The sequence below is a fragment of the Heteronotia binoei genome, unplaced genomic scaffold, assembly GCF_032191835.1.
Source record: "Heteronotia binoei isolate CCM8104 ecotype False Entrance Well unplaced genomic scaffold, APGP_CSIRO_Hbin_v1 ptg001654l, whole genome shotgun sequence".
Classification (NCBI taxonomy): Eukaryota; Metazoa; Chordata; class Lepidosauria; order Squamata; family Gekkonidae; genus Heteronotia; species Heteronotia binoei.
The window spans coordinates 672-71570 of NW_026800346.1; the positions used below are offsets into that span (position 1 = coordinate 672).

Consider the following 70899-nt stretch of genomic DNA (forward strand, 5'->3'; position numbering starts at 1 on the left):
GGCAGGCTGAGTCAACCTTGAGCCGGCTACCTGAATCCAGCTTCCGCTGGAATCGAACTCAGGTCGTGAGCAGAGAGTGCAGACCGCAGTACAGCAGCTTTACCACTGAGCCGCGGGGTTGCTGCTTAACATAAGAGCCACATTGAATAAAAGTCAGATGTTCAAGCAAAGGAAGGAAGGAAAGAAAATAGATGGGAAGGAGGGAGAGGTGGAAAGAAAACAACTTTAAATGCATTCTCCAAGCCACCAGCTGACTTGGCTTGGAGAAGTGATTTAAAGAGATAAATGCGTTTTCGAAGCCGGCCAACGGGGCAGCGGGGGCTTCAAGAGCCACGCAAAATGTGTGAAAGAGCCACATGTGTCTTCCAGCCACAGTTTGGCCACCCCTGCCCTAAAATCTCCCTCCTTGGGGATTTTAAGAAATTGTGGAGGGGACTTGACTGGCTCCCAAGATTGGCGGAGTGTTTTTCTCTGGCTCGTGAGAAGCTGAATAGCTGTCTGTCGTCTCCCCCTCCTCCCTTTTAGTTTCCCTGGAGCTCTCTTCCAAGTTTTACTTTATGAGATAAGTTTCTCTTTTGGCTGCCTTTCCACTTTTAATAAACCGAGTTACATAAAGGGAGGTTCTTAAACCTCAGCTCAGCTACGGTTCCATCCAGTTCCTTTGACCTCCTTTTAATATAACACAGGGCGGGTTAGGTTAAGTGGCTATAAAAGACTGAGGCAGCTCTCTGAGTGTTAAAGATAATATCTGGGAAAATGAAGTGAACGGAGCCATTTGAGTCACTGAGATGACGATCCACCAGGGCCTGTTACTGCGCAAGCCCGAGGGGAAGGAAAGGCATTGTGCAAGAGCACAGAATGGTTTGTCTCCCAGCGAGGAATGAGAAGAAATGGGCACAGAATGTTTTGATGACAAGGATAGTTGCCATGAGCACTTCACTCCTTGGCAAGGCCAACTCCAGAGCAGTGATACAGACTCTGGCTTTCCTGAAGTGCCCTGAGGTCAGTCAAATGAGTCTCCAGCTTGCTTTCTTTCTTTCTTTCTTTCTTTCTTTCTTTCTTTCTTTCTTTCTTTCTTTCTTTCTTTCTTTCTTTCTTTCTTTCTTTCTTTCTTTCTTTCTTTCTTTCTTTCTTTCTTTCTTTCTTTCTTTCTTCCTTCCTTCCTTCCTTCCTTCCTTCCTTCCTTCCTTCCTTCCTTCCTTCCTTCCTTCCTTCCTTCCTTCCTTCCTTCCTTCCTTCCTTCCTTCCTTCCTTCCTTCCTTCCTTCCTTCCTTCCTTCCTTCCTCTGCCTCTCTGAACAGACTCATTTCCGAGGAGTTTTGATCTAAAAGACAGGCTTGTGCAAGTTGTGTCCCCCCCTTCCCTGTGTGCTTTGTTTGTTGGATCCTTGCTGAAGTGTGACCAATCTCACACTAGAGCTTCAATCCTGGTTTAGCCCTGTCCCCAAACCGACATTCTATGCTAGAACAAAGCAGGAGTCAAGTGGCACCTTTAAGACCAACCAAGTTTTATTTAGAGCGTAAGTATTATTCTACACTAGAATCATAGAATCAGAGAAACCAACTTTATGACTCTTATGATTCTATGATTTTAGTGTAGCAGCACTGAACTTCCATTGCCACATGGTCTCACTCACCCAGCATTAGACAGTGGTTACATATATGGTAGACGCATGCGGCATATCCTTAAGGTATTGTTTAAATGTGAGTACTTTTGGCAGCAATTTATATTCCATAACATAAAACAAGAGCGCTGTGGAACCTTAAAGTCTTTTTTTTTTAACCCAGTTACTGCAGCCTAAATTGTCGTGAACTTTCACGTCATTGGAACCGAAGTGTGTTCCTATAATGGCTTTGACAATAAATTATTAAAGAACTCAGTGTTTTCATTGTTAGAAGTTGTAACGATATCCAGATACGCGGATGAGACTGTATCAGTCCAATTAATACTTTCTGTTCTCCACTACAGAATTTGTTTTCTGAGTTGAACCGCGAAGTGTTTCTGACTGCAAGCAACCCGCTTTCTCCCATGGTTTCAACCAGGTCTTCCTTTTTGTGGCAGGAACTCCTTTGAATATAAGGCCACCCCCCCTGATGTAGCCAATCCTCCAAGAGCTTACAGGGCTCTTATTACAGGGCCTGCTGCAAGCTCTAGGAGGATTGGCTACATGAGGGGGTGTGGCCTAATATGCAAAAGAGTTCCTGCTACAAAGAAAAGCCCTGGTTTCAACAATTCCAGAGGTTGGACCTCACTCCCATTTCCCCTAAGTGTGCTGAATTCAGTCAGCTTCTCATCAGCACTAATGATGTGACCCCACAGCCCAAATCTGGCCATTTTCAAAGCAGCTTCTAGTTAAACCTCCTGAAATACATCTGTCTGTAGATATATTAAAGGAAAGCTATATATGCATGCACAGTCCCTAGGACTGGGGTCCAGAGTGGTCTTTATTACTATGTGAGGAAGTCCTGGCTGTGTCTCGGCACAAGAATGGGGCAGAAACAGAGAGACATTAAGCTGGAAGGTACCACCGAGGGTCATCTAGTCCAACCCCTTGCACAGTGCAGGGAACTCACAGCTACCTCCTCTCCCCCAGTGACTCCTTGCTGTATGCCCAGAGAGTGCTCTCTTTCCTGCCAGGGACTGCCCCTGAGAATCTGGTGGGGACATCGCCTTCCCTAGTCACCTACGCTTTCCTTCCAGCAAGCTGGAGACTCATTTGACTGACCTCAGAAGGATGGAAGGCTGAGTTGACCTTGATCCAGCTACCTGAACCCAGCTTCCGCTGGGATCGAGCTCAGGTCGGGAGCAGAGAGTTCAGACCACAGTACTGCAGCTTTACCACTCTGCGCCGCAGGGCAGATGTATACAGTTGTATACAGGGGAAGAATTGTAGCAGTAGCTGTTTTGCATATTAGGCCATACCTCCTGCTGTAGCCAATCCTCCAAGAGCTTACAAAAAAGAGCCTTGTAAGCTCTTGGAGGATTGGCTACATCAGGGGTGTGTGGCCTAATATGCAAAGGAGCTCCTGCTACAATTCCACCCCTGGTCGTATAAGGCCATCGTCCCCATCTCTTGGCCACTACGACTTTCTGAACTGTTTCCTCACAGTACAGTCCTATTTACCTGTGCAAAAAAGCACTCTTGAGCAATTCTGTTTCGCACAGTTTGCGGAAAGTCAGGAGAAAGCAGCAGTTGTGAGATACGTCTAGAGTTTATCACTGGCTGCTTTTAAAATCCCATCCCACCATATTGGGTTGAGAGCAGGCCCTTCAGCTGGCGTTAAAAGACAGGTATAGAGTTGCCAGCCTCCAGTTGGGGGCTGGTGATCTCCTGGAATTATGGATGACAGAGATCAGTTCCCGTACAGCAGGGGTGGCCAAATTGTGGCTCAGGAGCCACATGTGGCTCTTCCCTACATATTGTGTGGGCCCTTGAAGCCCCATCACCCTGTCGGCCAGCTTGGAGAAGGCATTTATCTCTAATCACATCTCCAAGCCAAGCCAGCTGGCAGCTTGGAGAATGCATTTAAGGTTAAAGTTGCTTTCTTCCGACCTCTCCCTCCCCCACCTTCTTCTCCCTCTCTCCCTCCCTTCTTTGCTTGCTTGCTTCCTTCCTATCCTCCTCCCTCCTTCCCTCACTTCCTTCCTATCCCCCTCCTTCCTTCCTTCCTTCCTAACTTCCTCCCTCCCTCCCTCCCTCCCCCCTCCCCCTTCCTTCCTTCCTTCCTTCCTTCCTTCCTTCCTTCCTTCCTTCCTTCCTTCCTTCCTTCCTTCCTTCCTTCCTTCCTTCCTTCCTTCCTTCCTCCCTCCCTCCCTCCCTCCCTCCCTCCCTTCCTTCCTATCCCCCCTTCCTCCCTCCTTTTTATCCCTCCCTCCCTTCCTTCTGACGTTGCTTCTAAGTGGCTCCTATGTTAAGCAGGTTTGGCCAGCCTGCCCTAGAGAGCGCGGCTGATTTGGAGAGTGGCCTCTCTCTGGGGGTCATGCCCTGCCGAGACCCCTCCCCTCTCCAGTTGCTTGGGGTGGGGGCCTGGTGCTCAGTGGAAGGGGTCATAGTGGGCTCTCCAGACACAGCCCATTTTCTTTTTCATCTCTCCCTTCGGCTTTACAGCAGCGGCATGCCCATTTCCGCAGGGGAAATGACTTGGAAGAGAAAGCAGACCATTGCTCAGAGGCATCTGGAGTCTTGTTATGGATTTTTTAATATTCCGTTATATGAATAAATAACGCTTTTGCCATCTGCAGAGCGCGCTGCATCCGACTGATACAGTCTCTTGCTTTGACTAAGACCCACGGCTCAGTCCCCTGCATTCAGCCACCAGCGCCCCGTCCAAACAGTCACGTCATTGAATGTTGAAAAGTCCCTGTGTGGCTCCAGCGGCTGTCTGTCCTCAAGCAGTTGCCCTTCCAGTGATGCAGAACAGTACCAGGCAGGGCTCCTCGCCCCTCTTCTTGTCTTATTTATCAACGTTTGGGGCCTGCAGGGATGAGGGATCACAATGAGGAGCCAGCGCCATGCTGGGAATTATTAGGAAGGGAATTGAAAACAAGCCAGCCAGTATCATCATCCCCCTGCATAAATCGATGGTGAGGTCTCATTTGGAATACTGTGTGCAGTTCTGGTCACCGCACCTCAAAAAGGATATCATAGCACTGGAAAAAGTGCAGAAGAGGGCAACTAGAATGATTAAAGGTTTGGAACACTTTCCCTATGAAGAAAGGTTAAAACGCTTGGGGCTCTTTAGCTTGGAGAAACGTCGACTGCGGGGTGACATGAGAGAGGTTTACAAGATGATGCATGGGATGGAGAAAGTAGAGAAAGAAGTACTTTTCTCCCTTTCTCACAATACAAGAACTCGTGGGCATTCAATAGAATTGCTGAACAGTCAGGTTAAAAGATGGAGCTTGAAATAAACATCACGCCATCACAAATACTAATAACTGAGATAACAGCGAGTAGAGATTATTTTAGACTGATTTTAGATTGTTTTAGATTATGTAAAAATTTAACAGTAAATTGTAATTTTATTGAATTGTGTAACTGTTTTATTGTTCAATGGCTTTGCCATACCTGTAAGCCGCCCTGAGCCTGCCTTGGCGGGGAGGACGGGGTATAAATAAAATTTTATTATTATTAATATTATTATTATTATTAAAACGGATAAAAGGAAGTCCTTCTTTACCCAAAGGGTGATTAACGTGTGGAATTCACTGCCACAGAAGGTGGTGGTGGCTACAAGCGTAGCCAGCTTCAAGAGGGGGTTAGATAAAAATATGGAGCAGAGGTCCATCAGTGGCTATTAGCCACAGTGTGAGTGTGTGTGTGTGTGCGTGTATGTGTGTGTGTGTGTGTGTGTGTATATGTATATGTATATGTGTGTATATATTTATATATAGCCACTGTGTGACACAAAGTGTTGGCCTGGAGGGGCCACTGGCCTGATCCAACAGGGCTTCTCTTATGTTCTGATGTGACACAGAGTGTTGGACTGGATGGGCCATTGGCCTGATCCAACAAGGCTTCTCTTATGTTCTTATGTGACACAGAGTGTTGGACTGGATGGGCCATTGGCCTGATCCAACATGGCTTTTATTATGTTCTTATGTGTTACTCTGTCTGTAGTACTGGAAGAGTGCAAGATTCCAGAAACAGCTTCAGGACTCACAAAATTTGTGGCAACTGAGGAGCTTTCGTGAGGTTCAACTCCTCTAATGTGAAAAGATGACACTGTGGTACTTCTGTGACAAGCCTATGTCAATCTGGTCTTGGTCTAGTTTTTAAGCACTCTGTATCATGGCTGCCCGTGGGGCAGAGTGGTAAAGCTGCAGTAGTGCAGTCCGAACTCTCTGCTCACGACCTGAGATCGATTCCTGGCAGAAGCTGGGTTCAGGTAGCCGGCTCAGGTTGACTCAGCCTTCCATCCTTCCGAGGTCGGTAAAATGAGTCCCCAGCTTGCTGAGGGGGGGAAGTGTGGGTGACTGGGGAAGGCAATGGCAAACCATCCTGTAAAAAGTCTGCTGAGAAAATGTCGTGATGCAAAATCACCGCAGAGACGGAAACGACTGGTGCTTGCACAGAGGGACTACATTTACATTTATCATGTCTGCCGATCCAGAAATGTCTTTGAGATTCCTGTCTGTCCGCAGAAGAGGCACTGCACAAGCTTCTCCCAGGGCAGGAAGAGGGGTGGGTTTTTTTCCCAAGTTGTTCTCTCTTCACCCCTTGCCAGAACTCTCAGCGGGTATCCTGTGTGTGGTCACAACTGCTGACCAGCGTGAAGCCAATCTGAGAATCTGTCAAAGTTATATGCACCAATCTGCCTTGTGCAGGAAATGCTCTCTACTGTAGTCGGTTTGAGCTGTTGGACTGCGACAATGCTTTGTATTCACTTCATGTTAAATGCTACTAAGGGACTAACTTCCTGGTTTCCACAGGTCCCTGTGATCCGACGCACATTGTAAATTTCATAGTGAGCACTTAATTCCTGGGTATATGGGCACCTGGTATGGATTTGGCCTGTGGTGCTGTGTGCAATTTGTGTTTGTGCCCAGTGCCATCAAGCTGCAGCCAATTTGTGGCAACGCCAGCAAGGGTCTTTCAAGGCAAGTGGTCTTTCCTTGGTGGTCTCCCTTCCAAGGCTTATGGTGACCCCAGCAAGGGGCTTTCAAGGCAAGTGAGAAGCAGAGATGGTTGGCTATGGCCTTCCTCTTCAGAGCCTTCCTTGGTGGTCTCCCTTCCAAGGCTTATGGTGACCCCAGCAAGGGGCTTTCAAGGCAAGTGAGAAGCAGAGATGGTTGGCTATGGCCTTCCTCTTCAGAGCCTTCCTTGGTGGTCTCCCTTCCAAGGCTTATGGTGACCCCAGCAAGGGGCTTTCAAGGCAAGTGAGAAGCAGAGATGGTTGGCTATGGCCTTCCTCTTCAGAGCCTTCCTTGGTGGTCTCCCTTCCAAGGCTTATGGTGACCCCAGCAAGAGTCTTCCAAGGCCAGTTAGAAGCAGAGGTGGTTAGCCACCATCTGCCTCTGTAGAGTCTTCCAAGCATCGACCCTGGTTAGCTTCCAAAATCTTACAAGGTTGGGCTACACCATGCTGCCTTCACTCTCTGGAACAATTTGCCCAACTTTAAACGCCCCAGGAGGCGCTTTATGCCCCTTTGGGAGCTCCATGTGCCTCATGGGGGCACACTTAGGTTTTTCCAGCGCCCCACAGGGCCATTCCAGATTGGGAAGGCAGCACAAAGGGGAGGGTTTGAGCCTCCTCTCTCTGGGTGCAGTGGCCCAATCTGAATGAGGCCTACGCATGCCTGGGAATTGTGCTCAGCATGTTCTAGTGTCAAGAAGACAGGTATGATCAAACTGACCTGGGAAGGGGCTGAGGAAAACCTGACACCTAGTTAGGCCATTCCTCGGTTTCCTTCAGCACAGGATACCTTCCTTCTTGCCAGTGTGAAAGAGAGGGGTTTTTGTCTTTTAATAGCTCCTTGAAGGGCTGTCCTATAGAGGATGGGGAGGAATTGTTTTCTGTGGCCCCGGAAGGTAGGACCAGAACCAATGGGTTGAAATTCAATCAAAAGCGTTTCCTGCTCAACATTAGGAAGAACTTCCTGACCGTTAGAGCGGTCCTCAGTGGAACAGGCTTCCTCCTTGGGCGGTGGTGGGCTCTCCTTCCTTGGAGGTTATTAAACAGAGGCTAGATGGCCATCTGACAGCAAATGATAATTCTGGGAAACGAGGGTGATCATGAGAAGGAGGGCAGGAAGGGTTGCACCAATGCCGATTTCCACTTTGGAGTCAGGCAGCAATTTTTCTCCAGCCTGGTGTAGCCAGGAATCCTGAAGAGGTTTGGGGTTTTTTGTGTGTGTGTGTGGGGTGGAGACATCTTTTGGACTTGGAGCAGGGGTCACTGGGTGTGTGTGTGTGTTCATGAATTTTCCTGCATTGTGCAGGGGGTTGGACTAGTTGCTCCTGGAGTTCCCTTCCGATTCAATGATTCTAGGACAAGGAGGAAGCGCACGTTGCGGAGAGAGCCTCTTTGCCCTTTTCTTGGCCCTCCAGAGGAACTAGCTGGCCCCTGTGTGAGACAGAAGGCTGGACTAGATAGAACCTCCCTGGTCTGATCCAGCAGGGCTCTCCTGCTGTTCTTCTCAAGGGAAGGCCTTGGCCTCTCTGCCCTGCTGTTGGCCCTCCAGAGGAGCTGGTTGGCCCCTGTGTGAGACAGGAGGCTGGACTAGATGGACCCTCTCTGGTCTGACCCAGCAGGGCTCTTCTGAGGTTCTTCTCAGGGGAAGGCCTCAGCCTCTCTGCCCTGTTGTGGGCTCTCCAGAGGAACTGGCTGGCCCCTGTGTGAGACAGGAGGCTGGACTAGATGGACCCTCATTGGTCTAATCCAGCAGGGCTCTTCTGATGTTCTTCTCAGGGGAAGGCCTCTCTGCCCTGTTGTGGGCTCTCCAGAGGAACGGGCTGGCCACTGTGTGAGACAGGAGGCTGGACTAGATGGACCCTCCTTGGTCTGATCCAGCAGAGCTCTTCTGATGTTCTTCTCGGTGGAAGGCCTCAGCCTCTCAGCCCTGTTGTTGACTCTCCAAAGGAACTGGTTGGCCACTGTGTGAGACAGGAGGCTGGACTAGATGGACCCTCCCTGGTCTGACCCAGCAGGGCTCTTCTGATGTTCTTCTCAGGGGAAGGCCTCAGCCTCCCTGTGTCAAGCATGCGGTTTCAATGACGAGTCAAGTTTGATACAAAACTACGTTTATTGATAGACTGATACTTTCAGTGTAACAGATTCTTGAGAGTGATGCTAAAGATATATTGATACAATACTTTTAAGGCATATTTTAAAAGGATTCCAAAAGGTGGGGGTGAGGGATATGCTCTCACACATAAACTATCATAAATTTCTACATTCTTATGGCGTTATCAGGACTCCGTTCTTGCTTTCCCCGGATGTGTCACACTCCCTAGCAGGAATGTATGGGAAGGTACTGATTACCCTTTCTCAAGTTAGTTTCGTTTCTCTCTACTTCTACTTTGCAAGCCATAAAGCAAGAAGGGGGAGGGGGAAAGAATAACAGAGTTAACAGACCTTGGTCCTCCATGATATTTCACAGGCCAGCTTTATGGGGGACCCTAAAACAATCAATTACCAATGGAATTCTACCATGCTTGACACTCTGCCCTGTTGCTGGCCCTCCAGAGGGACTGGTTGGCCACTGTGTGAGACAGGAGGCTGGACTAGATGGACCCTCCCTGGTGTGATCCAGCAGGGCTCTTCTGATGTTCTTCTCAGGGGAAGGCCTCAGCCTCTGCCTGTTGCTGGTCCTCCAGAGGAACTAGCTGGCCGCTGTGTGAGTCAGGAGGCTGGACTAGAGGGACCCTCACTGGTCTGATCCAGCAGGGCTATTCTGATGTTCTTCTCAGGGGAAGGCCTCAGCCTCTCTGTCCTGTTGATGGCCCTCCAGAAGAACTGGTTGGCCACTGGGTGAGACAGCAGCCTTGACTCAGGGGAGGAAGGGGCTGTGGCTCCATAGCCGCCCTGAGTCTGCTTTGGCGGGGAGGGTGGGATATAAATCCGAGAAGTAAATAAATAAATAAAATAAACCTTGTGCAACCTCCTCCTTCTCTTGCGCAGAGTTCTGCCGCATCGACGAGCCCATGTGCCACAACGAGGACGAGCAGCTCAGCTTCGAAGCCGTCCGCAGCATCCACAAGCAAATGGACGACGATGCCAATGGCAACGTGGACGTGGAGGAGAGCGACGAGGTGAGGGCACAGCAGCCGTGGCTCAGGGGAGGAAGGGGCTGTGGTTCCATGTCAGAACACCTGCTTGGTTTTGTAGAAGGTCCCAGGTTCAGTCCCAGGCATCTCCAGTTCAGAGGACCCTGGAGAGCTGCTGGCAGTCTGAGTAGACATTGCTGACCCTGATGGACCAAGGGTCTGACTCCCCATCCCTTCAGAGCCTTCTTAACCTTCTTAAAAGGGAGCTTCTGGAAAAATTTGGAAGCCCTTGCAGTAGATGTAGGAGCAACTTAATTGTGTCCAGTTTACCCCCAAAGGTTGAGCGCCTTCTGGCTTCTGGAGATGTGCAGAGTCAGAAACTAGGAGGTGCTACTTCTGGAAGAGATCAAGAAGTTGGATGTTGAACCTAAAGAGACATAACTAGGTGGCCTTATGTAAACCGTGACAAAGAGAGGCAGAGCCCTGAGTGGAAGGCATGATGACATTCTTCCGCCGATGGCCAAATCTGGCATCATGGTGAAGTGAATCCCAGGAGAAGGTCTCGGCCTCTCTGCCCTGTTGTTGGCCCTCCAGAGGAACTGGTTGGTCACTGGGTGAGACAGGAGGCTGGACTAGATGGACCCTCACTGGTCTGATCCAGCAGGGCTCTTCTGATGTTCTTCTCAGGAGAAGACCTTTGCCTCTCTGCCCTATTGTTGGCCCTGCAGCGAAACTGGTTAGCCACTGTGTGAGATGAGATGCTGCACTAGATGGACCCTCCCTGGTCTGATCCAGCAGGGCTCTTCCTAATGTTCTTCTCAGGGGAAGGCTTCAGCCTCTCTGCCCTGTTGCTGGCCCTCCAGAGGAACTGGTTGGCCTCCGTGTGAGACAGGAGGCTGGACTAGATGGACCCTCTCTGGTCTGACCCCGCAGGGCTCTTCTGATGTTCTTCTCAGGGGAAGGCCTCGGCCTCTCTGCCCTGTTGTTGGCCCTCCAGAGGAACTGGCTGGCCCCTGTGTGAGACAGGAGGCTGGACTAGATGGACCCTCCGTGGTCTGATCCAGCAGGGCTCTTCTGATGTTCTTCTCAGGAGAAGACCTTTGCCTCTCTGCCCTATTGTTGGCCCTGCAGAGAAACTGGTTAGCCACTGTGTGAGATGAGATGCTGCACTAGATGGACCCTCCCTGGTCTGATCCAGCAGGTCTCTTCCTAATGTTCTTCTCAGGGGAAGGCCTCAGCCTCTCTGCCCTGTTGCTGGCCCTCCAGAGGAACTGGTTGGCCTCCGTGTGAGACAGGAGGCTGGACTAGATGGACCCTCTCTGGTCTGACCCAGCAGGGCTCTTCTGATGTTCTTCTCAGGGGAAGGCCTTGGCCTCTCTGCCCTGTTGTTGGCGCTCCGGAGGAACTAGTTGGCCCCTGTGTGAGACAGGAGGCTCGACTAGATGAATCCTCATTGATCTGACCCAGAAAGGCTCTTTAGAGGTTCTTTTCAGGGGAAGGCCTCGGCCTCTCTGCCCTGTTGTTGGCCCTCCACAGGAACTGGCTGGCCCCTGTGTGAGACAGGAGGCTGGACTAGAGGGACCCTACCTGGTCTGATCCAGCAGGGCTCTTCTGAGGTTCTGATCAGGGGAAGGCTTCTGCCTCTGTGCCCTGTTCATTTTACCCTCCAGAGGAACTGGTGACAACTATGTGAGGCAGGATTCTGGACTAGATGGATCCTGGGTCTGATCATCTTATATTCTTAAAGTTGGTGTCTGTTTGTGAGGTGCCAGATGTCTTGTGGTTCATGGGTAAGAAAGCTGGAGGAAAGCATCTTTCTGCTTTTAGAAAGTGAGGCTAATTGTTTCCAGGAACAGACCGCAAATCTCCCTTTGAAGGAAAAATACTCTTTTCCATCAGCGCGTTGCCAAGATGTTCTTTAGTTTGTATGCATTACTTCATTTCTGCTTGAAATCAGATGCTCTTAATTCCAAATAATATGTTGAGCATCACAGCTCAGGTTCTTAACTTTCTTCATTGATTGTAAATACTCCTCAGATTTGCAAGCCTTAGGGTGGGCCAGTGGCAACCTCCCATCGCGTAGCCTTGTAATAGGGAGAGTTAACTTGTGGTCCATCCAGTCCAGCATCCTGTTTCACACAGTGAGCAGCTTGTTGTCCTGAAAGACCGTCAAGCAGGCCATGAAAGCTAAAGCCTGCCCCCGCACAGATATTCGGGAGCTTACTGCTTCTGAACATGGAGAACTGATGTAGTCAACGTGGCTGATACGAACATAAGAGAAGCTGTGTTGGATCAGGCCAGTGGCCCATTCAGTCCAACACTCTGTGTCACTCAGTTGCCAAAAAACCCAGGTGCCATCAGGAGGTCCATCAGGACAGTGTTCGCCCCCCCGCCCCTCCCAGCACCAAGAATACAGAGCATCACTGCCCTAGACAGAGAATTCCATCTATTTTATTGTTCAGTCGCACAGTTGAGTCCGACTCTTTGCGATCCCATGGACAAAGTCACAGCAGGCCCTCCTGTCTTTCACCATCCTCCAAAGTTTGCTCAAATTCATGTTTGTTACATCACTAACACTGTCCAGCCATCTCCTCTCTTGCTGTCCCCTTCTTTTGCCTTCTGTCTTTCCCAGCATCAGGGTCTTCTCCAGGGAGTGCTCCCTTCTCATTGGGTGGCCAAAGGATTGGAGCTTCAGCTTCAGCATCTGACCTTCCAGGGAACAGTCTGGGTTGATTTCCCTTAGGACTGATTGACTGGATCTTCTTGCAGTCCAAGGGACTCTCAAGAGTCTTCTCCAGGGAGTGCTCCCTTCTCATTGGGTGGCCAAAGGATTTGAGCTTCAGCTTCAGCATCTGACCTTCCAGGGAACAGTCTGGGCTGATTTCCCTTAGGACTGATTGATTTGATCTTCTTCCAGTCCAAGGCGCTCTCAAGAGTCTTCTCCAGGGAGGGCTCCCTTCTCATTTGGTGGCCAAAGTATATGAGCTTCAGTTTCAGCATCTGACTTTCCAGGGAACAGTCTGGGTTCATTTCCCTTAGGACTGACTGATTGGATCTTCTTGCAGTCCAAGGGACTCTCAAGAGTCTTCTCCAGCACCACAGCTCAAAAGCATCTATTCTTCTGCGTTCAGCCTTCCTTATGGTCCAGCTCTCACAGCCATACATTACTACTGGGAATACCATCGCTTTGACTATACGGACTTTTGTTGTCAGGGTGATGTCTCTACTTTTTATTATACTGCCCAGGTTCACCATAGCTCTCCTCCCAAGGAGCAAACGTCTTTTAAGTTTTGTCTATGTGCTGTGGCTAATAGCCACTGATGGACTCCTGCTCCAGATGTTGATCCAATCCCCTCTTCAAGCTGGCTATGCTTGCAGCCGCCGCCACCTCCTGTGGCAGTGAATTCCACGTGTCAATCACCCTTTGGGTGAAGAAGGACTTCATTTCATCCGTTCTAACCCAACTGCTCAGCAATTTCATTGAGTGCCCACGAGTTCTCATATTGTGAGAAAGGGAGAAAAGGACTTCTTTCTCTACCTTCTATAGCCTATCCTCTGGGAACATGTCTGATCCTCTGATAAAGCTGATTAAATGGTGACAATTTCTACATCCTATGGCAGTGAATCCTACAAGTCTTTTGAGTGAAGAAGTGTTTCCAGCTGTCTCCCCTGAATCTGTTGTGCATCAGTTTTAGTGAGCTGGAGAGCTGGACCCTGGAGAGCTGCTGCCAGTCTTAGTAGACAGTGCTGACCTGCAAGCTCTGAAGTTGTGGGAGAGGAAGAATGGTCTTTCTGTCCCCTTTATTTATTCATTAATAGCTTCCCTTTCTCACTGAGGCTCAGTGCAGATTACAGAAATTAAAAAACACAATCACACAGCACAAGGCATCCAGCGGACAGTGCAATTGGATTTGGATTACCGGAATTAGCAGGCAATGTAAACTACAACTGCTTAGGCAAGGTATAATGGAATGACAAATGTAGAAGGCAGTGCTGCCTAGATACCTAGAATACTCATTACAATGGCCCAAAATCCTGTTCCAGTATTAAGGCATCTGGAGAGGGACAGTGGCTTAGTGGCAGAGCATCTTCTTTGTAAGCAGAAGGTCCCAGATCCCCAGCATCTCCAACTAAAAAGGGTCCAGGCAAGTAGGCATGAAAAACCTCAGCTTGAGACCCTGAAGAGCCATGAATGGGGCTGTGGCTCAGTGGTAGAGCATCTGCTTTGGAAGCAGAAAGTCCCAGGCTCAATCCCCGGCATCTCCAGTTAAAAGGGTGAGGCAGTAGGTAATGGGAGAAACCTCTGCCTGAGACGCTGCAGAGCTGCTGCCAGTCTCAGTGGGCAATAGTGGCCTTGATGGACCAAGGGTCTGGTTCAGTATAAGGCAGCTTTCTGTATTGGGGAGGGACTCTGGGTCAGTGGTAGAATCATAGAATCCTAGAGTTGGAAGGGACCTCCACGGTCATCTAGTCCAACCCCCTGCACAATGCAGGAAGCGCACAAACCCCTCCCCCTACATTCACAGGATCTTCATCTGTGTCAGATGGCCATCTAGCCTCTGTTGAATAACCTCCAAGGAAGGAGAGCCCACCACCTCCCAAGGAAGCCTGTTCCACTGAGGAACTGCTCTATCAGAATCATAGAATCATAGAGCTGGAATGGACCTCCAGGGTCATCTACTCCAACCCCCAGCATAATGCAGGAAACTCACAAATACCTGCCCCTAAATTCACAGGATCTTCATCTGTGTCAGATGGCCATCTAGCCTCTGTTGAAAAACCTCCAAGGAAGGAGAGCCCACCACCTCCCGAGGAAGCCTGTTCCACTGCGGAACTGCTCTATCAGAATCAAAGAATCCTAGAGTTGGAAGGGACCTCCAGGGTCATCTAGTCAAACCCCGTGCACAATGCAGGAAACCCACAAACACCTCCCCCTAAATTCACAGGATCCTCATTGCTGTCAGATGGCCATCTAGCCTCTGTTGAAAAACCTCCAAGGAAGGAGAGCCCACCACCTCCCAAGGAGGAAGCCTGTTCCACTGAGGAACCGCTCTAACGGTCAGGAAGTTCTTCCTAATGTTGAGCCGGAAACTCTTTTGATTTAATTTCAACCCGTTGGTTCTGGTCCAACCTTCCCGGGCCACAGAAAACAATTCCACACCATAGGACAGCCCTTCAAGTCCTTGAAGATGGTAGAGCATCTGCTCTGCATGCAGAAGGTCCCAGATTCAGTCCCTGGCAGTGTCTCCAGGCAGGAGGTGATGCAGAAGGCCCCCACCTGAGACCCTGCAGATCTGCTGCCAGGCTGAGTAGACAGTACTGACCTTGATAGGCCAAATCTCTGATGCGCTATGAGGCAGCTTCATGTGTTCTTCTACACGTCTGGGAAGGGCTGTGGCTCAGCGGCAGAGCCTCTGTTTGGCTTGCAGAAGGTCCCAGGTTCACTCCCTGGGGTCTCCAGTTAAAAGGATCTGGCAGTAGGTGATGCGAGAGACCTAGATCAGCCTAGAGCAGGGTGGACCCCCATGCGGTCCGGGGGCCAAATCTGACCTCTGGAGGGCTCCTATCAGGCCCTTGAGCAACTGGCTGTCTTCTGCTTCCTTCTCTCTCTCTCTTGCTTCCTTCTGCATCACAGCTTGCTTTGCCAGGTTTGCTCAATCGCACAGAGCAAAGCTACAGAGCAAAGCCTCTGTTTTCTCCATTGGCTGATCCTCCTCCCTTGGGGAAGAAGGGGAGAGGCATAGTTTGCTTTGCCAAACTTGCTCAATCACACAGAAGCTACAGAGCAAAGCCTCTATTTTCCCCATTGGCTGAGGCTCCTCCCGTAGGGGGGAAGGGAGAGCTTGCTTTGCCAGGGTCTCTCAATCGCACAGCAGAGCTACTGAGCCAAGCCTTTCTTCCTTCTGTTGGCTGAGGCTCCTCTGCCTCCTGGTCCCCTGGGGAGGGAGGGAAGAAGCCAGATCTTCCTTTGTCCAGTTCCCTGGATCCCTTGGGAGAGATACAAAGAAAGAACCTTTAAGAGCAATGACTGCTAATGTTTTAAGCGTGTTTTATTTACGTTTTCGTTAAATCTTTAATTGTGTTTGTCTGTGTCCTTTATAAAGTCTATATCTCTTCTGCCTAATCTTAAATAGGTACACACATGGCCTGGCCCAGCCCAACAAAGTCTCATTTATGTCAGATCCGGCCCTCAAAGCAAATGAGTTTGACACTCCTGGTTTAGAGCATCCCTGACTCGTGTTTGTCCAGCTGCTGCTTCAAGGCCACCGAGAGTTGCCCATCCCCAGGTGGGGGCAGCCCCCCCCCCTTTGGAGGCCCTTCCTTTGTTTTCAGGGTCATCAGAAAGCGGAGTGGGGGGGGGAGGGAAATGTCTGCTGGACACGCCATTATTCCCTATGGAGACCCATTCCCATAGGGTATAACGGAGAATTGGTCCACAGGTATCTGCGGGGCCCCCTGTTTTTTGAGGTAGAGGCACCAAATATTCAGCATAGCATCTGATGGCTCTCCTCAAAATAACCCCCTAGTTTCAAAAAGATTGGACCCGGGGGTCCAGTTCTATGAGCCCCAAAAGAAGGTGCCTCTATCCTTCATTATTTCCAATGTGCGGTCCCTTTAAATGTGATGTCCAGAACTTCCTTTGGAATTCAATTATGCTTGTCACAACCTTGCTTCTGGCCCCACCCCCAGTGTCTCCTTGCTCCACCCCCAAAGTCCCCAAATCTTTCTTGAATGGGATTTGCCGACCCTATGCCCTCCTCTAAGTGACAGACTTTCAAATGCACAGGAGAGCCATCATGTTTCCCCCCATCCGCCTCCTCTTCTCCAGACTGAACCTTCCCAAGTCCCTCCACCTCTCCTCCTGGGGGTTCTTGGTCTCCAGGCAGGAGGTGATGGGAGAGATCTCCACCCGAGACCCTGGAGACCCGCTGCCAATCTGAGTATTATAGCACTGGAAATAAAAGGATATAATAGCATTGGAAAAAGTCCAGAAAAGGGCAACTAGAATGATTCAAGGGTTGGAACACTTCCCCTGTGAAGAAAGGTTAAAACGCTTGGGGCTCTTGAGCTTGGAGAAACGTCGACTGCGGGGTGACATGAGAGAGGTTTACAAGATAATGCATGGGATGGAGAAAGTAGAGAAAGAAGGACTTTTCTCCCTTTCTCACAATACAAGAACTCGTGGGCCTTCGATGAAATTGCTGAGCAGTCAGGTTAAAACGGATAAAAGGAAGTCCTTCTTCACCCAAAGGGTGATTAACACGTGGAATTCACTGCCACAGGAGGTGGCGGCGGCTACAAGCATAGCCAGCTTTAAAAGGGGATTCGATAAAAATATGGAGCAGAGGTCCATCAGTGGCTATTAGCCACAGTATATATATATATGTGTGTGTGTGTGTGTGTACACACACATATATTGGCCACTGTGTGACACATGATGATATTGGATTTATATCCCACCCTCCACTCCGAAGAGTCTCAGAGCGGCTCACAATCTCCTTTATCTCCCTCCCCCACAACAGACACCCTGTGAGGTGGGTGGGGATGAGAGGGCTCTCACAGCAGCTGCCCTTTCAAGGACAACCTCTGCCAGAGCTATGGCTGACCCAAGGCCATTCCAGCAGGTGCAAGTGGAGGAGTGAGGAATCAAACCCGGTTCCCCCAGATAAGAGTCCGCACACTTAATCACTTAACCAGAGTGTTGGAATGGATGGGCCGTTGGCCTGATCCAACATGACTTATCTTATGTTCTTATGTTTGGGGCAGTGATGCTCTGTATTCTTGGTGCTTGGGGTGGGCACAGCGGGAGGGCTTCTGGTGTCCTGGCCCCACTGGTGGATCTCCTGATGGCGCCTGGTTTTTTTGACCACTGTGTGACACAGAGTGTTGGACTGGAACAGCCATTGGCCTGATCCAGCATGGCTTCTCTTATGTTCTTATGTCTGGGGCAGTCATGCTGTGTCTTCTTGGTGCTTGGGGGGCACAGTGGGAGGGCTTCTGGAGTTCTGGCCCCACTGGTGGACCTCCTGATGGTGCCTGGTTTTTTTGGCCACTGTGTGGCACAGAGTGTTGGACTGGAACAGCCATTGGCCTGATCCAGCATGGCTTCTCTTATGTTCTTATGAGTAGACAAGACTGACCTTGATAGGCCAAAGGTCTGATTCAGCACAAGGCAGCTTCGTGTGTTCATCTACAGATCTTGGAGGGGCTGTGGCTCAGTGGCAAGGCCCTCTGTTTGGTATGCAGAAGGTCCCTGGTTCACTCCCTGGCGTCTCCAGTTAAAAGGATCTGGCAGTAGGTGATGCGAGAGACATAGATCAGCCTAGAGCATCCCCGGCTAGTGCTTGTCCAGCTGCCGCTTCAAGACAGCTGATGAGAGCCGCTGCCAGCCTGAGTCGACAAGACTGACCTGGGTGGGCCAGTGCAGAGAAAGGACTCCTCCTTTGCCTTCTCTTATTTCCTCTGAGCGCTTTCAGACTCAGGCAACACCTCCGGAGCTCAAATGAACAGCCCTCCCCCCCCCTGCCCCAGTATTTCCACAATCTGGATGGCTGCAAAGTCAGTTTTTACATAACCGCGTGCATTTATCAAAAACATGGGCTGCTAAGATAGAAGCGCAGGAAGTCTTTCTACCGCTTGGCAGAGCGAGGCTGCCGGTCTCTCGAGCGGTGGGAGGGAGGGAGGGCCGCTAGACTCAGCTGGGTCTTCACAGGCTGGAAACTTCCCGCCTCGAGAACCGGCATCCACGACAACCGGTCCTTCCTGTCAGGCAGTCTGGCCTGTTTGGGCCCATCACGTCCTCAAGCAAGATCTGCCTGTTGAGGCATTCCACCCCCCCCCCCTCCATACTTTTGGTACTTTCCCAACTCTGATGTGCACTGAGGATGTTTCCCATCTCCTCTCCAGTTGCCCAAAGGGCAGTTTCCCAAGAGAAGTTTCTGCAACTGCAGGCTTCAACATGTCAGCTGGCTGCCCTAAATCTCAGCTGAGGCTTCTGGGTGCAGCAGGAGAGTCCTCTGGGCTTCTCTTTCCATGCACAGGGTGATTTATAGACGCACAGAATCCTAGAATCATAGAGTCGGAAGGGACCTCCAGGGTCATCTAGTCCAACCCCCTGCACAATGCAGGAAACTCACAAACACCTCCCCCTAAATTCACAGGATCCTCATTGCTGTCAGATGGGCATCTGGCCTCTGTTGAAAAACCTCCAAAGAAGGAGAGCCCACCACCTCCTGAGGAGGAAGCCTGTTCCACTGAGGAACCGCTCTAACCGTCAGGACGTTCTTCCTAACGTTGAGCCGGAAACTCTTTGGATTTAATTTCAACACGTTGGTTCTGGTCCTACCTTCTGGGGCCACAGAAAACAGTTCTGCACCATTCTCTAGATGATAGCCCTTCCTCTCTCTGATCCTCCGCTCTTACCCAGGGTGACCCACACACACAGGGTTCCACAGCAAGTCCTCACTTGAGCAAATCATCAGTCAGTCGGTCCTGGAACATTTAGAAAGGATGGCTGTGATTACTAAGAGTTTCTCAAGAAACAAGTTCTGTCAGACTAACCTTACCTCTTTTTTTGAGAAAGTGACTACCTTGCTGGATCAGGGGAATGCTGTAGAGATCGTTTATCTTGATTTCAGTAAGGCTTCTGATAAGGTTCCATATACTATCCTTGTTGACAAGTTGGTAAAATGTGGTTTGGATCCTGTTACCGTTAGGTGGGTCTGTAACTGATTGACAGATCGCACCCAAAGAGCGCTTGTGAATGGTTCCTCATCCTCTTGGAGAGGAGTGACAAGTGGAGTGCCTCAAGGGACCTGTTTTGTTCAGCATCTTTGAACAAAAGGTTGACTCAGCCTTCCATCCTCCTGAGGTCGGTCAAATGAGTCCCCAGCTTGCTGGGGGGAAAGTGTAGATGACTGGGGAAGGCAATGGCAAACCACCCTGTAAAAAAGTCTGAGTTTGATCTCAGCAGAAGCTGGTTCAGGTAGCCGGCTCCAGGTTGACTCAGCCTTCCATCCTTCCGAGGTCGGTCAAATGAGTCCCCAGTTTGCTGGGAGGAAAGTGTAGAGGACTGGGGAAGGCTATGGCAAACCACCCCATAAAAAAGTCTGAGTTTGATCTCAGCAGAAGCTGGTTCAGGTAGCCGGCTCCAGGTTGACTCAGCCTTCCATCCTTCCGAGGTCGGTCAAATGAGTCCCCAGCTTGCTGGGGGGGAAAGTGTAGATGACTGGGGAAGGCAATGGCAAACCACCCTGTAAAAAAGTCTGAGTTTGATCTCAGCAGAAGCTGGTTCAGGTAGCCGGCTCCAGGTTGACTCAGCCTTCCATCCTTCCGAGGTCGGTCAAATGAGTCCCCAGCTTGCTGGGGGGAAAGTGTAGATGACTGGGGAAGGCAATGGCAAACCACCCCGTAAAAAAGTCTGAGTTTGATCTCAGCAGAAGCTGGTTCAGGTAGCCGGCTCCAGGTTGACTCAGCCTTCCATCCTTCCGAGGTCGGTCAAATGAGTCCCCAGCTTGCTGGGGGGAAAGTGTAGATGATTGGGGAAGGCAATGGCAAACCACCCCGTAAAAAAGTCTGAGTTTGATCTCAGCAGAAGCTGGTTCAGGTAGCCGGCTCCAGGTTGACTCAGCCTTCCATCCTTCCGAGGTCGGTCAAATGAGTCCCCAGCTTGCTGGGAGGAAAGTGTAGAGGACTGGGGACGGCGATGGCAAACCACCCCATTAAAAAATCTGCCATGAAAACGTCGTGATGCGACGTCACCCCATAGTCAAAAACGACTGGTGCTTGCACAGGGGTCTACCTTTATCTTTAGACCCGAGGAAGAGTATCTTCCCTGCCCCCCCCCCCTGCTCAAAAGGGCTTTCCTCCCCCAATAATCTCAGTGGAAAAAAATTGGAAAATTTGAGGAAGCGTTGAGAAAACCCCGTTAAATGTTTTCTTTCTTACTGTAAGTGAGTTGCAAGGTTTTTCACACTCAGAAGTGCAGAACATGAAAACGTCCTCTGCCTTTTTCAATTTTTGTGCTGGAAAAGTTGGGAAATCTGAAGAAGTGCATGAAAACCTTAAAAGGTCCGTATGAGTCAGGATGCGTCACTGGCGATCAAGTACCTTCGTGCTGCAGTATTCCCCGTTGCTACGCTTCGGTAGGAAAGTTGGACAGCGAAGAAAGCGGACAGGAAAAGAAGGAAGTGGATTCCTTTGAAATGTGGCGGTGGCGGAGGAGAGTTTCGTGGGTATCGTGGACTGCCCCAAAAGGCAAATCAGTGGGTTTGAGACCAAATCAGTCCTCAGCTCTCCCTAGAAACTCAAATGACTCACCTGAAGGCTACTGCGCTTCGGTCACATGATGAGAAGACAAGGCTCACTGGAAAAGACTGTGATGCTAGGAAAAGCTGACGGCGGCAGGGAAAGAGGAAGACCCAATGCGAGCTGGAGTGACGCCATCAAGGAAGCCACGGTGGCCCTCCGTTGGCAAGTCCTGAGCAAGGCTGTTAAAAATAGGACATTTTAGAGGGTATTAATTCGTAAGGTTGGCATAAATCAGAAGAGACTTGATGGCACTTGATATACCCACAGACTTATGACGACAACGATGATGATATTGGATTTATATCCCGCCCTCCACTCCGAATCTCAGAGGCTCAGAGTGGCTCACAATCTCCTTTATCTCCCTCCCTCCCTCATAGGAGGTGGGAGGGGCTGAGAGAGCTCTCCCAGAAGCTGCCTTTTCAAGGACAGAGTTGCAGAGCGGCCTACAATCTCTTTTATCTTCCTCCCCCACAACAGACACCATGTAAAGTGGGTGGGGCTGAGACGGCTCTCCCAGAAGCTGTCCTTTCAAGGACAGAGGCTCAGAGCAGCCTGCAATCTCCTTTCCCTTCCTCCCTCACAACAGACACCCTGTGAGGCGGGTGGGGCTGAGAGCTCTCCCAGAAGCTGCCCTTTCAAGGACAGAGTCTCAGAGTGGCCTACGATCTCCTTCACCTTCCTCCCCCACAACAGACACCCTGTGAGGCGGGTGGGGCTGAGAGAACTCTCCCAGAAGCTGCCCTTTCAAGGACAACTCCTGTTGGAGCTCTGGCTGACCCAAGGCCATCTCAGCAGGTGCAAGTGGAGGAGTGGGGAATCAAACCCCGTTCTCCCAGATAAGAGTCCACACACTTAACTACCACACCAAACTGGCACTCGGAAAAAGTTGGGAAATCTGATTATGGTGATGATTTCGGCTTATATCCTGTCCTCCCCGCCGATGCAGGCTCAAGGCAGCTCACATTCCACAAAAGACATATAAAAACCAGTATTGATATAAACCACAAATATAACCACAAATATAAATGGGGGGTGGTGGGGGGTGGGCTCCCTCTGGGAATCCTACCCCCCCAGGGAAAGTGCATGCGCAATACATAGCCTCTCCTCTCCCGGTGTAGTGAACGCCGTGTGGTCACTGTCTGGCTATGCCTGGCAGATGGTCACTGCAATGGCCTCTCCTGCATTACTGCATCCGTAGCAACACCTTCTCGCTGGTCCCCCCCGTTTTCACAGAGTTTGCTACGTCATGGTGCGACCGAATTGTCCGGCGGTATAACCGGATGGGCAGGCTGGGCCCACCAACTTCATCAGCCTAAGAGAAGGAAAACTCTAACATCAAACCCGGGCAGATAGAGCTCGTTAATGTAACACCTACCACCTGGAGGACTCACTGCCGGCGTCCCGGCTTACTGGGCCATGGCAGATGACCCCCAGGTGAAAGGGTGGAGCCAGTACCGCGCACACTGCGCTTCACCTAAAAAATTCCTCTGCGCAGGCCTGAAGGGCATATCCACACACACAACCCACAATGCATCAAGTCCTGCAGCGATAGGCAAGGGGCGAAACGGCAGGTGGAAGGTGCCACTGGAAGCCGCAGTCCCAATCCTGCATGTAGGCGGTTCAGGATATTGGTCGCCTGATGCTAACCCGGAGACGAAAGCATCTTTCGGCAGCACCCTGAACGACCAAGCAGCCTTATCTAGGGACAGCACTGCTTGCTCCACACGGAGAGGGGCTTAGAAAAGGTGGCCTAAACAAAGCTCGTCTCCCCCACCCCAGTTGGCTAGCCGCGGTCAACGGGCATCCTTACTTGCGGTCGAAAAATAACAACAAAGAAAAGGCATGCACCTGCCTCACAAAGTGTGCAAAGACTAAAGCTTGCGTGTTGGAACATCAGAACCATGCTTGACACAGTAGGCAGTGGTCGCCCTGAACTCCTTGAAGAAATCCCTTAGCACCTGTCACATCAACCATCACCAGTGGTCTGACCTAGCCTCAGATCGCAAAGCATGGAGGCACACCATCCACCAGGCTGTCTCTTCCTTTGAGAACACACGCATAGCTGGTCTTGAGGACAAAAGGAGATTGAGGAAGAATCGCACTGCTACAGGACCAACCCTAAATCAGACTTTTCCCTGCAGCCGCTGTGGCCGGACCTGCCTGTCCCACATTGGTCTTGTCAGCCACCAGCGAGCCTGCAGCAAACGTGGACTATTGCACCCTTCTTAAATCTTCGTTCGCGAAGCCAAGCCGAGAGAGATAACAATATATAAATACATAATAAATAAGAGCATGAAACAACATCAGGTGCTATTTTGATCTTAAAACAGAGTAATGGCGGATAACTGCCAATTCAACCTGTGTCAAATATAAGAGCCCTTCTGCGATTTTCTTTTCCTTTTGGAAGGAATGAAATGAAAGACAAAGGGTTTTTTAATATAATTTAAATTTTATTGAACCTTTTATAAACAATGCCAACTCAAACAAACAGGAAAAAATAAAAGAATACATAAGTAAATATGTATAAGGCGTTCGATACATCACAAAGCCACAAGGAAAATACTACAAAATGTTTCATTATACAGTTAATATATAATAATATGCGTGAATTTGGAAGGAATTTTACTAACGTAAGAGTCCTTGTTATTAACATACTCTAGAAAGACAAATCATCTTTCCATAAACCAATCAGTTTTTAGGATTATCTTGTAGTGCAATATAAGTCGCTAATTTATCATGAGTAAGAATATCCCAAACTTTATTAAACCAACACTTTGTAGGAACTTTAGATGTCTTCCATAGACTCAATGTGTAGTATGGTTTTTTTTGTTTATTTTCAATTTAAGACGATCTATTGTATTAGATAACAATACATTGTATATGTACTGTAGACGCATACAATATTTTCAGAATTTTTAAATGTCCATCATTATGGTAGCCATTAAGACGTCACAATATTTATACCAACACATTGTTGAAGTGTGTCTTTCTGACTTTCTTTGGCAGTAGAAAAGAGCAAGAGTCCGGTAGCATCTCTAAGAGTCACAAAATTTGTGGCGGGAGGAACTTCCGAGTAAATATTTATACGCTTCCCAAATTTGCCTAAATTTATGACACAGCTATGAGCTGATTTAGGGTCTCTTTTGGACGAATCAGAAGAGCAGCTTTGTGGAATAGTGTTTATAAATGTTATTGCCAGGGCTTTTTTTTGTAGCAGGAACTCCTTTGCATATTAGGCCACACACCCCTGATATAGCCAATCCTCGCAAGAGCTTACAGGGCTCTTCGTATAGGGCCTACTATAAGCTCTTGGAGGATTGGCTACATCGGGGGGGGGGGTGGCCTAATATGCAAAGGAGTTTCTACTACAAAAAAAGCCCTGGTTATAATAGTCCTAAATCAAAATGGGAAGCCGTCTTTTTGGTCTCTCTCAGGATACCTGTGGATCAATCAGTCTCTCGGTGACATTTTTCTTTTGATTAGTTTTGACTCGCTTTTTATGAAATTGTGGACAGTCCTTTTGCTCGCCTGTTGGAAAGAGGCCGGAAGGCTTGGAGATTATGTGGCTGCAGCTAAGCTTCTCAAGGTATTTTTGCCTTTTGAAAACTACAGGATGGGTTCCAAGCCTGGAAGGGATCATCAGCTGCTTCTCTCTGACCCAGTTTCTTTGGAGACACGATACGCCTCCCCCGCCTCACCACTTTGCCACAACTCTTTGTGGTTCACAGCCAGCAACCTGAAAGATGCCATCTGCGTAGCTGTACGAGTTTTCCTTTCTCACTCCCCTTCCAAAGTTGCTTCCAAAATGAGGAGAACCCCGCCCTTCTCTCTGAATCAGGGACTCAGAGCGGCTCACAATCTCCTCTGTCTTCTCCCCCCACAACAGGCACCCTGTGAGGTGGGTGGGGCTGAGAGGGCTCTCACAGCAGCTGCTCTTTCAAGGACAACCTCTGCCAGAGCTATGGCTGACCCAAGGCCATTCCAGCAGCTGCAAGTGGAGAAGAAAACCAAAGATTTATATCCCGCCCATCTGCATAGCTGTACGAGTTTTCCTTTCTCACTCCCCTTCCAAAGTTGCTTCCAAAATGAGAACCCCGCCCTTCTCTCTGAATCAGGGACTCAGAGCGACTCACAATCTCCTCTGTCTTCTCCCCCCACAACAGGCACCCTGTGAGGTGGGTGGGGCTGAGAGGGCTCTCACAGCAGCTGCCCTTTCAAGGACAACTCCTGCGAGAGCTATGGCTAACCCAAGACCATTCCAGCAGCTGCAAGTGGAAGAGTGGAGAATCAAACCCAGTTCTCCCAGATAAGAGAGCTGTGGCTGACCCAAGGCCATTCCAGCAGCTGCAAGTGGAGGAGTGGGGAATCAAACCTGGTTCTCCCAGATAAGAGAGCTATGGCTGACCCAAGGCCATTCCAGCAGCTACAAGCGGAGGAGTGAGGAATCAAACCCAGTTCTCCCAGATAAGAGTCTGTGCACTTAACCACTACACCAAACTGGAAGGAAGGAAGAAGAAGATACTGGATTTATATCCCGCCCTCCACTCTGAAGAGTCTCATAGCGGCTCACAATCTCCTTTACCTTCCTCCCCCATAACAGAAACACTGTGAGGTGGGTGGGGCTGAGAGGACTCTCACTGCAGCTTTCCTTTCAAGGACAACCTCTGCCAGAGCTATGGCTGACCCAAGGCCATGCTAGCAGGTGCAAGTGGAGGAGTGGGGAATCAAGCCCGGAAGGAAGGCAGGAAGGAAGGCCCACGAGTTCTTGTATTGTGAGAATGGGAGAAAATGACTTCTTTCTCTACCTTCTCCATCCCACGCATAATCTTGTAAACCTCCATCATGTCACCTCTCTGTCGACATTTCTCCAAGCTAAAGAGCCCCAAGCGTTTTAACCTTCCTTCATAGGGGAAGTGTTCCAACCCTAGTGGGCCTTGTCTTCACTTTTCCCTTTGCTTCCTGGAGAGGAGCTCTGATCCAATCCCGCACCGTGTGTCCTCTTCCGAGAGACCTTGGAAGTCTGTGTTTGTGGGGCTCTGTTGAAGGAGATCACTTTTCCTTCCTGAGCTAAATATACTGAGCAGCAGCTGTCTCTCTGGCCTTCCCGGAGGGGGAGGGGGGTGCACCTGCAGTTGCTATGAGCTTTTGTGCTTTTGGCTACTGTGTGCTGCTCCGTATGACTTTGCCTTCTTCTTGCCCTTGGAGGTCACAGGCTGAGCTGGCAGAGGTGGTGGCAGCAGTGGAGAGATAACAGCTATAAATCTTGACCACCACCACCCCCTTGGCGTCACCTGCTTCTCTGATCTTTGGTGATCTTGGAGCATCTCTTGAAGGTTCTTTTTTAGCCCGGCAGGTCAGGGGAAGGGTGACAAGGCTGCACAGATCTGAATTCCCTCTTCTGAACACTGCAACTTCAATGCTAAGCGGGGCAGGGGGGAGCTGTTTGCTAGTCAGTGGGAAGAAGGATCCATTCGGCAAGGGACAGTGGCTCAGTGGTAGAGCATCTGCTTGGGAAGCAGAAGGTCCCAGGTTCAATCCCCGGCATCTCAAACTAAAAAGGGTCCTGGCAAGTAGGCGTGGAAAACTTCATCTGGAGACCCTGGAGAACCAGGAATGGGGCTATGGCTCAGTGGTAGAGCATTTGCTTGGTAACCAGAAGGTCCCAGGTTCAATCCCCGGCATCTCCAACTGAAAAAGGTCCAGGCAAGTAAGCGTGGAAAACCTCAGCTGGAGACCCTGGAGAGCCACAGTGACTGAGTGGTTGAGCATCTGCTTGGGAAGCAGAAGGTCCCAGGTTCACTCACCAACATCTCCAACTAAAAAGGGTCCAGGCAAGTAGGCGTGAGAAACCTCAGCTGGAGACCCTGGAGAGCCATGAATGGGGCTGTGGCTCAGTGGTAGAGCATCTGCTTGGGAAGCAGAAGGTCCCAGGTTCAATCCCCAGCATCTCCAACTAAAAAGGATCCAGGCAAGTAGGTGTGAGAAACCTCAGCTGGAGATCCTGGAGAGCCATGAATGGGGCTGTGGCTCAGTGGTAGAGCATCTGCTTGGGAAGCAGAAGGTCCCAGGTTCAATCCCCAGCATCTCCAACTGAAAAAGGTCCAGGCAAGTAAGCATGGAAAACCTCAGCTGGAGACCCTGGAGAGCCACAGTGACTGAGTGGTTGAGCATCTGCTTGGGAAGCAGAAGGTCCCAGGTTCACTCACCGAGATCTCCAACTAAAAAGGGTCCAGGCAAATAGGCGTGAAGAACCTCAGCTTGAGACCTTGGAGAGCCATGAATGGGGCTGTGGCTCAGTGGTAGAGCATCTGCTTGGGAAGCAGAAGGTCCCAGGTTCAATCCCCGGCATCTCCAACAAAAAAGGGTCCAGGCAAGTAGGTGTGAGAAACCTCAGGTAGAGATCCTGGAGAGCCGCTGCCAGTCTGAGTAGACAAGACTGACTTGGATGGGCCGTGGGTTCAATTCAGTATAAGGCAACTTCATATGTTCATATGAAGCATTTTGGAGCAGACGCTTCCTTTTCTCCCCTTCCTTTGGCCGTTTGTTCTCCTTCTGTCTCCTGCCGGCATGTCGTTCTGTTTCGTGCTGCTTTCTGGCACTGTTCCTGTGCGTTGGTTTCGAATTCAAACCTGGGTTGATGCCAGTTGGGTGCTCCAGCTGCTGCACCAAACTGTCCCATGCCAATCACATTAAGGACGCCGTTGTGGTCCTGTGCTGACAGGGGCAGAGACAGCCTTGGCAGAATTGGTGACCTCTGAAATCTTCCAAAGTGATGGCTGCAGAAAGAACCTGAGGAAGCCAAAGTGGGTTTTATCAAAGATTTCAGGTTTTCACGGCTGGTAACATCATTCGGGTTTGTAGAATCTTTCGGGCTCAAGTGCCGTGTTCTACTGGAGAAAGTTTTCCTTCCAGACGTTTTGTTCTCAGCTGCGGAGAACATCCTCAGTGGCGTTGCAGCCGGAGCAGGCGCTCTGACCTTCTTGGCTGCTGTGCATTGAATGGGGCCAGGGCTGCTGGAGAGCTGCTATTTCTAGGCTGGAGGGGGTGTGATGAAAGGGCAAACCAGTTGCAGATTTATACCCCACCCTTCTCTCTGAATCAGAGAATCAGAGACAACCTCTGCCAGAGCTATGGCTGACCCAAGGCCATTCCAGCAGCTGCAAGTGGAGGAGTGGGGAATCAAACCCGGTTTTCCCAGATAAGAGAGCTCTGGCTGACCCAAGGCCATTCCAGCAGCTGCAAGTGGAGGAGTGGGGAATCAAACCCGGTTCTCCCAGATAAGAGAGCTCTGGCTGACCCAAGGCCATTCCAGCAGCTGCAAGTGGAGGAGTGGGGAATCAAACCCAGTTCTCACAGATAAGAGAGCTCTGGCTGACCCAAGGCCATCCCAGCAGGTGCAGGTGGAGGAGTGGGGAATCACACCTAGTTCTCCCAGATAAGAGTCCACACACTCAACCACTACACCAAACTGGCTCTCAAACTGAAGGGGGGTGGGGCGTCCAAGGAAAAAGGTTTTGGAGCATTCTTGGAATTGGGTATGATCTGATATTCCAAAATATTTCGTATGTGCAAATGTAAATGAGGAATCATGTTTAAGTGTATATATCATCGGTATCCAAGGGCTTTTCAACAACTTATTGTCACACACACACACACACACACACACACCCAAAACCAGATTACGTTGCGAGCTCTCTGCAGATAAATTAATTCCCGGGCTGAGGCCATCTAAGCCTTCCCTCCCTGCACTGTTTCCCCCACCTGAAATGGACTTTACCCCCACGGTGGGAGTTTGCGTCTCATCCGCCAATTCACCTGCATGATGCCAACGAGGAAAACAGCGGGTCTCTTGGTCGAGTAATTTTGGGGCAGGAAACAGCAGAGGGAGACAGCTTAAGCCCTCCCCACCCCACCCCCCGTTTGTACTGGAGTCCTGAACCAAAACCAGCATCTGCACACCCACATGTCTAGAAATTAAGTTTGAGGCACCAGGAAGAGAGGGGAATCTGTGAGTCATGGTGGATGCTTGGTGACTTAGAAGCAGTTTCTTGCATGCTTGGTGGAATTTCCCCTGAGCACAAATGTCTGAAAAATCCAGGAAGCCAAGAGTAGGACTGGCAAGGAGGAAATCTGATTAGCTCACTGGCTTTATAGGAGTGCCTGAATGGAAGAAGAAGAAGTTATTGGATTTGTATCTTGTCCTATACTCTGAATCTCAGAGACTCAGAGCAGTCACAGTCTCCTTTACTTCTCCCCCCCCCAAAAAAAAACAGATGCCTTGTGAGGTGGGTGGGGTTGAGAGAGCTCTGACAGAAGCTGCCCTTTCAAGGACAACTCCTGCAAGAGCTATGGCTAAAACAAGGCCATTCTAGAACCTGCAAGTGGAGGAGTGGGGAATCCAACCCAGTTCTCCCAGATAAGAGAGCTCTGGCTGACCCAAGGCCCTTCCAGCATGTGCAAGTGAAGGAGTGGAGAATCAAACCCGGTTCTCCCAGATAAGAAAGCTCTGGCTGACCCAAGGCCATTCCAGCAGGTGCAAGTGGAGGAGTGGGGAATCAAACCCGGTTCTCCCAGAGAAGAGAGCTCTGGCTGACCCAAGGCCATTCCAGCAGCTACAAGCAGAGGAGTGGGGAATCCAACCCGGTTTTCCCAGATAAGAGAGCCATGGCTGACCCAAGGCCATTCCAGCAGGTGCAAGTGGAGGAGTGGGGAATCAAACCCGGTTCTCCCAGAGAAGAGAGCTCTGGCTGACCCAAGGCCATTCCAGCAGCTACAAGCAGAGGAGTGGGGAATCCAACCCGGTTCTCCCAGATAAGAGAGCCATGGCTGACCCAAGGCCATTCCAGCAGCTGCAAGTGGAGGAGTGGGGAATCAAACCGGTTCTCCCAGATAAAAGAGCTCTGGCTGACCCAAGGCCCTTCCAGCATGTGCAAGTGGAGGAGTGGAGAATCAAACCCGGTTCTCCCAGAGAAGAGAGCTCTGGCTGACCCAAGGCCATTCCAGCAGCTGCAAGTGGAGGAGTGGGGAATCAAACCGGTTCTCCCAGATAAGAGAGCTCTGGCTGACCCAAGCAAGGCCATTCCAGCAGCTGCAAGTGGAGGAGTGGGGAATCAAACCGGTTCTCCCAGATAAAAGAGCTCTGGCTGACCCAAGGCCCTTCCAGCATGTGCAAGTGGAGGAGTGGAGAATCAAACCGGTTCTCCCAGATAAGAGAGCTCTGGCTGACCCAAGGCCCTTCCAGCATGTGCAAGTGGAGGAGTGGAGAATCAAACCCAGTTCTCCAAGATAAGAGAGCTCTGGCTGACCCAAGGCCATTCCAGCAGCTACAAGCGGAGGAGTGGGGAATCCAACCCAGTTCTCCCAGATAAGAGAGCTCTGGCTGACCCAAGGCCCTTCCAGCAGCTACAAGCAGAGGAGTGGGGAATCCAACCCGGTTCTCCCAGATAAGAGAGCTGTGGCTGACCCAAGGCCATTCCAGCATGTGCAAGTGGAGGAGTGGGGAATCAAACCCGGTTCTCCCAGAGAAGAGAGCTGTGGCTGACCCAAGGCCATTCCAGCAGTTGCAAGTGGAGGAGTGGGGAATCAAACCGGTTCTCCCAGATAAAAGAGCTCTGGCTGACCCAAGGCCCTTCCAGCATGTGCAAGTGGAGGAGTGGAGAATCAAACCGGTTCTCCCAGATAAGAGAGCTCTGGCTGACCCAAGGCCCTTCCAGCATGTGCAAGTGGAGGAGTGGAGAATCAAACCCAGTTCTCCCAGATAAGAGTCCGCGCACTTCACCACTACACCAAACCAATGTTCCCTCTAAGCTACAGAGTCTTGTGTTCTTTTGCATGTTTCTGGTTAGTCAGTTTTATTTTGTCATATATGAACAGATGGACACAGGAGGCTGCCTTGTGCCGTTAGTCCATCCAGCACAAGACTTTCTATGTTTACATGTTTTGTTAATTCATGTCATTTATTCCTGCCTTTTTATTCCTGCCTTTCTTAGGGGGACTCTAGGGCGATTATATATCGTAGGTCGGTACCGTAGGATGTCCAGTAACTGATGCATTAGGATTGTAGAAGTCTGACACCAGAAAGAGTTGAAGCAGAGCATAGGTAGTGGTACACACTTTAAGCAATGCAAAAATTACATAACAGGATCCTAGTTGCAGAAGCTGCATAGGTCACAGTCCCTGATCATTTGACCTTGCAGGTCTGTGAACCATGCGGTAGCTTGCCTATGTAGAAAAGCCCTCTTGAATAGGTCAGTCTTGTATTGTTTGCAGAAAGCCAGGTCAGTGGGAGCTTTCCTCACCTCCTGCAGCCGATTCCACAAGGTGGGGGGCACAAGGGAGAAAGCACACGGACGGGCAGTTGTTGATTTTTGCCCATTTGCACGTTGGCACGTTGGCATCTGCAGAAGCCCTAGCTGACCTGTTGTGGTTGAGTGGAGGTGGAGAGGCGGTGCCACAGATAAGAGGGACCAAGACAACAGCCCTCTGAGGACTGATGATTGAACCTAAGACCTCACTTCTGCCCAGCAAGCTCTCCACCATGGTGCCAAGGACCTTAAGAACATAAGAGAAGCCCTGTTGGATCAGGCCAGTGGCCCCTCCAGTCCAACACTCTGTGTCACATAAGAACATAAGAGAAGCCCTGTTGGATCATAAGAACATAAGAACATAAGAGAAGCCATGTTAGATCAGGCCAATGGCCCATCCAGTCCAACATTCTGTGTCACACAGCGGCCAAATATATATATATATATATATATATATATATATATATATATATATATATATATATATATATATATATATATATACATACACACACACACACACACACACACACACACTGTGGCTAATAGCCACTGATGGACCTCTGTTCCATATTTTTATCTAACCCTTCTTGAAGGTGGCTATGCTTGTGGACGCCACCACCTCCTGTGGCAGTGAATTCCACATGTTAATCACCCTTTGGGTGAAGAAGTACTTCCTTTTATCCGTTTTAACCTGTCTGCTCAGCAATTTCATCGAATGCCCACGAGTTCTTGTATTGTGAGAAAGGGAGAAAAGTACTTCTTTCTCTACTTTCTCCATCCCATGCATTATCTTGTAAACTTCTATCATGTCACCCCTCAGTCGACGTTTCTCCAAGCTAAAGAGCCCTAAGCGTTTCAACCTTTCTTCATAGGGAAGGTGTTCCAGCCCTTTAATCATTTTAGTTGCCCTTTTCTGAACTTTCTCCAATGCTATAATATCCTTTTTGAGGTGCGGCGACCAGAACTGCACACAGTACTCCAAATGAGACCGCACCATCGATTTATACAGGGGCATTATGATACTGGCTGATTTGTTTTCAATTCCCTTCCTAATAATTCCCAGCATGGCGTTGGCCTTTTTTATTGCAAACGCACACTGTCTTGACATTTTCAGTGAATTATCTACCATGACCCCAAGATCTCTCTCTTGGTCTGTCTCTGCCAGTTCACACCCCATCAACTTGTATTTGTAGCTGGGATTCTTGGCCCCAATGTGCATTACTTTGCACTTGGCCACATTGAACCGCATCTGCCACGTTGACGCCCACTCACCCAGCCTCAACAGATCCCTTTGGAGTTCCTCACAATCCTCTCTGGTTCTCACCACCCTGAACAATTTAGTGTCATCCGCAAATTTGGCCACTTCACTGCTCACTCCCAACTCTAAATCGTTTATGAACAAGTTAAAGAGGATGGGACCCAGTACCGAGCCCTGCGGCACCCCACTGCTTACCGTCCTCCACTGCGAAGACTGCCCATTTATACTCACTCTCTGCTTCCTATTACTCAGCCAGTTTTTGATCCACAAGAGGACCTGTCCTTTTACTCCATGACTCTCAAGCTTTCTAAGGAGCCTTTGATGAGGAACTTTATCAAAAGCTTTCTGGAAGTCAAGGTAAACAACATCTATCGGGTCTCCTTTGTCCACATGTTTGTTCACCCCCTCAAAGAAATGTAACAGGTTAGTGAGGCAAGATCTTCCCTTGCAGAACCCATGCTGAGTCTTCCTCAATAACCCGTGTTCATCAATGTGCCTACTCATTCTGTCCTTGATAATGGTTTCTACCAACTTTCCCGGTATTGAAGTCAGACTGACTGGCCTGTAATTTCCCGGATCTCCTCTGGAACCCTTTTTAAAGATGGGGGTGACATTTGCTACCTTCCAGTCCTCAGGAACGGAGGCAGATTTCAATGAAAGATTACAGATTTTTGTTAGAAGATCCACAAGTTCAACTTTGAGTTCTTTCAGAACTCTCGGATGTATGCCATCCGGACCCGGTGACTTATTAGTTTTTAATTTGTCTATTAGTTGTAGGACCTCCTCTTTTGTCACCTCAATCTGACTCAGGTCTTTCAACACCCCTTCCAATATTAGTGGTTCTGGGGCGGGCAAACACTTCTCATCTTCCACGGTGAAGACGGAGGCAAAAAATGCATTCAGCTTCTCAGCCATTTCCCCATCCTCCTTCAGTAATCCTTTTACCCCATGGTCATCCAAGGGCCCCACTGCTTCCCTGGCTGGTTTCCTACTTCTAATATATTTGAAGAAATTTTTATTGTTGGTCTTTATGTTTTTTGCAATATGCTCCTCATAGTCCCTTTTTGCCTGCCTGATCACAGTCTTGCATTTGATTTGCCACTGCCTGTGTTCCCTTTTATTAATCTCACTTGGACTGGTTTTCCACCGCTTAAAGGAGTCCTTCTTACCTTTTACAGCTTCCATTACTTTGTTTGTTAACCATGCTGGCCTCTTCTTATACCTGTTTGTGCCTTTCCTAACTTGTGGTATGTATTTTATCTGAGCTTCTAGGATTATAGTTTTAAATAGTCTCCAAGCTTCCCCAAGGGTTTTGACCGTATTTACCTTTCCTTTCAGTTTCCTCCTCACATGCCTCCTCATCTCAGAGAATTTACCCCTTTTAAAGTTAAATGTGGTTGTGGCGGTCTTTTTGGGCAACTCCCTATTTATACAAATGGTGAAATCAATAACATTATGGTCACTGTTCCCAAGCGGCGCAATCACTTTTACGTCTCTCACCAAGTCTTGGGCATTACTTAGGACCAGATCCAGGATCGCCCCACCCCTGGTAGGTTCTGAGACCATCTGCTCCATAGCACAGTCATTGAGAGCATCAAGAAACTCAATCTCTTTCTCTCGACCAGAACACATATTGACCCAATCAATCTGCGGGTAGTTAAAATCACCTATTACGACACAGTTTTTACGTTTAGCCGCTATCTTTAATCCCTCCATCATATTATAATCGTCCTCTCTCTTTTCATTTGGTGGGCGATAACAAACTCCCATAGTTAAATTTCCTTTTGGGCCCTCTATTTCAACCCAAAGCATTTCTAAAAGGGAATCTAATTCTCTGACCTCAGTCTTACTGGACCGTATATCCTCTCTGACGTACAGAGCCACCCCACCTCCAACCCTTCCCTCCCTATCCTTCCGATATAACTTATATCCAGGAATCACCGTGTCCCACTGATTCTCCTCATTCCACCAAGTTTCTGAAATTCCCACAATGTCTATGTTTTCTCCCAACACTAAACATTCCAATTCACCAATTTTACTTCGGACACTTCTAGCATTTGCATAGAAACATTTATAATTTCCCAAGCAAGCTAGGCCCGCCACCTCAGGGGCCAGTGGCCCCTCCAGTCCAACACTCTGTGTCACATAAGAACATAAGAGAAGCCCTGTTGGATCAGGCCAGTGGCCCCTGCAGTCCAACACTCTGTGTCACATAAGAACATAAGAGAAGCCCTGTTGGATCAGGCCAGTGGCCCCTCCAGTCCAACACTCTGTGTCACATAAGAACATAAGAGAAGCCCTGTTGGATCATGCCAATGGCCCCTCCAGTCCAACACTCTGTGTCACTTAAGAACATGAGAAGCCCTGTTGGATCAGGCCAGTGGCCCCTCCAGTCCAACACTCTGTGTCACATAAGAACATAAGAGAAGCCCTGTTGGATCAGGCCAATGGCCCCTCCAGTCCAACACTCTGTGTCACATAAGAATACAAGAGAAGCCCTGTTGGATCAGGCCCATGGCCCATCCAGTCCAACACTCTGTGTCGCATAAGAATACAAGAGAAGCCCTGTTGGATCAGGCCCATGGCCCATCCAGTCCAACACTCTGTGTCGCATAAGAACATAAGAGAAGCCATGTGTATGTGTGTATATAAATTTTTTTGCCACTGTGTGACACAGAGTGTTGGACTTGATGGGCCATTGGCCTGATCCAACATGGCTTCTCTTATATTCTTATGTTCATGTTGGATCAGGCCAGTGCCCATCCAGTCCAACACTCTGTGTCACACAGGGGCCAAAAAACACAGATGACATCAGGAGGTCCACCAGTGGGGTCAGGACACTAGAACGCCTTACACTGTTGCCCCCCCAAGCACCAAGAATAGAGAGCATCACTGCCCCAGACATAAGAAAATAAGAGAAGCCATGTTGGATCAGGCCAATGGCCCACCCAGTCCAACACTCTGTGTCACACAGTGGCCAAAAAAATCAAATGCCATCAGGAGGTCCATCAGTGGACCCAGGACACTAAAAGCTCTCCCACTGTGCCTCCCCCCCAAGCACCAAGAAGACAGAGCATCACTGCCCCAGGCAGAAGAACATAAGAGAGATCATGTTGGATCAGGCCAGTGGCCCACCCAGTCCCAACATTCTGTGTCACACAGTGGCCAAAAAGCCCACTGCCTTCAGGAGGTCCACCAGTGGGGCCAGGACTCTAGAAGTCCTCCCACTGTTGCCCCCCCCCCAAAGAACCAAGAATACAGAGCATCACTGCCCCAGACAGAGAGTTCCAATGACACACTGTGGCTAATAGCGACTGATAGACCTCTGCTCCAGATGTTTCTGCAATCCCCTCTTGAAGCCATCTATGCTTGCAGCCGCCACCACCTCCTGCGGCAGTGAATTCCACACGTTAATAACCCTTTGGGTGAAAAAGGACTTCCCGACTGCTCGGAAATTTCATTGAATGTCCATGAGTTCTTGTATTGCAGGGGTGGCCAACGGTAGCTCTCCAGATGTTTTTTGCCTACAACTCCCATCAGCCCCAGCCATTGACCATGCTGGCTGGTGCTGATGGAGTTGTAGGCAAAAAACCTGGAGAGCTACTGTTGGCCACCCCTGTGGTATTGTATGAAAGGGAGAAAAGTACTTCTTTCTCTACTTTCTCCATCCCGTGCATTATCTTGTAAACCTCTATCATGTCACCCCGCAGTCGACGTTTCTCCAAGCTAAAGAGCCCCAAGCGTTTCAACCTTTCTTCATAGGGAAAGTGCTCCAGCCCTTTAATCATTCTAGTTGCCCTTCTCTGGACTTTCTCCAATGCTATAATATCCTTTTTGAGGTGCGGCGACCAGAACTGCACACAGTACTCCAAATGAGACCGCACCATCGATTTATACAGGGGCATTATGATACTGGCTGATTTGTTTTCAGTTCCCTTCCTACTCCCGACTGCTCAGCAATTTCATCGAATGCCCACGAGTTCTTGTATTGTGAGAAAGGGAGAAAAGTACTTCTTTCTCTACTTTCTCCATCCCATGCATTATCTTGTAAACCTCTATCATGTCACCCCGCAGTCGACGTTTCTCCAAGCTAAAGAGCCCCAAGCGTTTTAACCTTTCTTCATAGGGAAAGTGTTCCAGCCCTTGAATCATTCCAGTTGCCCCTTTCTGCATTTTTTGCAATGCTATAATATCTTTTCTGAGGTGTGGTGACCAGAATTGTACACAGTACTCCAAATGAGGCCGCACTGTTGATTTATACAGGGGCATCATGATACTTCCCTTAGAGGAGGCTCAGGTATCGTTGCGAGTGCTCCTGAGAGAGCCCTAATCCAGCTTTTCCGTTGCAAGAAGCAGCCCATCTTGCTGGCTTTTGAATTTGTGCTTTTCTCCTGTCACAGCTGGGGAAAGACACTTCAGGTGGCTGGTGCTAAGAAGACTGAGGGAAAAGAGAGCTGTATATATTCAGATGCAACTGAGGGGCGCAGTGGGGCTGCTCTATTCTTAGCTTCCCATCAGTGAAGATGAATCGGCAGGATTCACACTGTGAACAGGAATTCCTCTTCTTGACATCTTTATCTTTGTGTGCCTTCCCCCCCCCCCCACACCCAATAACTCTCTTAGGGTTTCTTAGCTCACTGCCGACCAGACTAGCCCTGTGTGTTTGTGCCGCCAAGTGGGCAGCTGTTGGTAGAACTGAGCTGCGGAAACCTCTCTCCCCTCCCTGATCTTCTTCGTGGTCTCTGTGCATTCACACATATGGGGTAATCCGCAGGATTGGCCCCGACCTCGGAGAGTTCAAAGCAATCTTGATCGTAGATCTGGCGCGCCTCCCACTTGTCCTGGGAGGAGACAGCTACTGCGCATGCCTGGACAAGGGGGAGGTGCTTAGCCACTCAGTTTCTTCCTTACCGCCGACCGGATCGCACCTTCCTCGTTGATCTCCAACTTCTTCATTGCAATCTCCAACAACTACCTTCTCTTCGCTTCAATTCTTCATCTTCTACTTCTCCTGGTATCGTATAAAAAAAAAAAAAAAAAAAAAAGCCTCCTCTTACTATCTTTCTGGACTTTCCCCCTCCCTCCCCCCCCCCCCTCCCGGGCGGATGGAAGGAAGGGACAAGATAATCTTTAAACGCTGTACCAGCTGCTCCTCAAAAATCCCCTCGTCCGACGGCCACTCTCTTTGCTTGTTCTGCCTTGGAGAGGCACACCGTCCAGACTCCTGCGTGCACTGCAGCCAATTTGGCAAACAGGCCCGCAAGAACCGCGCCGCAAGACTCAAGAGCCACCTCATGGAAACCTCACTCCGACCGGCCATGCCGCGTGGCGGACAACAACAACCCGCGCCATCTTCCCCACACCTCGTGGGAGAGGCGCAGTCGGCAGCTTCCGTGGCACAGACTCCCTGTAAGCCTAAGACCGGCAAGCACTCTAAGAAGTCGGACGACCCCAAAAAGCGTCGCCGCTCCGATTCCGCCCACTCGGACCCGACGGGCAGCACTAGCTCAAAAAAGCATAAGACCCGCCCTCTCGACTCGGCCTCGAACCCGACCACCAAACCGAAGGCCTCGAACCCGACCGCCACTGCCTCCGGATCGATGCCGAAGACTCCGACGTCGAAGTCGACGGCAACACCGTCAATCACTCCGTTGGAAATCATCCGCATCTCATCAAAGTCGCCGTCCATTCCGAATTCCCCACCAGACCAGCTGCTGGATACGCACTCTACCGCATCCGTTAGGACCCACACTCTCGACCCCACTAAATTCGTAGATCTCTCACAGCCGATAGACGCCCACGCGCTCACCAGAGAACCCTCGACCCCGAGAGATCCCCTGACTAGACCTCGATCTCACAGTCGCAAACGCACCAGGTCCCGCAGTCGCCGACACACCAGGTCCCGCAGTCGCCGCCGTACCAGGTCCCGCAGCCGCCGCCGCACCAGGTCCCGCAGTCGCCGCCGCACCAGGTCCCGCAGCCGCCGGCGCTCTCGCAGCCACCGCAGGGGGAGACACTACTATTACTCTCCATCGAGATCTAGGTCTCCATCCCCACGGCACCGAAGACGGCACCGACGATCACCATCCCATGATCGCCATTACCACAGCTACCAAGAGTCTCCGCGCTACCGAGATCGCACACACAGACTCCAAACTGCTTCGATCGAATCGCTTCACCATGACGACCCTACGGACCTCGGCGCCGAACCGAAGCTCCCGTCACCACTAGAATCCCTACACACGGCTCCCAAGACAACACAGCCCGACCTACCTCAAGGAACCGACGACGGATCCGAGGAGGAGCTCTCCGACTCCGACCACTCTTCGGGTTCGGACCTACAATCCCCAGACTCCGACATAGCCAAGCCAGCAGACTTATCACCGTCTGAAGGCCCAAGATCCTACCTCGACCTGGTAGCAAACATGGCAAGCTCGCTAAATCTAAAGCTCAATACGGACGCCCCCAGAGTCTCGGACGTCGTTTTTGATCTAGTCCACGCGGATCTTCCATCCAGCTCTTCTCTCCCAATGCTCCCCGTTCTACTAGAAACACTCAAAGAAGCATGGGACAAACCGGCATCGGTACCGCCAACATCCAAGAGGGTTGAAGCGCTGTACAAGATACACGCACCTGATTCCAAGTTCCTGTTCACCCACCCGGCTCCGAACTCGATCATTGTACATTCGTCCTCGAAGTCGAAGCAGACTAGACACCCGGTACCACCAGAACGGGAGGGCAAAAAACTCGACACCATCGGAAGAAAGATTTACGCCCTCACTACAGCCACAACCAAAATCCTCAACTACATGGCATGCTTCTCCGCATACACCCACAACCTGACCACCTCCCTCGCCGCATTGGTACCATCCCTGCCCGAGGCATCCCAAAAGTCAGCCACCACGACCCTGCAGGAGATGGCCAGAGTAACCAAACAGCAAATCAACACTGCCCGTCACGCTGCACAGTGTTCCTCCAGAACCTTGGCCTCAGCCATAGCACTCCGCAGACACGCGTGGCTCAGGTCCTCCTCCCTCCAACCAGACATCAAATACAAAGTTGAAGATTTGCCCTTTGATGGCCTTGGCCTGTTTAGCTCCTCTACAGATGACATCCTCACATCTGTAGACGATGGCAGGAAGAGGGCAAGACGACTGGGAGTCTCCCAACCTCTGACCCAAACCAATCGACAAAGGAACTGGAGGTCCAACCAATACAAGGGGAACAGATCCCCACGACAACAGGAACCATGGAAGCGCAAACCACCGCAGTCCAAGCCTTCCTTTCAACACAGACGCCAAACAACCAAGAAACCTTCAACCACACCCAAACCGTCTCTCTGACCTCCCTGCCCCGAGCCGTCCAGTCTCCCTCCATCAGCCAAACCCATCAACACGACTACAACCATTCTACACTGCCTGGAGGACCATAACATCCGACGCCTGGGTCCTCGCCATCATTCAAAGAGGCTACCTAATAGAGTTTACGTCCACTCCAAAGCACCACCGGTTCCTCACCACACCCCCGTCCGCACCCCTGCAGACGGAAATCGCGTCTCTGCTGGACAAGGGCGCGATAGAACCAGTCCCACCCCAATACCATCGCACCGGCTTCTACTCCCGGTACTTCCTGGTGCCAAAAAAGGACGGAGGACTCCGACCCATTCTCGACCTCCGCAAACTCAACCTACACATAACCTACAAGAAATTCCGTATGGTCACGCTTCAGGCAATCCTCCCGCTCATCCCAGAACGAGCATGGATGGCGTCCATAGACCTCCAGGACGCCTACTTCCACATTACAATCAACCATCATCACAGAAGATTCCTCAGGTTTGCCATAGGGAAGCAGCACTTCCAGTTCTGCTCCCTTCCCTTCGGTCTCTCCACAGCACCAAGGGTCTTCACCAAGTGCATGGCAGTAGTAGCAGCCACATTACGCCAGCAACAGATATCAATCTTCCCGTACATAGACGACTGGCTGATCGTCGCCCATTCCAGGGAGCAACTACAACTGGACGTCTCGACCACCCTCTCCACCCTGGCCACCTTAGGCCTCCTAGTCAACCTCTCAAAATCCAAACTAGTCCCTACCCAAAGGATCCAATTCATAGGAGCAGACATCTCCACGCTCTCACAAACGGCTTTCCTACCTCAGGACAGGGCACTCGCCATAATGTCACTGGCCAACACTATCATCGCCCAGCGTTCCCAAACAGCGCTCACCTTCCAGAGAATGTTAGGCCTCATGGCAGCAACCACAGCAGTTCTGCGGTTTGCGAAGCTGCACATGCGTCCCCTCCAAATGTGGTTCGTAAGAACTTTCCGCCCTCACACACAACATCAATCCACACTGCTCACCCTTCCACTACACATTGTACCATCCCTCAAATGGTGGACCAAGGAACATCACCTCTACAAGGGCATGCCATTCAAGCAGACACCGCCCTCGGTGATTGTAACCACAGATGCCTCCAACTGGGGATGGGGAGCCCACTTGGAAGACCTCACGGTGCAGGGCCAGTGGACAGACTACGAACGCTCTCTCCACATAAACTGCCTGGAGCTCATCGCAGTGCACAAGGCTTTGCGGTCCTTCCTCCCATCGCTAAGGAACCAGCACGTCCAGGTCACCTCCGACAACATCGCCACAGTCTTTTACATCAACAGGCAGGGCGGCACCGCCTCCGTCAGACTCTGCAAGAAAGCCCTAGCCCTGTGGCACTGGAGCATAAGCCAGGGCATCTTCCTCACGGCCGTACACCTACCAGGGGCCGAGAACACCCAGGCAGACGCCCTGAGCCGCCACTCCACCAACAACCACGAGTGGTCTATCAACAGCCGATACATCAGACAGATATTCAGCATCTTCGGACAACCGAAGATAGATGTATTTGCTTCACCGTCAAATGCCCAATGCACCCGCTTCTACATGAGAGGTCCTCCATCCCACCTCTCCAGGGGGGATGCCTTCATACAAACTTGGAAAGGGACACTCCACTACCTCTTTCCGCCCATTCCACTTATCACCAGAGTTCTACAGAAGATTCAGGTAGACCACACAAACTGCATCCTCATAACTCCATGGTGGCCGCGCCAACCCTGGTTTACGACCTTGCTGCTCCTGTCCAACAATACCTTCATCCAGCTCCCTCAAACACGGGATCTCCTCTCTCAACAGGGCGGCAGGGTCCTTCACCACAACCCGGCATCGCTCAAATTAACAGCCTGGAGAATCAGTTTCTAGACTTCCCTCCGGAGGTCCGTCAGGTCCTAGTGAACTCCAGAAAACCATCTACTAGGAAATCCTATCTATTTAAGTGGAAACGCTTCTCACACTATGCCTCACAGCACAACTTCGACCCCAACCTCGCCACTATACCTCAGGTACTAACTTACACCTTAACGCTATCCAGAGCGGGTCTGTCGTATTCTTCCCTGAAGGTACACCTGGCAGCCATCTCTGCCTTCCACCCCCGCATCGATGGCACAACGGTATTCTCTCACCACGCGACCAGAGCTTTCCTCAAGGGCATCATTCGCCTACACCCACCAATCAAACAAGTTCTACCCACCTGGAGCCTGTCCCTAGTCCTGAGCCAACTCATGAAACCACCCTTCGAGCCCATGGCCTCCATCCCACTACACCTGCTGTCATGGAAGACGGCACTACTTACGGCCCTCACCACAGGCAAGAGGGCCAGTGACATCTGCGCATTCAGAGCAGACCCACCGTATACGATATTTCATAACAGTACGGTGGTCCTCCGACCTGACCCGACCTTCCTACCCAAGGTCGTCTCTACCTTTCACCTAGGAAGACAGTCCACTATACCAGCCTTCTTCCAGCACCCCGCGGACGCGGGACAAAGGGCACTCCACAACTTGGATGCACGGAGAGCCCTAGCCTTCTACATAGACAGAACCCGCCAAATCCGTAAAGACCCTAGACTCTTTGTCACCTACGCTACCCATAATAAGGGCAGCAGAATATCTACCCAGAGACTCTCCAAATGGATTGTTGCTGCCATCGAACTCTGTTACCAGCTGGCAAAGCAACCAATCCCTCAACATATACGAGCCCACTCAACCAGAGCCGTGGCTACCTCGTCTGCCTTCATGAAAGGCATCCCTATAGAGGACATATGCGCTGCAGCCGTCTGGTCCTCCACATCTACCTTCGCCTCGCACTACGCTCTCGACGTCCGTGCCCGGCGAGATGCCTCCTTCGGACAAGCAGTGCTACGATCGATCTTCGACTAACCACTGTGAGTACCACTATCATTACGTTACGCTCTAACCCTTCATGTTCTTACAGGTCCAGCACCCACCTCCGAAGAAATGGCTCGCTAATCACCCATATGTGTGAATGCACAGAGACCACGAAGAAGATGGACAGGTTTCTTACCTGTAACTGGTGATCTTCGAGTGGTCATCTGTGCAATCACACAGACCCACCCAGCCTTCCCCGCTGCTGGAAGCTAGTAAGCACAGTTATTTCCACCTATCCGGCGGCGGGAAGAAACTGAGTGGCTAAGCACCTCCCCCTTGTCCAGGCATGCGCAGTAGCTGTCTCCTCCCAGGACAAGTGGGAGGCGCGCCAGATCTACGATCAAGATTGCTTTGAACTCTCCGAGGTCGGGGCCAATCCTGCGGATTACCCCATATGTGTGATTGCACAGATGACCACTCGAAGATCACCAGTTACAGGTAAGAAACCTGTCCTTCCAGCTGCTCTGCAAAGCCAGGAAGCAGGTGGAAAGAGAGCAGGGGGCAAAGGAGGTCTGTCGGGCAGGCCTGCGTAGATTTGGAATCCTAGAATCCTAGGGTTGGAAGGGACCTCCAAGGTCATTTAGTCCAACCCCCTGCACAAGGTAGGAAACTCACGAACACGTCCCCCTAAATTCACAGGATCTTCATTGCTGTCAGATGGCCATCTAGCCTCTGTTGAAGAACCTCCAAGGAAGGAGAGCCCACCACCTCCCAAGGAGGAAGGGATCTCCAGGGTCATCTAGTCCAACCCCCTGCACAATTTAGGAAACTCACAAACCCCTCCCCCTATATTCACAGGATCCTCATCGCTGTCAGATGGCCATCTAGCCTCTGTTCAAAACCTCCAAGGAAGGAGAGCCCACCACCTCCCAAGGAGGAAGCCTGTTCCACTGAGGAATCGCTCTAATGGTCAGGAAGTTCTTCCTCATGTGGAGCCGGAAACTCTTTTGATTTAATTTCAACCCGTTGGTTCTGGTCCTACCTTCCAGGGCCAAAGAAAACAATCCAACCCACCCTCTATAGGACAGCCCTTCAAGTACTTGAAGTTGGTGATCCTATCACCTCTCAGCCACCTCCTCTCCAGGCTGAACATCCCCAGCTCCTTCAACTTTTCGTTATAGGACTTGGTCCCCTTATATATACACACTGTGGCTAATAGCTACTGATGGACCTCTGCTCCATATTTTTATCTAACCCCCTCTTGAAGATGGCCATGCTTGTGGCCGCCACCACCTCCTGTGGCAGTGAATTCCACATGTTAATCACCCTTTGGGTGAAGAAGGACTTCCTTTTATCCGTTTTAACCTGTCTGCTCAGCAATTTCATCGAATGCCCACGAGTTCTTGTATTGTGAGAAAGGGAGAAAGGTACTTCTTTCTCTACTTTCTCCATCCCATGCATTATCTTGTAAACCTCTCTCATGTCACCTTGCAGTCGACATTTCTCCAAGCTCAAGAGCCCCAACGCTTTAACCTTTCTTCATAAGGTCCCACTTACTGTGGCGGTCTTTAAGCAGCAGCTGGAGAAATGCTTGTCAGGGATTCTCCGACTCGTGCCAGGGGTGTCAAATTCGTATGTTATGAGGGCCGGATCTGGCATAAATGAGACCTTGTCGAGCTGGGCCATGTGTGCACCTATTTAAGATTAGGTAGCAGAGATATAAACTTTTTAAAGGACACAGACGAACATGACTAAAGGTTTTTATTTTTATTTTTTGTTTAAATCAAATAAATCATGCTTAAAACATTCGTACTTGTTGGTCTTAACGGTGGTTTCTTTGTATCTCTCCGGTGTGATCGAGGGAACTGGACAAAGGAAGCTCTGGCTCTTTCCCTCCCTCCCCAGGTTTTCCTCTGTAGCTCTGCTGTGCGATTGAGCAAGCCTTGCAAAGCAAGCTGAGACGCAGAAGGAAGCAAGAGAGTGGGAGAAGGAAGTAGACAAGAGCCAGTTGCGTGGGGGCCTGATAGGAGCCCTCCGGGGGCCCGATTCAGCCCCCAGGCTGCATGTTTGACACCCCTGCTCTAGGCTGATCCTGCATTGAGCAGGGGGCTGGACTGGATGGCCTCTATGACCCCTGCCGTCTCTATGATTTTGTGAGATTAAACTGAGACTGTCACTTGCCCGAAGCTTGCTGTAGCTTGAACGGTATTTGATGTCACCTATCTAAGCGGAATACTCTTTCCACAGCCGGCTTGAAGTAGCTGTTGATAGCATTCCCTTCTGCAGCTGATTGACGTTGTGCTGTTTTCTTCCAGTTCCTCAGGGAAGATCTGAATTACCACGATCCGACACTCCAGCATAGCACCTTCCACGGGGAGGACAATCTCATCAGCGTTGAAGATCTCTGGAAGGCGTGGAAGTCCTCTGAAGGTAAATCCAACACGGTTGCCTATGCATTCATTAGGAAAGAAATCATTGGGAGTTAGAAATCATAGAATCCTAGAGTTGGAAGGGACCTCCAGGGTCATCTAGTCCAACCCCCTGCACAATGCAGGAAACTCACAAACACCTCCCCCTAAATTCACAGGATCTTCATTGCTGTCAGGTGGCCATCTAGCCTCTGTTGAAAAACCTAGAATCAAAGAATCCTAGAGTTGGAAGGGACCTCTAGGGTCATCTAGTCCAACCCCCTGCACAATGCAGGAAACTCACAAACACGTCCCCCTAAATTCACAGGATCTTCATTGCTGTAAGATGGCCATCTATCCTCTGTTCAAAAACCTCCAAGGAAGGAGAATCCAAGAGTTGGAAGGGACCTATAGGGTCATCTAGTCCCACCCCCTGCACAATGCAGGAAACTCACAAACCCCTCCCCCTAAATCCACAGGGTCTTCATTGCTGTCAGATGGCCATCCAGCCTCTGTTGAAAAACCTCCAAGGAAGGAGAGCCCACCACCTCCCGAGGAATCATAGAATCCTAGAGTTGGAAGGGACCCCCAGGGTCATCTAGTCCCACCCCCTGCACAATGCAGGAAACTGATAAACACCTCCCCCTAGATCCACATTGAGAGATGCTGATTTCAAAGCAAGCATTTTTTCAGCAAGGTGGGCTGAAGAATATGTTGTCAGTGCTGGTGACAAAGGTTAGATAAATCTGTAATGAATTGAAGACCGCTACCCAGATTAAATCACATTTAAGTCAGCACTGACCCGAAGTCAACTCTTGGTCCTTTTCATACACTTTTGAATGCACTTTGGCTTCTGAAGACAAATAGGTTTTTAAAAAAGTTTAATACACCTTAAGTATAACGTGCAATGAAAAAAAGAGGGATCGGATAAAACAGGATTTGGACAACCTATATTAAAGCTTCATTAACTGCCAGAGTATGTTTTGATTAATTTTTAATTATCCTAAACAGAAGACATAAAACATGTTACCATATATAACCATAATGGTGGCAAGTCTGCAGAAAAACATCCCAAAATGTTTCCAAATGTCTAAAAATATGTACATGCACTGTTGTCATCTGTATGCAATATGCTTGAACTAGGAAAAAGGCTTGTTGTGACAACAAATTCCAGCAGGTGCAATTGGAGGAGTGGGGATTCAAACCCGGTTTTTCCAGATCAGAGTCTGCGCACTTAACCACTACACCAAAATGGCTCTCTCAAAATGAAGGGAACTGAGACTGCAGATTCGCAGGGCTGCTTAGGTTTTGGTGGCTCCAGTGTCTGCAGAAAGCCTCTTTGAGGATGGCAAGCGGAGAGGGAAGGTGTAATTCCTCTCAGAAGGAAAATTGTTCGCATCCCAAACTAGGTGTGGGCTCTCCAGGAAGGGATCTTGTGCGTAGCTCTGAGACCTGGCAAAGTTCACGGCAGATGATGTTCCGTGGTAGGAAACAGATGTTTTAAAACTTGAAGAATTCCCGTCACTTGGGGCAGAACTAACTAACAATGCAAAGAGTGAGATGCCAGCAATGTGGCTCTCCCCCCACACCCCACAGATGTGAGGACAGGAGACTTGTCAAGCTCTTATGTGCTGCAGAGATAAAGAGCAAACCGCTCAGTGGCCGGGGTGCTGAGTGCCTCTGAGATAAAGCAGGCCACTGGCTTACCAGCTGGCAGACGCTTCCCTTGCGTTCCTGGCACCCCTGCCTTTCGTTGCCGCCTTAACCTTTCTGGGCCGTGAATTCTGGTTGTGGTGCAAGTGCCAACCGTGTTGCTCGAGGGGAACAAATTTCCTTTTCCAGTCCCCCTGGCTTCTCTCCTGCCTGGGATGTTGGCTGGATCTCATCCCGCCAGAAGGAAGGAGGACGCCAAGAAGATTGGCGGTTTCTGTGCTCTGTTTTCTTGTTGAGTCAGTGAATGGTTGGAGGGTGTTCTTAAGTGGAACCGTTGCTGGAAAACGAGCAATGCCTGTTAGAAATAAAGGCATTAATCATTTAGAGCAGGGGTGGCCGACGGTAGCTCTCCAGATGTTTTTTTTGCCTACAACTCCCATCGGCCCCAGCCATTGGCCATGCTGGGTGAGGCTGATGGGTGTTGTAAGGCAAAAAACATCTGGAGAGCTACCGTTGGCCACCCCTGATTTATATCATGCAGATTTCGGTCTAACAAGGGCCTGAGTCGGAAAAACTCCACCCCCACCCCCTTCCGTGCTTCATAGCAGGTTTTCCAGGGGGCTTCAAAAATAATTGTGAAGAGCTGCTTTCGTCTTGAGTGCATTCCTGGAAGAGAAAACTTTAGGCTTGTTTAAAACCGGCTTTGCTTAATTGCCATGAGATGCTCTGAGAATAAACCAGCAAATCTCTCAGAGGCCAAAACAGCCCGGGGGTGGGGGGTGGTTTCCCACCACCTCTTGACTTATCTAAAAGAGAGACTTTTCCTCACCCCCCAATCCTTGAAACCGCAGGGTAGGTTCTTGCTGCAACGAACATATGAACATATGAAGCTGCCTTCTACTGAATCAGACCCTTGGTCCATCCAAGTCAGTCTTGTCTACTCAGACTGGCAGCAGCTCTCCAGGGTCTCAATCTCAGGTTTTTCACACCTATTTGCCTGGACCCTTTTTTGGAGATGCCGGGGATTGAACCTGGGACCTTCTGCTTCCCAAGCAGATGCTCTACCACTGAGCCTCAGCCCCATTCATGGCTCTCGAGGGTCTCCAGCTGAGGTTTTTCATGCCTATTTGCCTGGACCCTTTTGAGATGGTGATGCCAGGGGTTGAACCTGGAACCTTCTGCTTCCCAAGCAGATGCTCTACCACTGAGCCTCAGCCCCATTCATGGCTCTCCAGGGTCTCCAGCTGAGGTTTTTCATGCCTATTTGCCTGGACCCTTTTGAGATGGAGATGCCGGGAGCAGAACCTGGGACCTTCTGCTTCCCAAGCAGATGCTCTACCACTGAGCCTCAGCCCCATTCATGGCTCTCCAGGGTCTCCAGCTGAGGTTTTTCATGCCTATTTGCCTGGACCCTTTTGAGATGGAGATGCCGGGGGCTGAATCTGGGACCTTCTGCTTCCCAAGCAGATGCTCTACCACCTGAGCCATAGCCCCATTCACGGCTCTCCAGGGTCTCAATTTGAGGTTTTTCACACCAGCCAGTTAAATACATGTCAATAATCAGTGGTTTTCATTCAGGCACGCAGAAAAAAGACACCCAAGACCTAAAAATCTGTAACAAACATTGAATCCTTTCAAAGCAAAGCTCTGGAAAAATAGCGTTTCTTCTTTCTTTCTTTCTTTCTTTCTTTCTTCTTTCTTTCTTTCTTTCTTTTCTTTCTTTCTTTCTTCTTTCTTCTTTCTTTATCTTTCTTCTTTCTTTCTTTCTTTCTTTCTTTCTTTCTTTCTTTCTTTCTTTCTTTCTTCTTTCTTTCTTTCTTGTCTTTCTTTCTTCTTTCATTCTTTCTTCTTCTTTCTTGTTTGTGTCCCTTGATGGCAAGTTTGAATCAGAACTATGAGACAGATGCTTTGTGTTGCTCCGCTTGAATTCTCCATGGTGTTAGAAGTATTGTTTCATTCATATTACGTGAGCATGTTGTTGCTTTCTTCATAAAGCCAGAGTGACTTTCAGCTGATCGCACAAAATACGCACCCCTCCATAGCACGAAAGACCACACACCTGTGATGTTGCCTGTTCTTTTCCCAGCTCGAGCAATCTTTCTGTCTTCGAAGGTGTCCCGGGTTTCATGCATGCCGGGAAGAGGGCAGGGGGACCCTAACCACAGCAAAGCTTTGTATTTTAAAGTTTCCAAATGATTTCTTTAACTTTCTAGAGGAGTCAGCTGTGCAAGGAAGGGGAGACATAGTAAAGGTGTAAAGGTAGTCCCCTGTGTAAGCACCAGTCGTTTCCGGCTCTAGGGTAACATCGCATCACAACGTTTTCATGGCAGACTTGTTCCAGGGTGGTTTGCCCCATTCCCCAGTCGTTTACCCTTTCCCCCTAAAAGCAAGCTGGGTCCTCATTTGACCGGCCTTGGAAGGATGTTAGGCTGAGTCAACCTGAGCCGGCTACCTTGAAAACCCAGTTTCGTCGGGATCGAACTCCGATCATGAGCAGAGCTTGGACTGCAGGACTGCAGCTGACCACTGTGCGCCACGCGACATAAAAATGTCTGCATGGTGAAAAGCGAGTGGACAGAATGAAACTTTCTCTCTCTTCCTCTCTCCCGTCATACTAGAACCCAGGGTCATCCACTGACGTTAGCATTACCAGCTGCCACTTGGGAAATACTGGGAGATTTGGGGGTGGAGTTTGGGGAGGGTGAAGTTTGGGAAAGGGAGGGACCCTGAGGACCGTGCCATGAAATCCACCCTCTGAAGCTGCCATGTTCTTTAGGGGAACTGACCTGTGGCCCCTGGAGGTCAGGTGTAATTGTGGGAATCTCCAGCTCCTGCCTGGAGGTTAGCAACTCACGGATGCTGAGGGGTGGGGATTCGGGGCAGATGAGAGGAACCACTTTCTGGCACAGTGCATTGTTAAATTGTGGAATGTGCTGCCATGCGATGCGACAATGGCTGCATTGAAAAGGGGAGTGGACAAATTTGTGGAGGGTGGAGCTATTGATGGCTGCTAAGCCACCATGGATACCTTCTCCCTCCAGCCCCAGAGGCAAGGTGATGCCTCTATCTCAGTTGCTGGGGAGCCTGGCCCACGGGGTGGGAGGTGGGAAGCTGTTGAGCTGGAAACACCTCACCTGGAGTCTTGTGTTCAGTTTTGGGCAGCACATTTTAAGAAGGATACAGACAAGCTGGAAGGGGTCCAGAGGAGGATGACGAAGATGGTGAGGGGTCTGGAGACCAAGTCCTATGAGGAAAGGTTGAAGGAGCTGGGGATGTTTAGCCTGGAGAAGAGGCGGCTGAGAGGTGATAGGATCACCATCTTCAAGTACTTGAAGGGCTGTCCTATAGAGGATGGGGTGGAATTGTTTTCTGTGGCCCCGGAAGGTAGGACCAGAAACCAACAGGTTGAAATTAAATCAAAGAGTTTCCGGCTCAACATTAGGAAGAACATCCTGACCATTAGAGCGGTTTTTCTGTGGAACAGGCTTCCTCCTTGGATGTGGTGGGCTCTCCTTCCTTGGAGGTTTTTAAGCAGAGGCTAGGTGGCCATCTGACAGCAATGAAGATCCTGTGAATTTGGAAGTTGGTATTTGTGGGTTTCCTGCGTTCCTGGTTGATTTCCCTTAGACTGACTGATTGGATCTTCTTGCAGTTCAAGGACTCTCAAGAGTCTTCTCCAGCACCACAGCTCAAAAGCATCTATTCTTCTGCGCTCGGCCTTCCTTATGGTCCAGCTCTCATACATGACTACTGGGAATTACTTTTGTAATGCTCCTCTTTGAAAGCCTCTTAGTTTCCGATTGCTGAGATAAGACTGCAGAGGGGCATGATGCAGAGAGAGAGAGAGAGCAAGCAATCCATAAGAACATTAGTGGCATCAGTCTCTTAATACACTCCATTTGATGATTCAGTCTTGCACTACGCTTCCCCTCCCGATGCACTTGCCGTGTTAAACTAGGGCTGCTTCCTTGCCTGTTGCCAGGGCCAAAGCGAAAAAGGAGCCGTTTTTGTGCTGGTGCAGAGGTGAGGGCTGGATTCTGCAAGGGGCTGAACAATGCATAGTTGCCACCAGTGTTCCCTCTAAGCTGAGTGAGCGTGAGCTAGCTCACATTTCTTTTAGCCTCCAGCTCACACGGTTTTGTCTCAGCTCAGGAAAAAGGGGCCCAGAGCCAACGGATTTATGCAGGAACTCACAAGGTAGAATTTTTGCTCACAAGACTCCGGAGCTTAGCGGGAACCTTGGTTGCCACCCCAGGGCAAGTAGAGGGAAGACATGCACATGTGAAGAATGAGAGTTATCTTCATCTGTTACTCCGGGTTGGGGTTGTAGCACTGCCGGATCCTCCAAAAATGATGAACACACAAGAAGGAAGGTTGTACACGAGAGTACCACAAAAAGCCCAAAGGCAAGCAGCCTGTATAGGACTGCACAATATTTGCAACGCTTGATATCAATATACCAAAAACTTGAAATTTACACATATGCTGACTCATAAAACGCTGTATATGGAGCAACATGCTTCCAGTATGGGAGGGACGGTGGCTCAGTGGCAGAGCATCTGCTTGGGAAGCAGAAGGTCCCAGGTTCAATCCCCGGCATCTCCAACTAAAAAGGGTCCAGGCAAGTAGGCCTGAAAAACTTCAGCTGGAGACCCTGGAGAGCCATGAATGGGGCTGTGGCTCAGTGGTAGAGCATCTGCTAATAAGCAGAAGGTCAGAGGTTCAATCCCCGGCATCTCCAACTAAAAAGGGTCCAGGCAAGTAGGCGTGAAAAACCTCAGCTGGAGACCCTGGAGAGCCATGAATGGGGCTGTGGCTCAGTGGTAGAGCATCTGCTTGGTAAGCGGAAGGTCCCAGGTTCAATCCCCAGCATCTCCAACTAAAAAGGCTCCAGGCAAGTAGGCATGAAAAACCTCAGCTTGAGACCCTGGAGAGCCACAGCCAGTCTGAGTAGACAAGACGGACTTTGATGGATTGAGGGTCTGATTCAGTATAAGGCAGCTTCATGTGTTCAGTATTTCAGAGGAATCACGTCTGTATTCTACTTGGACAATAATAGTCCTTATTGAGGTTTTCCTGAGCCTTTGAGATATTGGAAGCGTGTTGCTCCATAGGCAGCGTTTTACGAATCAGCACACACAATAATATATTGACATCAAGCGTTGCAAATATTGTGCAGTTCTATACAGGTTGTTTGCCTTTGGGCTTGTTGTGGGATCCTCCAAAAGACAGCAGGCTCGGTTGGGGTGGGGGGAGGGGCACAGCAGGCAGGCCCAGTGCATTTCTGGGTTTGTCGGAGGACGTCGAACGGGCTCTGCCCCTCAGGTCTGGAGGCTGGGAGACGCGAAGGCAGGCACGGGGCCCCTTCCACTGCTGACTTGGCTCTCCCCTGCTTTCTTGCAGTGTACAACTGGACGACCGAGGAGGTGGTGCAGTGGCTGATCACCTACGTGGAGTTGCCGCAATATGAAGAAACCTTCCGGAAGCTGCTGCTCACCGGGCATGCCATGCCGAGGTCAGTAACGCTGCTGGGAGCAGGCAGGGGGGAGGGGCGGCGAAGAGCTTGTGGTGCGGAGCGCAGGCGTCTCTTGCACCCACGGGGAACTGGCCGAGTGCCCTGGTTTCCCTGGAAGAGGAGGCTTGGGAGAGACAGCTTTGCGAGGGCACGAAGAGCCATAGTGATGTTGTTCAGTCGCATAGTCAAGTCCGACTCCTTGCGACCCCATGGACAAAGTCACGCTAAGCCCTCCTGCCTTCCACTGTCCTCTGAAGCCCGCTCAAATTCATGTTTGTTACACCAGTAACACTGTCCAGCCATCTCCGCTTTTGCCGTCCCCTTATGCTTTTGCCTTCTGTCTTTCCCAGCATCAGTGTCTTCTCCAGGGAGTGCTCCCTTTTCATTGGGTGGCCAAAGTACTGGAGCTTCAGCTTCAGCATCTGACGTTCCAGGGAACAGTCAGGGTTGATTTCCCTTAGGACTGACTGACTGGATCTTCTTGCAGTCCAAGGGACTCTCAAGAGTCTTCTCCAGGGAGTGCTCCCTTCTCATTGGGTGGCTAAAGTATTGGAGCTTCAGCTTCAACATCTGACTTTCCAGGGAACAGGCAGGGTTGATTTCCCTTAGGACTGACTGATTTGATCTTCTTGCAGTCCAAGAGACTCTCAAGAGTCTTCTCCAGGGAGTGCTCCCTTCTCATTGGGTGGCCAAAGTATTGGAGCTTCAGCTTCAGCATCTGACCTTCCAGGGAACAGTCTGGGTTGATTTCCCTTAGGACTGACTGATTTGATCTTCTTGCAGTCCAAGGGACTCTCAAGAGTCTTCTCCAGGGAGTGCTCCCTTCTCATTGGGTGGCTAAAGTATTGGAGCTTCAGCTTCAACATCTGACTTTCCAGGGAACAGGCAGGGTTGATTTCCCTTAGGACTGACTGATTTGATCTTCTTGCAGTCCAAGAGACTCTCAAGAGTCTTCTCCAGGGAGTGCTCCCTTCTCATTGGGTGGCCAAAGTATTGGAGCTTCAGCTTCAGCATCTGACCTTCCAGGGAACAGTCTGGGTTGATTTCCCTTAGGACTGACTGATTGGATCTTCTTGCAGTCCAAGGGACTCTCAAGAGTCTTCTCCAGGGAGTGCTCCCTTCTCATTGGGTGGCCAAAGTATTGGAGCTTCACCTTCAGCATCTGACTTTCCAGGGAACAGTCAGGGTTGATTTCCCTTAAGACTGACTAATTTGATCTTCTTGCAGTCCTAGGGACTCTGAAGAGCCTTCTCCAGGGAGTGCTCCCTTCTCATTGGGTGGCCAAAGGATTTGAGCTTCAGCTTCAGCATCTGACCTTCCAGGGAACAGTCTGGGCTGATTTCCCTTAGGACTGACTGATTTGATCTTCTTGCAGTCCAGGGAACAGTCAGGGTTGATTTCCCGTAGTAAATAAAACTATTTACAGAGATACCTAATCTCTTTTTATGGGCCTCTAACTCCTCCCCCTTCCTTCTGGTTCCCTGGCTGAAACAAGTTGTGGCATCTGTGTGGATGTATCTTATTAATCTCGCCATTTTGGGGTCAGGAGGGAATTTTCTTCCAGGCCAGGTTGGCCCTGGGGATCCTGAAGACTGTTTGCCAGTTTGGTGTAGTGGTTTAAGTGCGCGGACTCTTATCTGGGAGAACCGGGTTTGAGTCCCCACTCCTCCACTTGCAGCTGCTGGAATGGCCTTGGGTCAGCCAGAGCTCTCGTAGAGGTTGTCCTTGAAAAGGGCATCTTCTGTCAGAGCTCTCTCAACCCCACCCACCTCACAGGGTGTTTGTTGTGGGGGGAGAAGATCTAGGAGATTGTAAGCTGCTCTGAGCCTCTGTCCTTGAAAGGGCAGCTGCTGTGAAAGCCCTCTCAGCCCCTCTCAGCCAAGTGTAGTCCTATAAGATTTCTGCTATCCCTAATGTTTTAATGTTTTAAATGTTTTAACTGTGTTAAATGCTTAAACTTAATATTTTTATGTTGGATTTTGTGTTGTGAGCCGCCCTGAGCCACTTTGGTGGGAAGGGCGGGATATAAATTGTAAATAAACTAAACTAAAAAAACTAAACACCCATCTCACAGGGTGTTTGTTGTGGGGGGAGAAGATGTAGGAGATTGTAGGGCACTCTGAGCCTTTGTCCTTGAAAGGGAAGCTTCTGGGAGACCTCTCTCAGCCCCACCCACCTCCCAGGGTGTCTCTTGTGGGGGAGGAAGGTAAAGGAGCTTGTGAGCCGCTCTGAGATTCAGAGTACAGGGCAGGATATAAATCCAATATCATCATCTTCTTCTTCTTCTTCTTGGCATAGAGCAGAGGTCATTGGAGGAGTTGGGGGAAGGAGGCGGCTTTTTGTTTCCCGCTTTGTGCGGAAACTTGCACAAAGCGGACTAGATGACCCTAGAGGTCCCTTCCAGGTCTATGATTCTATGATTGTGCAGGGGGTTGGACTAGATGACCCTGGAGGTCCCTTCCAGCTCTTTGTTTCTAGGCTCATGTGCCAGCTGTGACCTTGGATGGATCTCTGCAGCAGAACACAAAGGCTCCAGCCTCTGGCTGTCTGAGGATTCTGGAATGCACTGGAGAGAATCTGGCAGCCCTCAAAGCCATCTTCTCTGCCCTGTGATTGGCCCAGGATTCCTTGGCTTTGAAGGACTGAGAGCCTGAGTTCTTTGGGTAGGATTCCAATCCTTCCACCCTCCAGGCCTACTTTTGCAACTTTTCTGTAGCACAACCAGCCGTTCGCCTGGTTCTGTTGTGCAGAGAATTCCACCCCTAAGCTTTGCCAGTGACAAGACAATGTGGATTAGGAAGTGCGTGAGAGTTCCGTGGCAAGATCTGTTTGCAGAAGGGCCTGGGTGGGGGTGTCCCTAACTCTGTGGAGATAGAACAAGATGGGTAGCCGTGCCAGTACGTCTCTCGCAGAAGAAAAGAGCGAGGGCCCTGGAGCACCTTCAAGTTGAACAAAATAAAAACGCCAATGAATGGCTGCTGGTGGCAAGTGCTGTGGGCTGAACCAGGAGGCTTTTGAAGACAGACTGGATGCTCAGGGCCACGATCCCTCCCTAGGATGGAGGGTGAAAAAGGAATTCTTACCCTGAGGTAATGCCTGTTTCATGTAAGCTCTCTAGCTGTAGAATAAAAGTCCAGTGCGGCACCTTTAAGACCAAGTTTTATTCAAGGTATGAACTTTTGTGTGCACACACACATATAGACAAGCTGGAATGGGTCCAGAGGAGGGCGACGAAGATGGTGAGGGGTCTGGAGACTAAGTCCTATGAAGAAAGGTTGAAGGAGCTGGGCATGTTTAGCCTGGAGAGGAGGCGGCTGGGAGGTGATCTGATCACCATCTTCAAGCACTTGAAGGGCTGTCCTATAGAGACAATAGTGTGGAATTGTTTTCTGTGGCCCTGGAAGGTAGGACCAGAACCAATGGGTTGAAATTAAAAGAGTTTCCGGCTTAACATTAGAAAGAACTTCCTGACCATTAGAGCGGTTCCTCATTGGAACAGGCTTCCTCAGGAGGTGGTGGGCTCTCCTTCCTTGGAGGTTTTTAAACAGAGGCTAGATGGCCATCTGACAGTAATGAGGTTCCTTTGAATTTAGGGGGAGGTGTTTGTGAGTTTACAGCGGTTCCTCAGTGAAACAGGCTTCCTCGGGAGGTGGTGGGCTCTCCTTCCTTGGAGGTTTTTAAACAGAGGCTAGATGGCCATCTGACAGCAATGAGGATCCTGTGAATTTAGGGGGAGGTGTTTGTGAGTTTAGAGCGGTTCCTCAGTGGAACAGGCTTCCTCGGGAGGTGGTGGGCTCTCCTTCCTTGGAGGTTTTTAAACAGAAGCTAGATGGCCATCTGACAGCAATGAAGATCCTGTGAATTTTGGTGGAGGTGTTTGTGAGTTTAGAGCGGTTCCTCAGTGGAACAGGCTTCCTCTCCTTCCTTGGAGGTTTTTAAACAAAGGCTAGATGGTCATCTGACAGCAATGAAGATCCTGAGAATTTAGGGGGAGGTGTTTGTGAGTTTAGAGCGGTTCCTCAGTGGAACAGGCTTCCTCCTTGGGAGGTGGTGGGCTCTCCTTCCTTGGAGGTTTTTAAACAGAGACTAGATGGCCATCTGACAGCAATGAATATCCTGTGAATTTAGGGGGAGGTTTTTGTGGGTTTCTTGCATTGCGCAGGGGTTGGACTAGATGACCCTGGAGGTCCCTTCGAATTCTATGTTTCTGTGATTTTTCGGATACCCGAAAGATGCCACCTGAAGGTGCCACTGAGCTCTAACTTTATCCTGTTGCTTCATACGAACACGGCTACCCACTCTGATCTCTCTAGCCATGTTCACACCTGAACAGGTTGATGCTGCTGCTTCATTTAGTCTTGATTCGTACCCCTACAGATACGGGAAGTGCCAAGGCAATGGCAAACCACCCCGTAAAAAGTCTGCCGTGAAAACGTTGTGAAAGCAACGTCACCCCAGAGTCGGAAATGACTGGTGCTTGCACAGGGGACCTTTCCTTTCCTTACTTTAGCCCCATGGCGCAGAGTGTTAAAGCTGCAGTACTTCAGTCCTAAGCTCTGCTCACGACCTGAGTTCGATCCCCGGCAGAAGCTGGGTTTTCAGGTAGCCGGCTCCAGGTTGACTCAGCCTTCCATCCTTCCGAGGCCGGTCAAATGAGTCCCCAACTTGCGGGGGGGGAAGGTGGAGATGACTGGGGAAGGCAATGGCAAACACCCTATAAAAAGTCTGCCGTGCAAACGTTGGGAAAGCAACGTCACCCCAGAGTTGGAAACGACTGGTGCTTGCACAGGGGACTACCTTTGCCTTTAAGAAAATTGCAAGAGCCCCGTGGCGCAGAGTGGTAAAGCTGCAGTACTGCAGTCGAAGCCCTCTGCTCACGACCTGAGTTCGATCCCAGCGGAAGCTGGGTTCAGGTAGCCGGCCCAAGGTTGATTCTGCCTTCCATCCTTCCAAGGTCGGTAAAATGAGAACCCAGCTTGCTGGGGGGGCAAAGTGTAAAAGAGAAGGCAATGGCAAACCACCCTGTAAAAAGTCTGCCATGAAAACGTTGTGAAAGCACAGGGGGCCTTTCCTTTCCTTTCCTGCTAAGCAGAGGGGATGCCCAAATGGAGAGGAGGCTCCTCTGTGAAATGAAATCAGCTGCCAGCTCCTCGGGTGTGTCCCCTATCCCCTTGGGAAAGGCAAGGGAGCTGCTGCTTTATCTCCTTCCTGGGCCGGAAGGCCGCGTATCCTTGAGCGGCCTGGCCCTGGGAATCCCTCCGACTGGGCCGTCTTTGCGCCCCGATGCCCTTCTTGTTTCCAGGCTGTGACCACCACCTGCTCTTTCTGCGCTTCCCCCCTCGCAGGTTGGCAATCAACAACGCCACGATGACGGGGACCGTCCTGAAGATGACCGACCGGAGCCACCGGCAGAAGCTGCAGCTGAAAGCCCTCGACACGGTTCTCTTTGGGCCACCACTCTGTGAGTGAGCGGGGACCTCCGCATGACTCTGTATTTGCCTCTTTGTTTGATTCAAAACATCTGTTAGCTGCTTTTCTTCCTTATGGAGCTCAGGGCGGCTCACAACAGAGATGCAACATGTAAAGAGCCATTATGATGTCGTGGTTAAGTGTGTGGACTCTTATCTGGGAGAGCCGGGTGTGATTCCCCACTCCTGCACTTGCACCTGCTGGAATGGCCTTGGGTCAGCCAGAGCTCTCTTATCTGGGAGAACCGGGTTTGATTTCCCCACTCCTCCACTTGCACCTGCTGGAATGGCCTTGGGTCAGCCAGAACTCTCTTATCTGGGAGAACTGGATTTGATTCCCCACTCCTCTGCTTGCACCTGCTGGAATGGCCTTCTGTCACCAGAGCTCTCTTATCTAGGAGAACCGGGTCTGATTCCCCACTCCTCCGCTTGCAGCTGCTAGAATGGCCTTTGGTCAGCCAGAGCTCTCTTCTCTGGGAGAACCGGGTCTGATTCCCCACTCCTCCACTTGCAGCTGCTGGAATGGCCTTGGGTCAGCCCCAGCTCTCTTATCTGGGAGAACTGGGTTTGATTCCCCACTCCTCCCCTTACAGCTGCTGGAATGGCCTTGGGTCAACCATAGCTCTGGCAGAGGTTGTCCTTGAAATGGCAGCTACTGTAGGAGCTCTCTCAGGCCCACACACCTCACAGGGTTTGATTCCTCACTCCTCCGCTTAGAACATAAGAACATAAGAGAAGCCATGTTAGATCAGGCCAACGGCCCATCAAGTCCAACACTCTGTGTCACACAGTGGCAAAAAATTTTATATACACACATACACTGTGGCTAATAGCCACTGATGGACCTGTGCTCCATATTTTTATCTAAACCCTTCTTGAAGGTGGCTATACTTGTGGCCGCCACCACCTCCTGTGGCAGTGAATTCCACATGTTAATCCCCCTTTGGGTGAAGAAGTACTTCCTTTTATCCGTTTTAACCTGTCTGCTCAGCAATTGGATCAGCCATCGCAGAGGTTGTCCTTGAAAGGGCAGCTTCTGGGAGAGCCCTCTCAGCCCCACCCACCTCACAGGCTGTCTGTTGTGGGAGGAGAAGATATAGGGGATTGTAAGTTGCTCTGAGTCTCTGATCCAGGGAGAAGGGGTCTGCAGTCTTCTTCTTCCACTTGCAGCTGCTGGAATGGCCTTGAGTCAGCCATAGCTCTTGCAAGAGTTGTTCTTGAAAGGGCCAGTTTGGTGTGAGAGCCAGTTTGGTGCAATGGTTAAGTGTGTGGACTCTTATCTGGGAGAGCCGGGTCTGATTCTTCACTCCTCCACTTGCAGCTTCTGGAATGGCCTTGGGTCAGGCAGAGCTCTCACAGAGTTGTCCTTGAAAGGGCCAGTTTCGTGTGAGAGCCAGTTTGGTGTAGTGGTTAAGTGTGCGGACTCTTATCTGGGAGAACCGGGTTTGATTCTCCACTCCTCCACTTGCAGCTGCTGGAATGGCCTTGGGTCAGCCATAGCTCTTGCAGAGTTGTCCTTGAAACGGCAGCTTCTGGGATAGCTCTCTCAGCCTCACCCACCTCACTGGGGGTCTGTTGTGCTTGGGGGGGAGGTAAAGGAGATGGTGACTGCTCTGAGGGTCAGAGTATAGGGCGGGATTTAAATCCAGTATCTTCTTCTCTGAGATCCTAACAGAGGCCGCCCAGGCCCTGAGGCAGCAAGGGGCCTTTCCGAGCACCTGACCCCTGAAATCGCCCCTGTGGAGACACCCCCGGGGTTTGAGCCTGGGAACATCCGCATGCAGAGGACGTGCAGGGCCCCTCAGTGGGGAGGACTGTGTTCCTTCAGTAGGCTTCCAAATTTCTTGAGCCTGTGAGCTCCTTTGGAATTCTGGCATTGGGGAGGGGGGGAGAGGCAGCAGAGCCTCAAAAGGAAGGAGTGGGACGCTGGAACAAGATGGCTTCTGTAATGGGCCTTCAAATGGAGATCCTTTTATGTGGTGGCAGTTCTTGCCAAAGCAGTGGTTTTTGGAAAAAAAAAATCTGTTCATCCAGTCAGATCTCCAGTGGCCAGTGTAGGACAACCCCCCTGCCAGGTCTCCCCAGCTTTCCAAAACCCCTTGGAGGGCACAGGGAAGGATGCCACAGTGGCCACGGGCACCAGATGGGGGAACCCTGCTCCAGAGCTTCGTCTTTGGGCTGGTCTCGGTCGGCCCGGATGCTTCTGGCGTTGGAGCCCTGCTGTGCTCACGGCCGTTTCTGCTTTGGGATGGTTTGGTGCGTTAACTTCCGTTTTATGGCTTTTGACTTCCAAATTGCTGTAACTAAGCCTAGCATTTCCACACACACACCCCTCTCACGGGGCAAGAGAAGGGGGGAAACCAGCTAAACACGGGCCTGTGCAAAAACATTTCAGCCGCAACCAGAAAATCCAGATTTTTATCATGGGACTAAAACATTGCCAGATCAGCCTGTGGCTTAATTTGCGGCCCCGTGGCACAGAGTGGTAAAGCAGCAGTACTGCAGTACTGTGACCTCAACTCTCTGCTCACGACCTGAGCTTGATCCCAGCAGAAGCTGGTTCAGGTAGCCGGCTCAGATTGACTCAGCCTTCCATCCTTCTGAGGTCGGTCGAATGAGTCCCCAGCTTGCTGGGGGGAAAGTGTAAAGACTAGGGAAGGCAATGGCAAACCACCCTGTAAAAAGTCTGCCATGAAAACGTGAAAGCAACGTCACCCCAGAGCCGGAAACGACTGGTGCTTGCACAGGGGACCTTTCCTTTTCTTTCTCCAGGATAGCGGCCCTGTGGCGCAGAGTGGTAAAGCAGCAGTACCGCAGTACTGTGATCTGAACTCTGCTCACAACGTGAGTTCGATTCCAGCGGAAGCTGGTTCAGGTAGTCAGCCCAAGGTTGACTCAGCCTTCCATCCTTCTGGGGTTGGTCAAAGGAGTCCCCAGCTTGCTGGGGGGAAAGTGTAGATGACTGGGGAAGGCAAGGGCAAACCACCCCGTAAAAAGTCCGCCGTGAAAATGTTGTGAGAGCAACGTCATCCCAGAGTCGGAAACGACTGGTGCTTGCACAGGGGACCTTTCCTTTCCTATCTATACTGAAAGAGCCCTGTGGCGCAGAGTGGTAAAGCTGCAGTTCTGCAGTTGGAGCCCTCTGCTCACAACCTGAGTTCGATCCCCAGCGGAAGCTGGGTTTTCAGGCAGCCGGCTCCAGGTTGACTCAGCCTTCCATCCTTCCGAGGTTGGTAAAATGAGTCCCCAGCTTGCTGGGGGGAAAGCGTAGAGGACTGGGGAAGGCAAGGGCAAACCACCCCATTAAAAGTCCGCCAAGAAAATGTTGTGAAAGCAACGTCACCCCAGAGCCGGAAACGACTGGTGCTTGCACAGGGGACCTTTCCTTTTCTTTCTCCAGGATAGCGGCCCTGTGGCGCAGAGTGGTAAAGCAGCAGTACCGCAGTACTGTGATCTGAACTCTGCTCACAACGTGAGTTCGATTCCAGCGGAAGCTGGTTCAGGTAGTCAGCCCAAGGTTGACTCAGCCTTCCATCCTTCTGGGGTTGGTCAAAGGAGTCCCCAGCTTGCTGGGGGGAAAGTGTAGATGACTGGGGAAGGCAAGGGCAAACCACCCCGTAAAAAGTCCGCCGTGAAAATGTTGTGAGAGCAACGTCATCCCAGAGTCGGAAACGACTGGTGCTTGCACAGGGGACCTTTCCTTTCCTATCTATACTGAAAGAGCCCTGTGGCGCAGAGTGGTAAAGCTGCAGTTCTGCAGTTGGAGCCCTCTGCTCACAACCTGAGTTCGATCCCCAGCGGAAGCTGGGTTTTCAGGCAGCCGGCTCCAGGTTGACTCAGCCTTCCATCCTTCCGAGGTTGGTAAAATGAGTCCCCAGCTTGCTGGGGGGAAAGCGTAGAGGACTGGGGAAGGCAAGGGCAAACCACCCCATTAAAAGTCCGCCAAGAAAATGTTGTGAAAGCAACGTCACCCCAGAGTCGGAAATGATTGGTGCTTGCACAGGGGACCTTTCCTTTGCTTTCTCTAGGAATATGGGGAGGGGGAGGATTCTTGGGGTGGTGTGAAGAAGAAGAAGAAGAAGATATTGGATTTCTATCCTGCCCTCCACTCCGAAGAGTCTCAGAGCGGCTCACAATCTCCTTTACCTTCCTCCCCCACAACAGACACCCTGTGAGGTAGATGAAGATACTGGATTTATATCCCGCCCTCCACTCCAAAGACTCTCAGAGGGGCTCACTATCTCCTTTACCTTCCTCCCCCTCAACAGACACCCTGTGAGGTAGATGAACATATTGGATTTATATCACGCCCTCCACTCTGAAGAGTCTCAGAGCGGCTCACAATCTCCTTTACCTTCCTCCCCCACAACAGACACCCTGTGATGTGGGTGGGGCTGAGAGGGCTCTCACAGCAGCTGCCCTTTCAAGGACAACCTCTGCCAGAGCTCTGGCTGACCCAAGGCCATCTCAGCAGGTGCAAGTGGAGGAGTGGGGAATCAAACCCGGTTCTCCCAGATAAGAGTCCACACTTTTGTCTCACTTGGCATGTTGAGAATTTCCCTTGAGGGCTTGCAAGTGGAGGGTGCTGAGAAAGCCACAGTCTGGAGAGGGTGGGGAGCTGAGACTCCTCACGCCTGGCAGGGCTGCGCATGTGGCAAGAAGCCCTGCCCCACAGCCAAGGGCAGCCAGTGGAACCCAGAGCACCTCTGGCCCCGGAGCCCCCACTGGAGAGGGGTGAAGGAAGGTCATTTGCAAAGGCGAATGGGGTGGGGGGGGGAGAATGCTGTCTTCATTCGAGAGAGAGGCTGGTGGGGAGGCGATGTTGCTGCAGAGCTGGGAAAAGTACGGATGGTCAAGGGCTTGGAGCACCTTCCCTAGGAGAAAAGGCCGAAGAGTCTGGGACTCTTCTCCGTTTAGAAAAGAGACGACTAAGGAGGGACATGAGAGAGGTTTATAAAATTAGGCATGGGGTAGAGACAGTTGAGGAGCCCCGTGGCGCAGAGCGGTAAAGCTGCAGTACTGCAGTCCGAGCTCTCTGCTCACGACCTGAGTTCGATCCCAGCAGAAGCTGGTTCAGGTAGCCAGCTCCAGGTTGACTCAGCCTTCCATCCTTCTGAGGTCGGTCAAAGGAGTCCCCAGCTTGCTGCGGGGAAAGTGTAAAAGATGGGGGAAGGCAATGGCAAACCACGCTGTAAAAAAGTCTGCCGTGAAAACGTGAAAGCAACGTCACCCCAGAGTCGGCAACGACTGGTGCTCGCACAGGGGAAGACCTTTACCTTTAGAGACAGCTGACAAGGAGCACTTCTTCTCCCTCTCGCCAAATACTAGAACTCGAGGGCATCCAGTGAAGCTGAGGGGCGGTAGGTTCAGGAGGGACAAAAGGAAAAACTACTTTAGACAGACTGCTTGAAACGTTGAATTCGCTGCTGGAGGATGTAGTGATGGCCACAGGAATAAGTAGCTTTAAAAGGGGACTAGATAGATTAATGGATGATAAGTGTTATCAGTGGCTACTAGGGGAACCTCCACGCTCAGAGGCACTAATCCTCTGAATTTCAGGGTCAGGAAGCAACATCAGGGGAAGGCCTCAGCCTCTCTGCCCTGTTGTTGGCCCTCCAGAGGAACTGGGTGGCCACTGTGTGAGACAGGAGGCTGGACTAGATGGACCCTCCCTGGTCTGATCCAGCAGGGCTCTTCTGATGCTCTTCTCAGGGGAAGGCCTCAGCCTCTCTGCCCTGTTGTTGCCCCTCCAGAGGAACTGGCTGGCCACTGTGTGAGACAGGAGGCTGGACTAGATGGACCCTCACTGGTCTGACCCAGCAGGGCTCTTCTGAGGTTCTTCTCAGGGGAAGACCTCGGCCTTTCTACCCTGTTGTTGGCCCTCCAGAGGAACTGGCTGGCCCCTGTGTGAGGCAGGAGGCTGGACTAGATGGACCCTCACTGGTCTGATCCAGCAGGGCTCTTCTGATGTTCTTCTCAGGGGAAGGCCTCGGCTTCTCTGCCCTGTTGTTGGCCCTCCAGAGGAACTGGCTGGCCACTGTGTGAGACAGGAGGCTGGACTAGATGGACCCTCCCTGGTCTGACCCAGCAGGGCTCTTCTGATGTTCTTCTCAGGGGAAGGCCTCGGCTTCTCTGCCCTGTTGTTGGCCCTCCAGAGGAACTGGCTGGCCACTGTGTGAGACAGGAGGCTGGACTAGATGGACCCTCCCTGGTCTGACCCAGCAGGGCTCTTCTGATGTTCTTCTCAGGGGAAGGACTCGGCCTCTCTGCCCTCTTGTTGCCCCTCCAGAGGAACTGGCTGGCCCCTGTGTGAGGCAGGAGGCTGGACTAGATGGACCCTCACTGGTCTGATCCAGCAGGGCTCTTCTGATGTTCTTCTCAGGGGAAGGCCTCGGCTTCTCTGCCCTGTTGTTGGCCCTCCAGAGGAACTGGCTGGCCACTGTGTGAGACAGGAGGCTGGACTAGATGGACCCTCTCTGGTCTGACCCAGCAGGGCTCTTCTGATGTTCTTTTCAGGGGAAGGCCTCGGCTTCTCTGCCCTGTTGTGGGCCCTCCAGAGGAACTGGCTGGCCCCTGTGTGAGGCAGGAGGCTGGACTAGATGGATCCTCCCTGGTCTGATCCAGCAGGACTCTTCTGAGGTTCTTCTCAGGGGAAGGCCTCAGCCTCTCTGCCCTGTTGTTGGCCCTCCAGAGGAACTGGCTGCCCCCTGTGTGAGGCAGGAGGCTGGACTATCTGGACCCTTCCTGGTCTGACCCAGCAGGACTCTTCTGAAGTTCTTCTCAGAGGGAAGGCCTCAGCCTCTCTGCCCTGTTGTTGGCCCTCCAGAGGAACTGGCTGGCCCCTGTGTGAGGCAGGAGGCTGGACTATCTGGACCCTCCCTGGTCTGACCCAGCAGGACTCTTCTGAAGTTCTTCTCAGAGGGAAGGCCTCAGCCTCTCTGCCCTGTTTTGGCTATCCAGAGGAACTGGCTGGCCACTGTGTGAGACAGGAGGCTGGACTAGATGGACCCTCCCTGGTCTGACCCAGCAGGGCTCTTCTGTTGTTTACTTTATTTTATATCCCACCCTCCCGGAGAGCCAGTTTGGTGTAGAAGAGCCAGTTTGGTGTAGTGGTTAAGTGTGCGGACTCTTATCTGGGAGAACCGGGTTTGATTCCCCACTCCTCCACTTGCACCTGCTGGAATGGCCTTGGGTCAGCCATAGCTCTAGCAGAAGTTGTCCTTGAAAGGGCAGCTGCTGTGAGAGCCCTCTCAGCCCCACCCACCTCACAGGTTGTCTTGTACAGTGGACTGCCTTTAGCCAGGTTGGTGTAGTGGTTAAGTGCACGGACTCTTATCTGGGAGAACCGGGTTTGATTCCCCACTCCTCCACTTGCACCTGCTGGAATGGCCTTGGGTCAGCCATAGCTCTGGCAGAAGTTGTCCTTGAAAAGTCAGCTTCTGTCAGAGCTCTCTCAGCCCCACCCACCTCACAGGGTGTTTGTTGTGGGGGAGGAAGGTAAAGGAGATTTTGAGCCGCTCTGAGACTCTTCGGAGTGGAGGGTGGGATATAAATCCAATATCTTCTTCTCTTTCTTCTCCCCGCCAAAACAGGTTCAGAGCGGCTCACAGCAATAAAATCACAGCTATCAATTAAAATTTCACAGCATTAACACATCAATTTAAAATTCAGTAGTTAAGACAATCTGATGCTATGATCATATGTAGTTGTTTCAATTCTGATGGCTTCAGTATTCTTACATTTTCTCCTACAATAATGGTAACTCTAAATCAGTTAAAGTCCAGCTGGAAGAGTGTGGTTTTACAAGCCTTGCAGAACTGGGTGAGGTCCCGCAAGGCCCTGACGTCCTTTGGCAGCTGGTTCCACCAGTTGTTGTCGTTCTTCTTCTTACGTTGAGTCCTGAGAAAGGCAGACTCAAAATGACAACTTTTTCCTTTCTCTTAGAAGAAGAAGAAGAATTGCAGATTTATACCCCGCCCTTCTCTCTGAATCAGAGACTCAGAGGGGCTTACAATCTCCCCTATCTTCTCCCCTCACAACAGAGCTCTCACAGCAGTTGCCCTTTCAAAGACAACCTCTGCCAGAGCTATGGCTGACGCAAGGCCATTCCAGCAGCTGCAAGTGGAGGAGTGGGGAATCAAACCCTGTGAGGTGGGTGGGGCTGAGAGGGCTCTCAGCAGCTGCCCTTTCAAGGACAACCTCTGCCAGAGCTATGGCTGACGCAAGGCCATTCCAGCAGCTGCAAGTGGAGGAGTGGGGAATCAAACCCGGTTCTCCCAGATAAGAGAGCTCTGGCTGACCCCAGGCCATTCCAGCAGCTGCAAGTGGAGGAGTGGGGAATCAAACCCGGTTCTCCCAGATAAGAGAGCTCTGGCTGACCAAGGCCATTCCAGCAGGTGCAAGTGGAGGAGTGGGGAATCAAACCCGGTCTCCCCAGATAAGAGAGCTCTGGCTGACCCAAGGCCATTCCAGCAGCTGCAAGTGGAGGAGTGGGGAATCAAACCCGGTTCTCCCAGATAAGAGAGCTCTGGCTGACCCAAGGCCATTCCAGCAGCTGCAAGTGGAGGAGTGGGGAATCAAACCCGGTTCTCCCAGATAAGAGAGCTCTGGCTGACCCAAGGCCATTCCAGCAGCTGCAAGTGGAGGAGTGGGGAATCAAACCCGGTTCTCCCAGATAAGAGAGCTCTGGCTGACGCAAGGCCATTCCAGCAGCTGCAAGTGGAGGAGTGGGGAATCAAACCCGGTTCTCCCAGATAAGAGAGCTCTGGCTGACCCAAGGCCATTCAGCAGGTGCAAGTGGAGGAGTGGGGAATCAAACCCGGTTCTCTCAGATAAGAGAACTCTGGCTGACCCAAGGCCATTCCAGCAGGTGCAAGTGGAGGAGTGGGGAATCAAACCCGGTTCTCCCATATAAAAGTCCACACACTTAACTACAACACCAAACTGACTCTCTTAAGTGGCAAGCCCCAAGCAGGTCCACAAGGCATGTGGACTAGCCCAGCCGAGAATTCTTGCCTGAAGAGATGAGTCAGGGCCAGCAGCGCTGGGGGGGGGGGGGGGGAGAGGGGGCTCCTGCCGTTCTGGCTGCAGAAGATCTGGCTCCGTCAAGGCCAGCTGAGCCCTGAGCCACAAATGAAGCAGAAATTGCGCTTCCCCCTTCCCTTGGCCTGTGATGGAGGTGTGCTGTGATCTACTGGTTAGAGCAGGAAGAGGCTCATGACCTGTGTGTTTGGCCTTTGGGGGCCTGGGTGTGCCGGTTCACCGCTTGCTTTTTGCTACTTCTGAAAAAGGAATGATCCAAACGTGACCGCCGGAAGTGTGCCTGTCTTTTGGGAGGCCTGGCACGTTGGGAGACTGCAGAGTGAATGGTTTATTTCTCACCCTTAAGTGCTGCCTTCCCTTCTGGGAGCTCTGTGCTGGATGCAACCGAGGAACGGGAGCCAGTTTCTCCGCCTGCTGGAGACACGGATGCTCCCTCAGGAGCTCACGTCTGAGAATCACAGGCGCCCCACAGATCTCTTGTTTCGGAAAAAGAGGGCAGCCACGTTGGTGGGCAGTGGAACAGTTGGATTTGACTGTGGGTAGCCCCTTAGAGACCTTTCCTTTCCTTTCCTTTCCTTTCCTTTCCTTTCCTTTCCTTTCCTTTCCTTTCCTTTCCTTTCCTTTCCTTTCCTTTCCTTTCCTTTCCTTTCCTTTCCTTTCCTTTCCTTTCCTTTCCTTTCCTTTCCTTTCCTTTCCTTTCCTCACCTTCAATGATGAAGATGGTGAGGGGTCTGGAGACAAAGTCCTGTGAGGAAAGGTTGAAGGAGCTGGGGATGTTTAGCCTGGGGAGGAGGCGGCTGAGAGGTGATAGGATCACCATCTTCAAGTACTTGAAGGGCTGTCATATAGAGGATGGGGTGGAGTTGTTTTCTGTGGCCCCAGAAGGGCGGACCAGAACCATTGGGTTGAAATTAAATCAAAAGAGTTTCTGGCTCAACATGAGGAAGAACTTCCTGACCATGAGAGCGGTTCCTCAGTGGAACAGGCTTCCTCCTCGGGAGGTGGTGGGCTCTCCTTCCTTGGAGGCTTTTCAACAGAGACTAGATGGCCCTCTGACAGCAATGAAGGTCCTGTGAATTTAGGGGGAGGTGTTTGCGAGTTTCCTGCATTGTGCAGGGGGTTGGACTAGATGACCCTGGAGGTCCCTTCCACCTCTATAATTCTATGATTTCTCGGGAGGTAGTGGGCTTTCCTTCCTTGAGGTTTGTCAACAGAGGCTATACGGCCATCTGACAGCAATGAAGATCCTGTGAATTTAGGGGGAGGTGTTTGTGAGTTTCCTGCATTGTGCAGGGGGGTTGGACTAGATGACCCTGGAGGTCTCTTCCAACTCTGATTCTGTTATTCTACCTCGTACCCCCAAAGGAAGGGCTTTCAACCTGCGCATCCTCAAAACCTGGAACCATGCTGGGAGGTTTGGCTGCGAAGAAACCATTTGCTGTAAGGGGGGAAAGAGTCGATGCGTCATAACGATCAGGCTTTGCTGTCCTGGCCATTTTAAATATTTACAATCCAGGGAGTTGCGTTTCAGTTTCCAGGGCCTGGCGATGAGCTGCCCGACAGCACCGGCACGGCCCACCAACCATCCACGCCAGGCCTGTTTCTGTGTAAAGTAATTTGGCCTCTCTCAGTGGAAGGAGCTGGAGAAACGCAAGCCGGGTAGGGAAGTGCCGGTGTGAGGGTTGTCGCTCAAAGGCGGTGGGCACGTACAGACTTGGCCCACAGGCGCTCTTCATCCCTTGAGCTGTTGAGAGAGCCAGTTTGGTGTAGTGGTTAAATGTGCGGACTCTTATCTGGGAGAACCAGGTTTGATTCCCCACTCCTCCACTCGCAGCTGCTGGAATGGCCTTGGCTCTGGCGGAGGTTGTCCTTGAAAGGGCAGCTGCTGTGAGAGCCCTCTCAGCCGCACCCACCTCATAGGGTGTCTGTTGTGGGGAAGGGAGATAAAGGAGGTTGTGAGCCGCTCTGAGACTCTTGAATGGAGGGCGGAATATAAATCCAATGTCTTCTTCTTCTTCTTCTCGAGCAGTTTCTTTGGAGCTGCAGGCTGCTGGGCTGAAAAGTCAGCTGCTTGGCTGGAAATCCCCAGAAAACAGCTCAGGGGCTCTGGGGGTCTTGAAGAGCAAGCAGAAGGAGGGAGGGAGGGAAGAAGAATTGCAGATTTATACCCCGCTCGAAAGCTGCCATTTTCTCTAGCGGAAAACTAAAAGGAGAAAAGGGGAGGCATGATGTAAATGCACAAGTCAATAAGAAAAATCACTGTGCAAACCATGGGCAAATTAATAAGTTGAAAGAAGAAGAGTGCACATTTATACTCCACCCTTCTCTCTGAATCAGAGACTTAGAGCAGCTGACAATCTCCTATATCTCCTTCCACCACAACAGATACCCTGTGAGGTGGGTGGGGCTGAGAGGGCTCTCCCAGCAGCTGGCCTTTCAAGGACAACTCTTGCGAGAGCTATGGCTGACCCAAGCCATTCCAGCAGCTGCAAGTGGAGGAGTGGGGGAATAAAACCCGGTTCTCCCAGATAAGAGTCCACAGACTTCACCACTACACCAAACTGGCTACTCCACTCTTCTCTCTGAATCAGAGACTCAGATTGGCTCACAATCTCCTATATCTTCTCCCCCCACAACAGACACCCTGTGGGGTGGGTGGGGCTGAGAGGGTTCTCACAGCAGCTGCCCTTTTAAGGACAGCTCTGCAAGAGCTATGGCTGACCCAAAGCCATTCCAGCAGCTGCAAATGGAGGAGTGGGGAATCAAACCCAGTTCTCCCAGATAAGAGCCTGCCCAACTTTACCACTACACCAAACTGGCTCCCTATATAATAATTCATAATTATATGTAGTCCCTCTCAGCTTGGCTTCGCGAACGAAGATTTAAGAAGGGTGCAATAGTCCACGACTGCTGCAGGCTCGCTGGTGGCTGACAAGACCAATGCGGGACAGGCAGGTCTGGCCACAGTGGCTGCAGGGAAAAGTCTGATTTAGGGTTGGTGCTGTAGCAGTGCGATTCTTCCTCAATCTCCTTTTGTCCTCAAGACCAGCTATGCGTGCGTTCTCAAAGGAAGAGACAGCCTGGTGGATGGTGTGTCTCCATGCTTTGCGATCTGAGGCTAGGTCAGACCACTGGTGATGGCTGATGCAACAGGTGCCAAGGGATTTCTTCAAGGAGTCCTTGTACCTCTTCTTTGGTGCCCCTCTATTTCGATGGCCGGTGGAGAGTTCGCCATACAGGGCAATCTTGGGAAGGCGGTGGTTTTCCATCCTAGAAATATGCCCTGCCCAGCGCAGCTGCGTCTTCAGCAGCAGTGCCTCGATACTGGTAACCTCCGCCCGCTTGAGGACTTCAGTGTTGGTCACAAAGTCACTCCAGTGGATGTTGAGGAGGGTGCGAAGGCAGCGCTGATGAAAGCGCTCGAGGAGTCGCAGGTGATGACGGTATAAAACCCACGATTCGGAGCCGTAGATGAGGGTTGTCATCACAACCGCTTTGTAAACATTGATCTTTGTGCCTTTTTTCAGATGCTTGTTGCTCCACACTCTTTTTTTGTAGTCCATAAAGTGCCAAAATCACATAGGGAGTCAACACACTATGATTTTGCTCTTTGTGGACTATGTATTGTATTATGAATTATGATTGCATTTATTAATTTTTGCATGATGTGCACGGTGGTTGCAGGGTTGTTTTTTCACCCTGAATTTCTCTAGGGACACACTCTAGAGATTGCGTGTCATTTCTGGAGAGCTCCAGGCCCCGCCTAGAGGTTGGAACCCTGTTGAATGGGCAGCTGGTTCTTCTTGGTTCAAGGGGAGAGGAACGAAGGTTCTTTGGGGACTCTGTTCTAGGAACGCTGGTGGGTCGTCGTTGTGTTATGTGCCTTACAGCAGCCCCTTGCTGTAATGACATCTTTACTCAGAAGTGAACTTTCTGGATCCAGTAGATGACAGCGGCTGCCACGTGGACTTTGGGTCCAGTGTGCACCTAGAATCCTCTGCTGGGAACCCAATTCCCAA

At 50.8% G+C, this 70899-nt stretch overlaps 1 protein-coding gene and 1 non-coding gene across 2 annotated transcripts; both read left to right on the forward strand.

Annotated features, from left to right (window-relative positions):
* Window positions 1-9622: 9622 nt before the first annotated feature.
* On the forward strand, window positions 9623-57839 carry LOC132565776 (stromal interaction molecule 1-like; the record flags this gene model as incomplete). Its single annotated transcript, XM_060230504.1, has 4 exons — window positions 9623-9753; window positions 45110-45224; window positions 52259-52370; window positions 57716-57839. Coding segments are annotated over 4 exons (482 nt in total), but the record flags the coding sequence as incomplete, so codon positions are not given.
* On the forward strand, window positions 13903-13974 carry TRNAP-UGG (transfer RNA proline (anticodon UGG)). Its single transcript has one exon. It is a non-coding gene; the product is annotated as a tRNA-Pro (tRNA).
* Window positions 57840-70899: the final 13060 nt, after the last annotated feature.